The 69247-nt window shown below is 49.2% G+C and overlaps 7 protein-coding genes and 2 pseudogenes across 7 annotated transcripts in view; 4 read left to right on the forward strand and 5 right to left on the reverse strand.

Annotated features, from left to right (window-relative positions):
• Window positions 1-8763: 8763 nt before the first annotated feature.
• Window positions 8764-9203, reverse strand: LOC127198982 (histone H2A type 2-A). The gene has a single exon (XM_051156892.1). It carries the CDS (start codon window positions 9169-9171, stop codon window positions 8779-8781), a length of 393 nt encoding a protein of 130 aa, XP_051012849.1. The 5' UTR covers window positions 9172-9203; the 3' UTR covers window positions 8764-8778.
• A 302-nt stretch (window positions 9204-9505) lies between these two features.
• On the forward strand, window positions 9506-9888 carry LOC127198984 (histone H2B type 1-K-like; annotated as a pseudogene).
• Window positions 9889-25608: 15720 nt separating this feature from the next.
• On the reverse strand, window positions 25609-26224 carry LOC127199577 (histone H3-like; annotated as a pseudogene).
• Window positions 26225-26957: 733 nt separating this feature from the next.
• LOC127199578 (histone H2A type 2-A) lies at window positions 26958-27396 on the reverse strand. Its single transcript, XM_051157729.1, has one exon. It carries the CDS (start codon window positions 27363-27365, stop codon window positions 26973-26975), a length of 393 nt encoding a protein of 130 aa, XP_051013686.1. The 5' UTR covers window positions 27366-27396; the 3' UTR covers window positions 26958-26972.
• Window positions 27397-33867: 6471 nt separating this feature from the next.
• LOC127199579 (histone H2A type 2-A) lies at window positions 33868-34300 on the forward strand. Its single transcript, XM_051157730.1, has one exon. The coding sequence runs from the start codon at window positions 33893-33895 to the stop codon at window positions 34283-34285; it is 393 nt and encodes a 130-aa protein (XP_051013687.1). The 5' UTR covers window positions 33868-33892; the 3' UTR covers window positions 34286-34300.
• A 760-nt stretch (window positions 34301-35060) lies between these two features.
• On the forward strand, window positions 35061-56858 carry LOC127199101 (uncharacterized). Its single transcript, XM_051156952.1, has 2 exons — window positions 35061-35556; window positions 56251-56858. Exons 1-2 carry the CDS (start codon window positions 35152-35154, stop codon window positions 56797-56799), a joined length of 954 nt encoding a protein of 317 aa, XP_051012909.1. The 5' UTR covers window positions 35061-35151; the 3' UTR covers window positions 56800-56858.
• LOC127199580 (histone H4) lies at window positions 50439-50853 on the reverse strand. The gene has a single exon (XM_051157731.1). It carries the CDS (start codon window positions 50812-50814, stop codon window positions 50503-50505), a length of 312 nt encoding a protein of 103 aa, XP_051013688.1. The 5' UTR covers window positions 50815-50853; the 3' UTR covers window positions 50439-50502.
• Window positions 56859-57387: 529 nt separating the features above from the next.
• On the forward strand, window positions 57388-57842 carry LOC127198985 (histone H2B type 2-F). Its single transcript, XM_051156893.1, has one exon. The coding sequence runs from the start codon at window positions 57403-57405 to the stop codon at window positions 57781-57783; it is 381 nt and encodes a 126-aa protein (XP_051012850.1). The 5' UTR covers window positions 57388-57402; the 3' UTR covers window positions 57784-57842.
• Window positions 57843-67289: 9447 nt separating this feature from the next.
• The window catches only part of LOC127198986 (high affinity immunoglobulin gamma Fc receptor I-like), a 6875-nt gene continuing 4917 nt past the window's right edge, over window positions 67290-69247 (reverse strand). Inside the window, exons 4-5 of the mRNA XM_051156894.1 lie at window positions 68794-69069; window positions 67290-67694 (exon numbers count right to left, since the gene is read on the reverse strand). Of these exons, the coding sequence (XP_051012851.1) occupies window positions 67354-67694; window positions 68794-69069 (617 nt within the window). The 3' untranslated portion in view covers window positions 67290-67353. The remainder of the gene's footprint in view (window positions 67695-68793; window positions 69070-69247) is intronic.

A 69247-nucleotide genomic window follows, 5' to 3' on the forward strand; every position in this document is an offset into this window, starting at 1 on the left:
TTATTATAAGGTTTTGGTAAACTAGTTCTAGACATTGGGAGAACTGGGAGGGATATATAAGGGTCCTAGTTCGAATAAAGGTTATGGTATCAGGGATGAGATGGTGTGTGTTGTGTGTGTGGTGTGTGTGTGTCGTGGGTGTGTGTGTGTGGTGTTGTGTGTGTGTGTGTTGTGTGGTGCTGGTGGTGTGTGAGTGTGTGTGTCTGTGTGTGGTGTGTGTGTGTGTGTGGGGCTGTGTGTGTGTGTGGTGGTGTGTGTGTGTGGGGTTGTGTGGTGCTCTTGTGTGTGATGTGTGGTGTTCGTGGTGTGTGTGTTGTGGTGTGCTGGGGTTTGTGGTGTGGGTGTGGTGTGTGTTTGGGTGTGGTTGCTGTGTGGTGTGTGTGTGTTGTGTGCGGTGTGGTGTGGTGATCTGGGTGTGGTGTGTGTGTTTGTGTGTGGTGTGGTGTTTTGTGTGTGGTGTGTGTGTGGTGTTGTGTGTGTGTTCTGTGTGTGGCTGGTGGTGTGTGTGTGTGGTGGGTTGTGCTGTTGTCGTGGTGTGTGGTGTTGGTGTGTGTGTGTGTGTGTGTGTGTGTGTGTGTGTTTGTGTTGTGGCTGTGGTGCTGTGTGTGTGGTCGTGTGTGTGGTGGTGTGTGGTGTGTGCTGTGTGGTGTGTGTGGTTGTGTGTGTGGTTGTGTGTGTGGTGTGTTGTGTGGTGTGTGTGGTGTGTGTGTGTGCTGTGTTCGGTGTGTCGGTGTGTGTGTGTGGTGGTGTGTGTGGTGTGTTGTGTGTGTGTGTGGTGGGTGTGTCGTGTGTGTCTGTGGTGTGTGGTGTGTACGGTGTGGGTGTGTTTGGGTGTGTGTGTGTGTGGTGTGTGTGTGTGTGTGTGTGTGTGTGTGTGTGGGTGTGTGTGGGGTGTGTGTGTGTGTGGTGTGTGTGTGTGTAGTGTGTAGTATGTGTGTGTGGTGTGTGGTGTGTGTGGTGTGTTGTGTGTTGTGGTGTGTGTTCGTCGTGTGTGTGGTGTGTGTGTGTGGTGTGTGGTGTTGTGTTGTGTGTGTGTGTGGTGTGTGGTGGTGTGTGTGTGTGTGTTGGTGTGTGTGTTGGTGTGGGTGGTGGTGTGTGGTGTCGTGTTGTGGTGTGTCGCGTGTGTGGGTGTTGTGTGGTGTGTGTGTGTGTGTTCTTGTGGTTGTGTGGTGTGTGTGGTGGTGGTGGTGTGTGTGTTGTGTGTGTGTGTGTGTGGTGGTGTGTGGGTGTGGGTGTGTGTGTGTGTGTGTGTGTGTGTGTGTGTGGTGCTGTGGTGTGTGTGTGGTGTGTGTTGTGTGTGTGTGTGTGTGGTGTGTGTGGTGTTGTGTGTGTGTGTTGTGGTGTGTGTGTGTGTGGTGTGTGTGTGGTGTGTGTGTGGTGTGTGTGTGTGGTGTGTGTGGTGTGTGGTGTGTGTGGTGTGTGTGTGTGGTGTGTGTGTGGTGTGTGTGTGTGGTGTGTGTGTGTGGTGTGGGTGTGTGTGTGGTGTGTGTGTGTGGTGTGTGTGTGTGGTGGTGTGGTGCGTGTGTGTGTGTGTGTGTTGTGTGTGTGTGTGGGTGTGGTGTGGTGTGTGTGTGTGTGTGTGTGTTGGTGTGTGGTGTGTGTGGTGTGTGGGTGTGTGGTGTTGTGTGGTGTGTGTGTTGTGTGTGGTGGTGTGTGGTGTGTGGTGTGTGTGGGTGTGTGTGTGTGTGTGTGTGGTGTGTGTGTGTGTGTGTGGTGTGTGTGTGTGGTGTGGTGTGTGTGTGTGTGTGTGTGTGTGTGTGTGTGGTGTGTGGTGTGTGTGTGGTGGTGTGTGTGTGTGTGTGTGTGGTGTGTGTGTGTGTGTGGTGTGTGTGTGTGGTGTGTGTGTGTGTTGTGTGCTGTGTGTGTTGTGTGTTGGTGTGTGTGTGTGTGTGTGTCGGTGGTGTGGGGGTGTGTGTGTGTGTGTGTGTGTGTGTGGTGTTGTGTGGTGGTGTGGTGGTGTGGCTGTGTGTGTTGTGCGTGTGGTGTGGTGTGTGGTGTGTGTGTGTGTGGTGTGTGGTGTGTGTGTGCTGTGTGTCGGTGTGTGTGTAGTGTGTTGTGTGTGTGTGGTGTGTGTGTGTGTGTGTGTGGTGTGTGTGTGTGGTGTGTGTGTGTGTGGTGTGTGGTGTGTGTGTGTGGTGTGTGGTGGGGTATGAAATCACCTGAAGAGAAATCAAGTCAAAAAAGAATTGTGATGGCTAACTTTATATTTAACTGTAATCACTGTGCTTAAGGGAAGCATACAGCAGGACTGGACTTCAAGTGCGAAGGCTGCTAAGGGGTCTATTTGTTAATTGTTTGGTCTTGTGCAATTTTAACCAGACTGTGGTTCATGCAAGGTCACTAGGTTAGCGGCTGTTTCTGCTTCTGCAAACAGAAGCTTGTTTTGTTCCGGGTAACCAAGACTTTGAAAAGCAGAACGCAGCCTCGTGCTCGCACATGAATAGGTTGTAACTTCAAGTTCTTAGCCTACATAACCTTCTGACTCACAGGGCTCAGGGCTGCACTGGGGACTCCCAAGCCCAGGTGTAAGCCTGGCCCAAGCATCTGCATAAAAGCCTGGTCATTACAACTTACTAATGGTCAGACTGGCGAATCTCTGAAGGACCCCAGGCCCACTACAGAACCACACAGGAAGGACAGAAAAAAGGACGAAAATGTTTGCTTGAACAACTCCTGAGCAGTGTGTGAGGAATGCATCTGAGGCAGCCAGGGGTGTGTGGGAGGCCTCTGTGAATATTGTAAAGAATTTGAGTGAAGGCAGAACACACCACAGAGAGGCGGTTATGGATTCAAAGGCCCTGGACGGTCTCACTCACATGGCCCCGTGCTCTGTAGACTTGCTAACCCACAAGGCAGGGAGTGCTGAGAAAGCGCAGCCGTGGAGATGACCACCAGACAAGTAACCGCTCGGAAAGAGGCCTCCAGGCAGAGGCCATGGTGTCGACACTGTTCTGTATGCGTGAGGCCAAGTTCCCGGTTAGCGCGTGTAGGTGTTCAGTAAGATATGTCAGGGGAAACACCTTGCATGTGGCGGCATGGGGAAAGGGGAGATGACGGAGAGTCTGGGGCCAGACGGGGCAATACAGCAAGACCCGCCTTAACAACCAAAAGATGTACTGGGTGGATAACTTAGCCAAGCATGATTGCAATGGGCCAACGTTATTATTACGACTACATTTGCAGAGAAAAATTTGTGGAGCTACGATGGTGTTTTTCTTCTTTGAAGGCTTAGGATACTGGATCATTTTAGCACTTCAAGAGGAAGCTTAACTTTGGGTAACCACAAATATGTAATGGCCAAAAGTCACTCAATACAAATAAATGAGTAAAAGAAGCATATTAAGTAAAGAGAAACAAATATGTCCAAATGTGCACCCACAGTCACTAATAGTTATACCACATACATACAAGTGGGCTGAGCTTGACAAGTTCAAATGGTTAATTTAATTTTTTGCTTATTCCTTTTAAAAGAAAAAAAAAAAAAAACCCTAAGCACAACCTGTGTATATAGTAAGCCTCTCATCTTTGCTTTTAATAAAATCAGAGTTGTAATAATAGCTGTTATTTGCTGAGGGGTCTGTCCTGGGCAGATGAAGGTTTTGTGAGGCCTTACGCCCTGAGAAACTACACAGACTTGTAACCTGAGGGTTGGGGTGGCCAGCACTTTATTATCTGTTCTCTGGCTTTCCTGCTCACTGGGGTATAATTCGCACACACTAAACTTAGGAATCTTAACTGTGCAGGGTAGTTTCTCTAGAAGGAGAGGAAGCCTCCAGCCTTTCAGAAGGCACCCAGGGAAGTCAATACCACTGGCCCACAGGGCACCACTATTCCAATCTCCCTCCTGTAAATGTTTATGTGTATTCAAACCTTTACTATCTTTTCATGTCTTTTTTTCCCCCCCTCTTACAACCCACCGAGTTTAATTACTATTGCAAGGATGAGGGGTTATTCACAGGGACAGGAAACGAGTCCGTGGCCCCAGAACTGAAGAAAACGTCTCTCTTCCAGCTGCCTTTGTACGCTTCTAGGTTTTTATGGCAGGAGCATCTCTCATCAGCTCCCACACTATTTTTAAGAGGCGAGGCTCTCATCCATCCCAGGTTTGCTTCAAACTTGTAGCCAAAGGGCGACTGTGAAATTCTCTTCCTTCTGCCTCCACCTCCTGTCTTGCTAACACCGCAGGAGTGAACCACCATGTCCATTTTTTGGGGTGCTAGTGCCTGGTGCATGCTAGGCAGCACTCTACCAGCTGACCTACAGTCCAGCATTTGGTGGCATTTGGAAAGTGTGGAATAAAAACAAACATCATAGGGAGAAAAAAAGCATGGATTCTCTAAAAGTATTGTTTAATTAATTTACAGGAAAATAGCTAATTGCGCAGTGTAAGCCGGGTAGAGGGAATCAGTAAATATGGGTACAAATGTGAAGAGGACATGGAGGTGAAATTAAAAAAAAAAAAAAAAAAAAAAAAAAGGCAGAGGGGCAAGTGCTGTGACTAGGATGCGAACAGAAGTAAGTGCACACTCCCAGAGTGTTCATGTGGAAGTGGGGTTGAAACCGGAAAGGTGGGGCTGGAGAGATGGCGCAGAGGTTAAGAGCATTGACTGACTGCTCTTGCAAAGGTCCTGAGTTCAATTCCCAGCAACCACAGGGTGGGTCACAACCATCTATAATGAGATCTGGTGCCCCCTTCTGGCCTGCGTGTGTACATGCGGACAGAGCATTGTGTACATAGTACGAGAGAGATGAAACCAACTGAATGGACTGCCATGCTTAGAGGGGGGAGGGGAAGGAAAGGGGGAGGGCAGGGGAGGGAGCAGACTGAATCGAGGTAGAGTACTAAGTAAATTTTTGCCTAACCAAACTTTTTGAAAAGGCACTCATCTGCCTTTGGCAAATAATCCCAGAGGTATTGAAGGAAACAAGAGGCAGCCCGTTAGTGATGGTGTACAGTTTACAAACAGCCTGTTCTGTCTGTCCTACGAAGGCTCCAGTTAAAACGCAAGGCATAGAGTCTAGCGAACAGCAAACCACTGGCCTGTGTAGACTTATCTAATAAGGTTTTGTGTGGAACTTAAAGTTTCAAAATAATTCTCTTTTATAGGTGAGGAAAGTAACGGTGGACAAGTGGCTTTATTATGCCTAATATCTGGTTAGTGAAAGGCGATGAATGACGTCATAAAGAGTATAGTCTGAGTTTGAAAAACTTGGGGTTAATGAGTGACTAGGTGATCTTCAACAAGTGCTTAACCCCACCCCCAGCCCACTCTTCTTTATCTGGCAAACAGATAAAGAAAACAGATAAAGCCCACTTTGTAGATAGCCTCTAGCATGGGGCTTATCATATTCGGGTTCAGAATTCTTCATAATATATGTCACTAATAAGAAAACCAGAGGTCGAGCTGGGCATGGTGGCGCACGTCTTTAATCCCAGCCCTCAGGAGGCAGAGACAGGCGGATCGCTGTGAGTTCGAGGCCAGCCTGGTCTACAAAGTGAGTCCAGGACAGCCAAGGCTACACAGAGAAACCCTGTCTCGAAAACAAAACAAAACAAAACAAAAAAGAAAATCAGAGGTCTGAGGAAAGGGGGTTCATTGGCCCTACAAGGTGCCAGGGAAGTGTGTGTGTGTGTGTGTGTGTGTGTGTGTGGTGTGTGTGTGTGTGTGTGTGGTGAGCGTGTGTGTGTGTGTGTGGTGTGTGTGTGTGTCCCTGATATCTGGGTTTTGTTCTCATCCCCCCAAATGTCTCAAAAGCTGACCCTGTGCCGGGCGTGGTGGCTCACGCCTTTAATCCCAGCACTCGGGAGGCAGAGGCAGGTGGATCGCTGTGAGTTCGAGGCCAGCCTGGTCTACAAAGTGAGTCCAGGATGGCCAAGGCTACACAGAGAAACCCTGTCTCGAAAAACCAAAAAAAAAAAAAAAAAAAAAAAAAAAAGTTGACCCTGTTAGAACCTGCATAGTGGTATTTGACGCTAACAGACTACCCTGGGATTTAGGAGTAGAGGGAAAGGGCAGCTACCAGAAGTAGAAACGTTTCCCACAGCAGGTTCTCCTTCTCTCAGCCTCCTGTTTCCACCGTTTTCCCTCTGAGGTTTCTCTGCGTGGCCTTGGCTGTCCTAGAATTTGCTCTGTAGACCAGGCTGGCTTCGAACTCACAGAGTTGTGCCTGTCTCTGCCTACGGAGTGACAGGCTTACAGGCACGTGCTACCACCTTGATTTGTGCTTTGTGGCTGAGTGTTTTGTCTTCCTGGCTGTGGGGCGCAGGGGTCCCCTGACACATGGGGGTGCTTAGGACTGAACCCAATGCCTCTGCAAGGGCAGCAGTGTTCTCTCTATATATATGGTCAGCACTGGAGAAACCATATTCCCACCGCAAGTGCCACCCGTGACTCTGTGAGTCAGACCCTTCCTGTAAACTTCATTCATTTTCTAAAAGGAAACAATCAGGATGGGTTAGAATGATTTTCTGAATTATATTACATTTCACTTAGGAAAGAAACACCTTCAATCTACTTTTTTTTTTTTCCCCAGCTCAAGGCTTTTAGTTCCTTTCTTTTAGTTCAAGACCGGCCCTAGTCTTGAACTCTTGGCAATCCTCATACCCCAGCCTTCTAAACACTGGGATTAGGCTTGTGACCTCACTCTGTGGCTGGATTTGGGCATTCCCCAAGCATAGAACAATATTTTCCCCAGGACTAATTTCTGCATGTGGCTATTAACTTCCTGGTGGTGGTGGTGGTGGTGGTGCAGGCTTTTAAATCCAGCACTTGGGAAGCAGAGGCAGGTGGCAGGTTCAAGGCCAGCATGATCTACAAAGCAAGTTTTAGGACAGCCAAGGCTACACAGAGAAACCTTGTCTTGTAAAAACAAACAAAAATTGACTAATTTAATTCACCCAGTTCACTAGCCTTCTGCCATTTCTAGACATGTCATCATGGACCCCTTTGTACTGGCTTTAGTGACCTGTATATTCATTGGCCAGCGGTGCTCATTGGTCAGTGGTGCTGATTGAGGGCCTAGAGATGGTTCATTAGTCAGTGAGGACCCAGGTTCCATTCCCAGCACCCACATGTTGGCTAACAGCTGTCCAGTCCCAGGGGATTTGAGGCCCTGCCCACCACCAGCACCCGGCAGAGACAAAACATCCATATACACAGATAAAAATAAACCCCAAAAGAAATGAGGGTGCGAAAGAATATTCGAAGAACCCTAAAAGATAGAACTGAACTCTATTATTTTCTCTAATAATCATCCTGCCTTCATAGGATTACCAAGCAAAGGGCGAGAGTTTTGCTGGCCACGGACGGGACACTGGGAAGACACAGGGTTTCCAGAAAGATTTTTAAAAGGTTCAGGGGTAGAGGTCGGCGTGGGGTTGGCGGGACAATCGCTCTAGCCGGTCTGCAGACAAAACTGTTCATTCGGAATATGAATCCAGTTGATGATTTATATTCTCTGGAATCTTAGGGAGGAATTCGAAGTAGACACGGGTGGGTTTATGTTAAGGAAGTAAACGGCAGTTTACGATGTAGTGTCAAAGGCAAGATTGGATCCGATCTTGGTACCCGAAAGTTTGTGGGCGCAATTCTTGGGAGAGGGCAAAGAAATGCGGAGTTCAGGCTCAGATGACGCTTGTTGAAGACAAACGAGTTAAGCATCTGGTAAGCGTTTGATCGGCAGCCTGAGCTTGTGAGGAGAATCTGGATTAGCTGTAAACCTGTCCAGAGTTTAGAGCTGGGATCAGATAGTTCGGCTGAACTCGTGGATTTGGACGGGGGAGAGGGGTGGGGTTGGAGGACGGAAGCAGAGTAAAGAAAATCGGGGATCAAAGGAGGACATCTCGAAAGCCAGGGGAACAAGTGACGTGGAGACAGACGCCTCCTAGAGGCCGAAGAGGAGGAGGCAATGTCGTCTAGCCCTGCGAGAAGCGACTCAGAGAACCAGGGATGAGGATGGGGACGCGGCGAGCCACTGACCAGGCTAAGGAACGGAAGGGAGGCGACCTCCCTAGTTTCTCCACGGAGGTTGCCTATGTGAGACGGGAAAGGTGAGACTCAGGGAATAATTTAAATCTAGAGCAGAATCCCATAATTCGGAGTGTTGCCGTTTGTGCTCTCGGGGAGTCTTTCAGATTTTCCAGCTCTAAACTGGGCAAGCAAAACAAACCCCTGTAAGTTACCACACTAAACACCTCGCGAATTCCTCTGCCTTAAAAAAAAAAAATCCTGCTATATAAATAAGGAGCTTCAGTGTGGCTTCCATCGATTGGTAAATTCCTTAAAAAAAAAAAAAAAACTTGTCATTTCCGGTACTGCAGGATGTTAAACCATTGAGTCTAGCCTTTGCTTTCCCATTGGCTCGTGGGGGGATGGGAGTTATAAATGACACCAAATATCTTCAACCTTTCCATACCGTTTTACTTGGGAGGGAAGAAAAAAAAAAAAGCAGCAGTTATTGCCTATCCCGCCATAGTGTCTGGCCGAGGCAAGGCCCGCGGTTCCCGGTGGAGCGCGCGCACCGGAGCTCAACAAGTTACTAGGAGGAATCATCATCGCGCAGGCCGTGCTGCTGCCCAAGAAGACCGAGAGCCATAAGCATGGCAAGAGCAAATAACTACTAAAACACCCCTCTTCCACTCAAAAAGGTTCTCTTAGAACCACCAAAGGGCTGGCCACAAAAGCGTGTTAGCTCTTTCCTTTGAAGACCTGGTGGCTCTGAAAAGAGCCTTTGGGGTTTGCGGGCATATATAGACACATATACACACACGGAGCCGCCTCACTTGCCCTTCGCCTTATGGTGGCTCTCGGTCTTCTTGGGCAGCAGCACGGCCTGGATGTTGGGCAGGACGCCGCCCTGCGCGATCGTCACTTTGCCCAGGAGCTTGTTGAGCTCCTCGTCGTTGCGGATGGCCAGCTGCAGGTGGCGCGGGATGATGCGCGTCTTCTTGTTGTCGCGGGCCGCGTTGCCCGCCAGCTCCAGGATCTCGGCCGTCAGGTACTCCAGCACCGCCGCCATGTACACCGGGGCGCCGGCGCCCACGCGCTCCGCGTAGTTGCCCTTGCGCAGCAGCCGGTGCACGCGCCCCACCGGGAACTGCAGGCCGGCGCGGGACGACCGCGACTTGGCCTTGGCGCGGGCCTTGCCACCTTGTTTGCCTCGGCCGGACATAACTTAGTATATGACTAGACCAGCGTTACTGAACAACTATGAAACTTGGTCAGCTCGCCTCTAAGATCTTTATAAGCGTTCCTAGGGGTGGAGTCAGGAGGGAGGTTTTCATTGGTCCTTACTGCCCCTCCCAGAGAAGTCCAATGAAATCTGAAATTTTAGAGCCTTTATTACGTAGGCTTGTACTGAAAACGCAAGTTTCGCGTATGGACCAATGGAAATGACAAGTATTTTGAGGCCCAATTTGCATAAGGTGGTTATAAAGGGCTCAGGCTTCTGGGTCCCCACTTGTTTTTCTACTCAGTAGGCCGTCCTCCAGTATTTATTTTCAGTCATGCCAGAGCCGGCCAAGTCTGCTCCGCCTCCCAAGAAGGGCTCCAAGAGGGCTGTGTCCAAGGCGCAAAAGAGAGACGGCAAGAGGCGCAAGCGCAGCCGCAAGTAGAGTTACTCCATCTCCGTGTACAAAGTGCTAAAGCAGGTGCACCCCGACACGGGCGTTTCATCCAAGGCCATGGACATCATGAGCTCGTTCATCAGTAAGATCTTCGAGCGGATCGCTAACGAGGCTTCCCGCCTGGCGCACTACAACAAGCGTGCTACCATTAGGTCGCGAGAGATCCAGACTGCAGTGCGCCTGCTGCCGCCGGGAGAACTGGCTAAGCACGCCGTGTCGGAGGGCACCAAAGCCGTCACCAAGTACACCAGCGCCAAGTAGAGGGCCCCTGGGGCCCCCAATCAGCCGGACGCTGGCCCTTTTGTTCTTTAAACCCTGTTGCAGAGGGCGCCCCCTCAAATCAGGAGAGAGCTTTGCCCACTTGCATTAGTTTCTAGTTCCTATCCCAAAGTTGCTCCATTTCATTAATTTTAAGCCTTTGCGGTTTTGAGTTCCCTTGTGGTTTGGCTGTGGAGACCCAGGCACCCTCCTTAGTTTCTCGGGGTTACTTTTAAGCTAGGGTAATGGAAGTCGGCCTCTGGGCCCGGTTTCTTCCGTGTTCTAGACTGTTGCGTCTGGGCACCTATTTATGGACTTAAAGTGAGATGGCTTCCTTTGGCGGTTAGAGAGCTCCAGGACACAGCTAAGCCTGTGTGGACGAACGCTGTGCTCCAGCCATCTCTTTACCTTCTGTGTCCTGGCTACCGGGCGGTTGCCGGTGCTTAGGGCGCTGTCCTCGCCTTTAGCTGCTTTATAAACACGAATGTTCCGCTTTGCTCTGGACTTGGCAGAAGTCTGTTGTGGTTTTCCTTCAGACTTTTAGAATCCCAGGTTGTGATTCGCGCGCCCCCCCTCCCCCATTTAATACTTTGCGTTAACGCGGTGCAGGTTACCGCAAGGATACTGCTCCCTTTCGCTCTAGGCCCCCGATCTTTCTAATGTACCCACTCAGGAGTTGGCTTTCTCCTTCCTGCCGTGTCCCCACGAGCAGTTGTCGCGAGTTGCCCCCTTTGCTTTCTTGTTTGCGCCGTTGCTGCTCGAGCTGGCCTGATCTTTTGTATACCTCCAGAGCCCATCAGCGCCTTACACACAGCAGATGCTCAAACGCTGCCTGTTCGATTAGTTCTTATGTCACTGCTTCTGTCATCACCTTCAAGGCTGGGGTGGTGGGGGCCTTGTCTCTTATGTGTGTGAAGACACCATAGACCAGAACTGTTTCGAGGACTCTTTCTTCAGATTTGTCCTTAGTTATAGTTACTGTGAGGCAAGAAGAACCACTTTTAATCTCGATCTTTTTTTTTCCTTAAAGATTGATTTATTATTTATACAGTGTTCTGCCTGCATGTACTCCTTCACTATAGATGGCTGTGAGCCACCATGTGGTTGCTGGGAATTGAACTCAGGACCTTTGGAAGAGCAGCCAGTGCTCTTAACCTCTGAGCCATCTCTCCAGCCCCCTTAATCTCAATCTTTTGAGGTGGAAAAACCCACCTTTAATCCGGCCACACCTGCGCAGCCTTGCTCTTTGCCGGCTTGCTCCGGATGGCAAGTCTGCCCTTCACTGGCATTACAGGCCGCTTATTGGGGATTCCAGCGCATAGCAAAGACCAGTTGAGACATCCGGCCTTGTGGACTGTGCTAGGATTCTTGGACCTTAGATTGGTAGACAGGCATTGTTGGACCTAGCTGAGCCTCAGCCCGTAAGCCATATGTTTATGAATGTGTATTTTATGTATATACATACGTATATCTTTTTTTCTATAAGTTCTGTTCCTTGAGAACCCTGACTTATACAATTACCTCAGTGTAACTGTCAGAGCTGGAGGTGTGTGTGTGTGTGTGTGTGTGTGTGTGTGTGTGTTTACCAGGAGCAGGCCATAACAGGTCCCTCAATTTTGCTAGTTTAGAGTAAGCTCTTGGATTTTTCATTAAATTGAGAGCATTGGCCTTTTGGGGAAAAAAGCCTTTAACTGCCACCTCCATTCTCATTCCTAACTTTTTTCTATATTCTACCGAGATGAACTTTCAATTTACAATTGTCCCTCATTGACGTTTCAGAGGGCTCTGGCAAGACAGGCTTTGGAATTAGTTGTGTTGTCCCACTGGGATGCACTGACACTAGCCAGTTTTCTCCCTATCTGAGGACAGCTGCCTTGGCTTCCTTTTGGGCAGTGTAGCATGCTGAAATTTCCCTTCGGCGTTGCGATTTTCTTGGTGAAGATACTTGGTGGTCTGATTGATTTCTCCATTCCGCTCAATGACCAGGGTTTCTAGAAATGATTACAGGAGCTTTGTAATCATAGAGAGTTCCAGACATCCAGACTGAATAAACCCTGTTTACTGCAGTGCATTTTCAAGTGTGGACACTGTTATTAATAAAGTTACTGATAAGTTTTTAAATCTTTTCCAGGTGGTTTTATGTGCAATTCACTTTCTAAAAAAAAGAAAAAAAAAAAAAAAAAAAAAAAAAAAAAAAGGCAGAAACAACCATTGGTGCTTGGGTCTGTGGAAAAGCTGGGTGCCTTTGACTTGAAGAGTATTTATAAGCCATTAGCCAGGGCTTGGGTGTGTAGCTTGGAAGGTCTGCCAGATTGCACTGAGTCCCTAAGTTCAACCCCAACACACACGCACACACACGCGCGCGCGCGCACACACACACACACACACACACACACACACACACACCCCTACTTCCTGGGCGTACTGGGGTGGAAAAATCCCATGACGAGGTCATTGTTAACGCCTAGTGACTGAGAAATGTATGACCACACATAAAAGGCATTACAAACAAGACAAAGTGAAATTAAATCCCTGGCAAAAGCTTAGCCAGCACCCGCCCCGCAGAACCCTCGAGATGTGCTGGCTCATTTCATCTTCACAGGGAGCTTTATGAACTTGGTCCTCTTATCACCCTACATGGAAATCCAGAACAGTGTTGCGGTCCTTAAAAATGGAATTGGGGGACTGACTTTCTACCCCGGAGGCCACAGCTTCAGGCAATTTAGCTTGTCCTGGCAGGAGGAAGGGGTGCGAGGACATTTTGGGAGAGGGATTTCCCCAGTACAAGAGAGAGGCTTCTTTGGGGGCTCCTCCTGTGTTTGCATGGGGTGGTCTTGTGGCAGCCACAGGTGAAGAAAACGGTAACAGAATCTGGCGCTTTAACCCTGGAGGAGAAAAGATCAGCACAGCGGGACTGAGCTACACTAACCCTCTCTTCCCTTTAGGGTTTAATAATAATTGTTACAAACCTAATAGTTGCTTCTACTTACTGAGCACTCGACTGCTGACCTGGCCCTCTGCTTAGCCGTTTACATATATTGCTCATTTTTTTCTCGACAGCCGGCGTTTAAGGTTGTCTTATTGTTGTCTCTATGTTACAGATGATGAAAATGGCCTTAGAGAGAGCAAATGGCTCCTCTGGGATCAGTGAACTAGTGCTAGAACTACAGCCCAGTGCACATTTTGGGGGAAGGATTTCCCCAGCACAAGAGAGAGGCTTGGTTACTTCTTTGGGGGGTGCATACCTTTTGCTAGAACTGCAGCCCAGTGCACACCTTTTGCTATGTAACCTAGGCTGGGGTCAATCCTGCAGGGACCCCTCCCTCCCTGCTGCCCAAGTGCTGGACCACAGAATGGAGCTACCACAGCTGACCTGAACATAATCAGAAATTTGTTCACCTTGTTGCACAGATACCAGTTTGTTTGTTTGTTTCTGAGACAAGGTTTCTCCGTGTACCTTGGCTGTCCTAGACTCACTTTGTAGACCAGGCTGGCCTCGAACTCACAGTGATCCGCCTGCCTCTGCCTCCCGAGTGCTGGGATTCAAGGCATGCGCCACCACGCCCGGCTGCCTTCCCCGACTCCTTGAATATTACTCCAACTTTGAGCCATGGAGAAGAAGTACAGTTAAGTTTTCTACTCTTAGCTGAAAAGGAACGGAGAGGGAGGGATGAAACACACGCCAATACCTACTCTGTCGAAGTGGGGGTAGGGTCACCTCTGCTTTGCTCCGCCATAACCGATGTAGTCACTCTATGTTCTGCAGCGGTTCGACACAAATCTGACCTCATCACTCCGCAGTCAACTCAGTGCCTCAGCTTAGTTCAGTGAGACATGATACAACGCACCACCTTCAGCTTCACTTGTGGAGTCCCGTGCTTTTAAGATAAAGGGGCTGTGATGCCTCTTGGTCTTAGGAAGTTGGAAGCTACCCACCCTGCAGCTGAGCACTAGCCTAGAAGACACAAGTAGTGCGTGTGCAATGTGTGTGTGTGTGTGTGAGAGAGAGAGTAGTGCGTGTGCAATGTGTGTGTGTGTGTGTGTGTGAGAGAGAGAGAGAGAGAGAGAGAGAGAGAGAATGTAGGTAACTTTGTGTGAGACAGAACAAGAAAGAAACCTTGTCTGCTGGGTGTGGTGGTCCACTCCTGGGACCACACCATATGGGAAGACGGAATAGGAGGATTTGGAGTTTGAGGTCATCCTGGGGTACAAAGTAAAACTCTGTCTCAAAAACCCATGCCCAACAGCAACACCAACCAAACCACCCCCCCAAAACAAATAGTACAGTAAACTCAAACCTAAACAAAACCCTATTGCTGTTTTTTGTGGAAATAACGTTATTTCAAAATTACCTCAATACCCTAGAACCCACTAGACTTTCAATGCATTGCAATTAATTCTGAGAAACAGTTAAAAACAACAGCCACAACAAAAACAAAAACAAAAAACAAAAACCCAACAATGCAAACAGTAACCAATTTAAATTAAGGGCAACAATAGCAAGGGCAACAAAAAGTCCTAGAGTCCCTGGGGGCCGAAGGGTTAGCCTGCAGATCTGGGATTGGGACTGCACTATCCCCAGTGTCATTAAAAATACAATTACTTGTAACTGCAAGCGCCAAGCTGGGTCTGCTGGTGCAGGCCTGCAATCCCAGCGCCCCAGGCGGGGAAGGATTGAGGTTTCTCCAAGTACTAGCTCTTCCCACCCACTACCCCTCCCAGCTCCATCTACCTACCTTTCTTTCTTTCTTTCTTTCTTTCTTTCTTTCTTTCTTTCTTTCTTTCTTTCTTTCTTTCTCTTGCTACACAGGCCAGATTGGCTTCAAGCTCTGAGCAATGCCTCTCACCTCAGTGGTGGCTTGAATAAGAAGGGCCCCAGTAGGCTCATCTGTCTGAGTGCTTCGCCGCCAGGAGTGGCGTTGTGGAAGTGCAGCCTCCTTGGAGGACACCTGTGTCACTGGGCATGAGCTTTAGGGTTTCAAATGCTCAAGTCTGGTGCAGGCTCTCTCCCTGCCTGCTACCTGCTCGATCCAGACGTGGAACTCTCAGTGCCCTCTCCAGCACCACGTCTGCCACGCTTCCTGCCATGATGACGATGGGCTAAACCTCTGAGCTGCAAGCCAGCCCCTGTTAAATGTTTTCCTTATAAGAGTCATGGTGTCTCTTTTCTCTTCATGGCGGGCCAGTGGCTCTGCTTCCTAAGTCCAGAATCTGAGGGAATACAGGAGTGGGCCACCACAACCAATTCCTTCCCTGTCTATCTCTCTGCCTCTGTCTCTCTGTCTCTATCTCTCTCTCTGTGTCTCTGTCTCTCTGTGTCTCTGTCTCTCTCTGTCTCTGTCTCTCTGTCTCTCTCTGTCTCTCTGTGTCTCTGTCTCTCTGTCTCTCTGTCTCTGTCTCTGTCTCTCTCTCTCTCTCTCTCACACACACACACACACACACACACACCAGAAATACATTTTAAAACCAAATGTTTGGTGGAGTATCTGTCTGGTTGCTGCAAGGGCCTGAATTCAGTCCAGCAGTGTCATAAAGATACAAATAAGTAAACCCATAAAAAAATGCGAAGTAAAAAGTGCAAGAACATGGCACACTATAATTTGAAGGTTTGCTAGTACAGGTGCCTCCTCCTGCGGGGCGTGGTCACAGAAACCTGATTGGGGTGATGTGGGAATGGGGAAGTGACAGACAGACAGACAGAAAAGCTGTGATAGGGTGGACTGTGCTCCCTGCTGGAAGGCACCTACTACAGTACCCAGAAACTGTGAATTTATTTTGCACAGCACAAGGAGGTGGGGTCAGTTGGTGCCAGTCTCTGTGGGAAGAGTGGCCTCCAGCTGTTGCCTTCTGGGAGGAGGAAGGTATGGTTGGTAGTTTCTGTATCCACTCATAAACACTGATTTTGGACCAGAGGGAGGCTTTGCCATGCCTCTGAGCCTTACCTGGGGGAGGCCTTGCCATTTTCATGAGTCTTGGGTGTTGGGGTCTTTAGCATGGCCAATACCCATGTCAGTAACACACGGTCACTCAGGACTCCATCCACTCCCCCACCATATATTTTTATTTATTTATTTGTGATTTTTTTTTTTTTTACATTCACTTATTTTGCGTGTAGGGGTGTGCACGTATTATGGCACACGTATGGAAGTCAGACGTATGTCTTTAGCAGAAACGTAGAATATTAGTCCTGAGACGCACACACAGATCATATTTCCTTATTTCCCTCTTTGGCTTCAGGACCACAGTCTCCACCTTCCTCTCCTGCCTCCATCGCATCTGGAAGTGGTGCAGGTATTCCCCGGACGCCTATCCTTGGGCATAAGCTCACCCTAGGGACTCCCGGAGCCTGCTGTGTCTCCTCTGGGTAGCTGAGAAAAGCCATCTGGGCCCCTAGCTATCTTTCCAGATCCACAGTCCTAGCTGCCTGAGGGACAGGGCCGCTTGGCACTGCTGGTGAGAGCTGGGCTCTGGCACAGCTTAGACTTCTCCTAGGTAAGGCTCCTGTTGGGAGCCAGGCTGAGCCAATACTCTCTCAGAGGCCCGGATGGAAGGGGACAGCAGCTCTGAGTCCTTGCACAGGGTTTGGTTCTAGGCCATCCCTCCTGAAGGACTCTCTGCTTATCAGTCTGAGCAGCTGCTTCTGACGTACCTTGTGTTCTCTTTGCCAACATTTTTTTTTTTTTTTTTACTTAGCTTTCTATTGACCTTGGCCCATTTTCCCCCTGCAAAAATTATATAAAATGCTGTTTTTTTTTTTTTTTTTTTTGTTTGTTTTTTTTTTTTTTGAGACACGGTTTCTCTGTGTAACCTTGGTTGTCCTGAATTCACTTTGTAGACCAGGCTGGCCTTGAACTCACAGCAATCCACTTGCCTCTGGTCCCCTGAGGGCTGGGATTCAAGGTGTGCGTTGCCGCCATGCCCGGCTAATGCTGCACTTCTTAATAAAACTCCTTGGCATGAGGCTGGAGAGATGGCTCAGTGGTTAAGAGCACTGCCTGCTCTTCCAAAGGTCGTGGGTTCAATTCCCAGCACCTACATGGTAGCTCACAACTGTCTGTAACTCCAAGATCTGATACCCCTACACCAATGCACATAAATTAAAATTAAATAAAATATTAAAAAAAAACAAAACAAAACTCCTTGACATGAGCCGTCAGGTCCTAAACGTTGTTTTCTTTATCTTTCTGTTCCTGGTCCTCGCTCTCTCGACACCTTGTGTTTCAGGGTCCTGTGTGTTCTCATTCTCTCCTCCAAACTCCTGTCATGGTGAAGTTGGCCCCCTCTTCCCAGGCACCAGGCAGTGAGGGCCAGAGTCTCCTTTAGTTCCTTTTGTTGGGACTAAAAATGAGATGGCGCATAGGACACATGAATATGGAGAGTTTTGCTTGGGAAGAATGGAAGTGGGAGGAGAGTTGGGACTTGAGTGAGTCATGAGGGGAGAGAGAGAGAGAGAGAGAGAGAGAGAGAGAGAGAGAGAGAGAGAGAGAGCTGGGGATGACAGCTTTGTCCTTTGATCCTGGGCCCCTAGAGGCGGGCAGGTGATGATGTCAGCGGTTGCTAAGCAAACCTAGTGGGCAGGCCTTTTATATGCTTATATTACCAGCAACTTTTCCTGTCAAAGTTTCTTTCTGCTCTTCTCCATCCCCCTCCCCTCCACCCCTACCCCCACTCACCATCCCCCCTACCCCCCTCCACCTCACCCCTACCCCCAGCCACCATCCCCCCTCCCACCCCCACACCCCTACCCTCAACCCTACCCCCACCCAGCATCCCTCCTACCCCCTCCACCTCACCCCTCCACCCCCACCTACCATCCTCCCTCCACCCCTCTACCCCCACCCCCACCCCATCCACCATCCTCCCTCCACCCCTCCACCCCCACCGCTACCCACCATCTTCCCTCTCTCCTCCACCCCTCCACCTCCACCCACCAACCCCCTACCCCCTCCACCCCCACCCACCATCCCCCCTACCCCCTACCCCCCTCCACCCCTCCTCACCATCACCCCTACCTCCTCCACCCCTCCACCCCCATCCCTATCCCCACTCACCATCCCCATACCCCCCTCCACCTCACCCCCACCCCAGCCACCACCCACCCTCCACCCCTCCACCCTCCACCCTCACCCACCATCCCCTCCCACCCCCCACCCCTACCCACCATCCCCCTCCCACCCCCACTCCCACCCACCATCCCCCCTACCCCCCTCCACCCCTCCACCCCCACTCCCAGTCCAGATTCAGGAGTGGTGTGAATGGTTTCCAGCCCAGTGCTGTGGCAAATATTGTTCTCAAGTGCTTCAGTCCTTAAGGCCTCCCACTTGACCTCTCACCTTGAGGACAAGGTGTTTTGTTGTTGTTTTGATTTTTTGTTTTTCACCACTTACCATAGGACGCTTTCCTCATATGTGGCTTAGATCTCTTAGCCTGATTAAAGTCCACTACAGTGTGTCCATTGATAGTTCATTTTTTATTTGGGAATAGGATTTTTGAATATGTAACTAGGCATAGGTTTTAAAAATGAAAACACCCTCGATTTAGGCCTTAAAACATGGACGTTATATAAGAGAAGACGATGTGTCTGGGTCCCAGAGACATAGAAAAGAAGTCGGTGTGACAATTAAGGCAGAGCCTGGATTTCTGGCACTCTAAACTGAGGGACACCAGGAGTCACTGGGAACTGAGAGAGGTTATCCTAGGAGGTCACATGGCAACTTGACTTCAGCCTAGTCTCCAGACCTGTGTGTGCACTGCTGGGATGAAACACTGAGACCAAAGTCACGTGGGGAGGAAAGGATTTATTTGGCTTGCACTTCCTCGTCGATGTTCATCATCAAAGGAAGCCAAGATAGGGACTCAAACAGGCCAGGAACCTGGAGGCAGGAGCTAGTGCAGAGGCTGTGTTAGGTACTGGTTAGTGGTTTGTTCATCATGGCTTGCTCAGCCGGCTTTCTCATAGAACCCAGGACCACCGGCCCAGGCATGGCACCAGCCACACAATGGTCTGGGCCCTCCCCATCAATCCCTAATTAAGAAGTGCCAGGCGTGGTGGCACATGCCTTTAATCCCAGTACTCAGGGAGGCAGAGGCAGGTGGATCACTGTGAGTTTGAGGCCAGCCTGGTCTACAAAGCTAGTCCAGGACAGCCAAGGCTACACAGAGAAACCCTGTCTCAAAAAACAAAACTAAACAAAAAACAAAACAAAACAACAAAACAAACAAAAAAAGAAGATGGGGTTTTTTTGTTTTTTGTGACAGGGTCTCTCTGTGTAGCCTTGGCTGTCCTGGACTCACTTTGTAGACCAGGCTAGCCTTGAACCCACAGCGATCCGCCTGCCTCTGCCTCCCAGCTGGATCGTATAGAGGCAGCTTTCCAACTGAGGTTTTCTCCTTTCAGCTGACTCTAGCTTGTGCCAAAGTTAACACTGTGAAAAAAGTCAATTAGCGTTATTTATAGTAATGTGTTTGGAATCCCTAGAGAAAAATGGCTCCAAATCCTTTTGGCACCTGATGTGAACTTTTTTGTTGCACAAACAGGCTGCCACTCTGGTCACAAGCCTACAGTAAAGTCAGTTGCTGGCCTTTTTGCCTAGAGTGAGTCTGGGGACCCCCATGGGAGTCCATGGCTGGAGAGTCTACACATCATCTAGAATACCTTAGTACCTGCAAAGGCGCGTCATCTCCTGCGGAGCTCAGGCTGAGGCTGAGCAAGTCAGGGAGGTGGGGCAGGCCCAAGAAGGAGCCATCTGTGGTCAGCCAAGGATCACCCAGTGCTTTTTTTTTTTTTTCCCCCTTTCCTGTCTGTCAGCTATAGTTCATGGCTAATTGTGTCTCAAATTCCCCTGCTCCCAAACAAAAGGAACACATCTCTTTCAGTACATCTTAATGGCGTACTAATTCCTGCTGCCTTAATGACTGGCCACACACTTGCTGGTTTAAAGCAACATAGATTTGTTGTCTTCTTAGAGGTCAGAACCCCCCAAATGAGTCTTGGAAAGTGAAACATGCGCCTGAAGAACTGTTTCCCCGCGGAGGCTCTGGCTTTGTCCTCTTTGCCTCTGCGGCTCAAAACCAGTGGCACGGTTGTTTTGACTTCTGGACGCGGTACTCCCGTCTCCGCAGCTGTTACCTCACGGGCTTTCCTCTTCATTCGCCCTCTGGCATCTCCTGACTAAGAACTCCGTGGCCCAGTCTGAGGATGGAGGGTTAGCTGCCCATCACCTCCCTGCCCTTCAATTGTGGACCCCACCGAGACGGGGTGCGGGTTGGGAACTCTGCCCTCGGCTAATGCCAGTGTGTGTGCCTGGGTCAGGCATACCACTCCGGGGCAGCCGCTGCTTTTCCTAATCTTCGGCCATGTGAGTGCCTGCTCTTACTTACCAGAGCCATGGCCACCGGATATGACCGCAAGGAATTATTAAACCAGGCCAGTTGGAGGGGCCACAACTTTATTGAGAGCAACCAGACTTTATGCTTTTATCAGAAACAGAATCTAATGGCAGTTGCCTGGATCAATACAGTTGTGGGTGCCAGGGTACAGTGGTGTTTGCAATCTTTACAGGGCACACAGGATTAATGTGTAAGACCGACTAATTGTCCTGTCAGCCTTCCATGCTTCCTTGACTTCTAAGGGACTGTACAGAGAAACACAAAGCGTTCTGAACACTTCACTACCTGAGGGAGGGCATTGGTCTCTCGGGAACTGGAAGGCACATTGTGCCCCAGGAGGCAGGGACTGTAACCTCAAAAACCTATGATGCATGCCTCTCAAGGCAGCGAGGCCGGGCTAACTCCAAGGTTCCCTGCAGGGCCACCCTGGAAGAAATTCTTTCCTTGTCTGCAAATTCCTGAGATCGGGGAGGTGCTTGCATTTTGTCCCCTTCGAGGCTAGAGTTTAGGAGCTAGTAGAACTGGGTCTTCTGCCACAATCTTTCCCTGACTACCTACCGTGTTCCAAGCTCAGGATGCCGATCTGCTGAGACCAGCAAAGCAAAACACCCACCCCGAAGGAATTTAGACTCTAGTTGGACAGTTAAATCAATACGGGAGAAAAATGATTGAACCTAGCAGGGGTATGCTTTTTTGGACTTTGAGAATGCTATCGGTTGTCCCTAAGTGCCGTGGAAGTGGTGGTGGCAGTGGGATGTTTGAGGTAAGCTTTTCAGGGATGTGTTCTGAGCCAGCCTATCAAGGAGAGAAAGATATCTGAGTGCAAAAAATAAAAATAAAATAAAAATACATTAATTAATTAATTAAAAAAAAAAGTATTTTGCCAAGTCGTGGACCTCGTTGGAAATTGCAGACACTGGACAGGCTCGGCCAAACTTGTGTCAATAGATGTGTTAGCAAGAACTCCTGAAACTGAGTCTGCAGAGATTGGCTGATCAGAATTCCAGCTCTTTGGAGGATTAGAATGTTACAAGTCCAGAGACCGCTAGCTTGTCTTGGGCTAGCGTTAGCCTCCAGGACAGCCGTTCTTTGCTGACCTCTGTGTCAGACCTAGCATCCTGTGACTAAGAGATTAAAAAAAAAAATCTTTGGAAGGGATCTACTGCCTTATCAGTACCCGCTAGCTTCTACCAACCCCAAAGTAAGATTGTCATCAGATAGTAAGTATCCTAGACCTATAGAATAGCGTCTCCATCTTTCTATAACCACCTTGCAGATGTATTGGCGGATGCATTTTAAACTTGCCTTGGTTTATGGCTTTATTTGTTCTGTAAAACTATGAAACTTCATAAATCTGATTTTACATTGGGATATGGAACTTGGGGTAACCTAATTCTATGTATGGTATATTTAAAAATATAGAGATGCCACGCAACAGATCTGATAGGAAGAGGTTTATTGGGGGGAGGAAAGGGGAGAGAAGTTAGGGCCATGAGGGGGGAGAAAGACAGTGAAGGAGAGAGAGAGAGAGAGAGAGAGAGAGAGAGAGAGAGAGAGAGAGAGATGGAGGAAGGGGGAATGCCCCAGACACAGGGAGGGAGAGAGATCTAGGTAAAGAGAGCATGAAGTGACAGATTGGCCCTTTATATCTGGTGCACAGCTGGAAGCGGCAGGTGATGATGTCAGAGATTGCTAAGCAACCTAGAGGCAGGCTAGCTGGGACTGTTGTTTGCTAACTCTGTTCCTGGCCCATAGTCACTCAAAATGACTCCAGAAGAAACTATCCCGTCTTCCCTTCATGATGAGAGAGGAAGATTTTGCATTCATAGGAGAACGGCTTGTGAACTCATGTAGTCAGAGGCCAGGGGAGTCAGGAGCGGAGGGCAGAAAGGAAGTAATCGTACAACTTAAGGGTGGAAATGAAGCATACCTTTGTAGCTTTATTCTTTGAATATTTAACAACAGTGAAATGGTTTACACTGTTCGTGATGTCACACCTGTTTGTCTTTGTGGAAATTATCCCCTTAGGCATCCCTAAAACCGTCAGCCCATCTGTTACCTCCACTTTAGAGATGGCTTCTGGCAAAACCATGCGGCGGTCGGAGGCAGAGCCAGGACTGAGAGCCTGAGCTGTCCACTGAGTTTCTGATTCTCTGTACTGGGCACATGGTGTAGATTTCATTGTAAAGGTAAAGGGCTGAGAGCCTGGAGAGATTGAAAACATGGGAGTGACAAACCATCCTGGCGTTGGGTGCAGGGGTCTGTCCCCGGCAAGTTTGTGGAGTTGAGGTGGTAGGCAGAGCCGACCAAGGTACTTAAGCCCTAGGCATCCTGTTTCCTGTTGCCTCTCTTCTAAGGCCCGGGTAGATCTCACCTAGTCCTCCGCCTTGGGTTACCCTTTCAGCCGTCTGCTGAGAGCATCCCCAAATGTTTGTCTGGCTGAGCCACCTCAGTGAATATGTTAAAAATTCCCAAATGCCCAGAAGGATGTTATCTGAGATACAAGGAGTCTCAGTTTCTGTTAGGAGCAACTTTCTTCTCCTTATTTGTCTTCTTCTTCTTCCTCCTGCTCCTCCTCCTCCTTCTTCTGGTTTTTGTTAAGACAGGGTTTCTCTGTGCAGCCTTGGCCACCCTAAACTCCCTCTGTAGACCAGGCTGGCCTCAAACTCACAGAGATCCTCCTGCCTCTGCCTCCCCGAGTGCTGGGATTACAGGTGTGCGCCACCATGCCTGGCTTGCTGTATCTTCTTGATTCTAGAATCCATTGCTTCTGTCAGCAAAATTTTCTGTCTTTTCTCATCCTTCCTAACCCTAACCCTGCAGCCCTTTCATGATGTGGTGACCCCCAATCATAAAACTATCTTCATTGCTACTTTATAATTGTAATTTTGCTACTGCTATGAATCATAATGTAAATACTTGTTTTCTTAAAGTCATTTGCTCCCCAAAGGGGTTGGTCGCAGCACACAGGCTGAGAACTGCTCCTCAGGCCCGGGCCTCCTTCCTTTTGCATTCTCCAAATGCCCAAGGCACCAAATCTGTGAACTGTACATCTTGCCCCTTTCAGCCTTCACTCTGCCTGTGTCCACTTCTACCTTTGCCCCAGCTGAGGCTACCATCCGCTGTATAAAAACCCAACAATATTAGCACTGTAATCCCAGCACTCGGGAAAGCAGAGGCAGAGGCAGGTGGATCTCTGTGAGCTTGAGGCCAGCTTGATCTCCAAAGCGAGTCCAGGACAGCCAAGGCTGTACTGCATAGACAAATCCTGTCTTGAAAAACCAAAAACAAGTGGCTGGAGAGATGGCTCAGTGGTTAAGAGTACCACCTGCTCTTCCAGAGGTCCTGAATTCAATTCCCAACAACCACATGGTGGTTCACAACCATCCATAGTGTGATCTGATGCATTCTTTGGCAGATAAATCACTCATATATAAATAAAAAATTTAAAAATCTTTCTTTAAAAAAAGAAAACAAATAAACAAAAACAAAAAAATTTAATAATGCCAGTTCCTTTCCTGGAAACACCTGATATTATGAGAATATTTTCTTTTGCAAATTTCTGTGTGTTTGTGTTAGGCAGCAGTGTCCTTGGGAGACCTGGTTCGAGGGTAGGGGAGAGGAATGTGGTCAAATCTGCATTTTCTGAGAAAGTAAGCACATGCTCATGTGTACTGTCAGCTGTTTTCTTCTATAACAGACCAGGTTTAGGGCAGCTTAGTGGAGAACCTGACTCAATTCTCTCAGGGTCAAAGTCCACAGCTGTGCTGTGTAGCAGCCCTGGAGGCAGGCAAGTCACTGACTTTCCTTAGGAAACCACTGTCCCACAGCAGCCTGAGGGGCCAGGTCCTGCAGTACCCAGTGTAAACTGGCCTATCCCCTTCTTGTTTCATTCTTTCCCTCTTCTTAGTCTCCTACCTTTGAGTCTGGCAAGTGAGTACTCAGGATATTGAAGGGAACAATATGGCCCTAAAAGTCAGAATGGCAAAGGGGCCATAGCTGATCCTACTAAGCCCCTGTCTGCCTTAGAAATATAACACAGGCTGCACAGATTTCTGGTGTGGGTGGGGCAACCTTGGCTAGCTTTGGTATTTACAGTGGTTGGCACTTTGCTTTTTAAATCTGTCTTAGTTTCAATTCATGGTTGTAAATCTGCATGCTTAGAGGTCAGCTTGGCCGCTAATATCTTTGATGTACTAAAGTCACGTGGTTCTGAGAACTTTTGGGCTGAACCATTGAAGCAAAGCTCAGGAAGATGCTAGGTACAGATGTGCGGCTGGCACACAGCTCCAAGCCGCCGCTCAAATTTGCTTTCTGGGAGACCTCCTGGCAGTGGCCTGAGGTATTTGCTGTGGTCTTTGAGTCTCAGGTCCTGCCCACAGGTGCAGAACGCTGCCAAACATTACGTCATTCCTTGACCACCAGAGCCTATTTCTGCTCGGAAAGAAATTTGCCACTGGGAGGGGACCAGAACAGCCCTGTTGGCGTTTAAAGTAAATTAGATCGGAGTAAGTGGAGAAACTAACCAATTACCACAGTCAGATCATAGGAACGTTGAATTCAAAGGAGCTCTAATTCCTCAGACGTTAGAGAAAGGTGTCACTGGATTATAACTTGACAGTGGTCCACTCAACTCGGACCATGAACGCACAGTAAGCTCCCAGACATTGTGTGGCAGGAGCGGGGCAGGGTTACTATCCTCAGCAGTCTAGAAATTCAGTAAGTTAATTACGAGCTGGAAGCCAGGTCTTCCCAGCGTTCAGCTATTCAGAATGACCCGCCGGCTTCAGCAAAGTCACGAGGTTACATAGTATCTATCACCTGCCACCCTCTTTATGCTCAGCCACGCCTTAGACTGAGGTGCTGTGTCCTGGTTGTACTAGCAAGCTCACAGCACACGTTCAGAACTGGCCGGTGACAAGAGGAAAGGTCCCTGACAGTGACCTTTAGTACTTACTGCCCGACCTTTGACCCCCTGGACTAGAATCCAGAATTTTAAATTTTCTGCTGCGCTTGACTCAAATTGCCCAGTCCCTCAAGCACGATTTCGAATACACCCTCATCAACATACCAGCTGAAACTTTGCAGTGTCTATAAACCCTCGGCTGGACAGGAAGCTCAGCAGACTTATATAGGGGTAAAGCGGGAGAACTTACTTGTTAGGTCCCTGCTACTGCAGGGCATCGCTGGCATACTCAACCCAGACATTTTAGCTCCCCTTTTCTCTCTTCCCATCTTTCTCTCCTTGCTCCCATTTATGTATTAACTTCACCTCGCTATTACTTAATTCACTTAAATAAGCCTCCTAAAGACTATACTAAGAGGTAACCAGCTCCTTCAGGGCGCATGTGGCGGCTCTGAAAAGAGCCTTTGATGGATGGATGGATGGAAGGAACCGAGGTCGAGCTCAGGCGCGCTCCCCGCGGATGCGGCGGGCGAGCTGGATGTCCTTGGGCATGATGGTGACGCGCTTGGCGTGGATGGCGCAGAGGTTGGTGTCCTCGAACAGCCCCACCAGGTAGGCCTCGCTCGCCTCCTGCAGCGCCATGACGGCCGAGCTCTGGAAGCGCAGGTCCGTCTTGAAGTCCTGCGCGATCTCGCGCACCAGGCGCTGGAAGGGCAGCTTGCGGATCAGCAGCTCGGTGGACTTCTGGTAGCGCCGGATCTCGCGCAGGGCCACGGTGCCCGGCCGGTAGCGGTGCGGCTTCTTCACGCCGCCCGTGGCCGGCGCGCTCTTGCGGGCAGCCTTGGTGGCCAGCTGCTTGCGCGGGGCCTTGCCGCCGGTGGACTTGCGCGCCGTCTGCTTCGTGCGAGCCATGGCGGAGACAGGAGACTCACAGGTCAGGAGCGCAGGAGACCTGACCCGGGACCGAGCCCGCCGCCTTTATAGGCGCAGTCTCCCCCACGGCGGGGCGGAGACAGCCGCTTGAAAGGCCCGCGCTGCCGGGCCATTGGTCGTGCGGTCACCGGCCCGGCACCGCCCCCTGGTCCCGCCCTCGGGCCTGCTGACTTTGCCTACGTTCCGCGCGGGTGGGGCCGGGGCCGGGGCCGCGGCCGCGGCCGCCTCTCGTAGCTACCGGTAGGCTAGAGGTCCCAGCTTGCGCGCCCCGCCCGCCCGCCCGCCCGCCCGCCCGCCGTCCAAAGTCGCAGAGCAGAACTAAGCTAGTAGGTTTTTCGGTGCCGTCCAGGCCCAGGCGGCCCCCACGATCCCTAGAGCTGCCCGCGCCCGGTGTTTACGGGACAGATTCCTTTCCTAGACCTTGCAGGAGGACCGGGCGGATGAGACGAGGGCTCTAGCTGCAACTTAAGTCTAGCCTGGCCACGACCTGCTGGTCGAGTCCCAGTGCCGGGGAGGGGCAGGAAGTCTTCGGCAAGTAGTGCGCGCTGTGCGTAGAACTTCCGTGTGTTGGGAGCGGTCGGGGAGGGGGGTCAACATATGGTACAGTGCTTAGTGACAAGACGACCGCGCCGAGGCTGTTGGCACTCACTAGGAGGCCCGCGGGCGGAGCGGGGAAGGGAGCAGAGGGACACGGGAGCGAGTGGCTACGCGACATCCCTACTTTCGGGGGCCGGACCCGGAAAGGCCACCAAGACCCGTCCACCGTGCCACAACTCTTTAATTTGAAATAGTGGGTGGCTCTGAAAAGAGCCTTTGGGGTTTGCGGGCATATATAGACACATATACACACACGGAGCCGCCTCACTTGCCCTTCGCCTTATGGTGGCTCTCGGTCTTCTTGGGCAGCAGCACGGCCTGGATGTTGGGCAGGACGCCGCCCTGCGCGATCGTCACTTTGCCCAGGAGCTTGTTGAGCTCCTCGTCGTTGCGGATGGCCAGCTGCAGGTGGCGCGGGATGATGCGCGTCTTCTTGTTGTCGCGGGCCGCGTTGCCCGCCAGCTCCAGGATCTCGGCCGTCAGGTACTCCAGCACCGCCGCCATGTACACCGGGGCGCCGGCGCCCACGCGCTCCGCGTAGTTGCCCTTGCGCAGCAGCCGGTGCACGCGCCCCACCGGGAACTGCAGGCCGGCGCGGGACGACCGCGACTTGGCCTTGGCGCGGGCCTTGCCACCTTGTTTGCCTCGGCCGGACATCGTGAGCACGCAGACGCAGGGACGGGCGCGATCAGGAAACTGCAGGCCAGCGCGGCCGCCCCACCCTTTTATAGCCAGAGCCGCGATTGTCCGACCGACGCTCTCATTGGCTTGCGCGCGCGCTGACGCCGTGGCCAATAGGAGCGCGCGCGCACAGAGTCCGCTCATTTACATAAACCCGGCTCCCTCGCCTTGAGCGCCTCTCGGAACGCGCGAATCACCACGCGCGTGGTCACAGTCCTCATTTGCGTGCGGCCGTTGAAAGCGCCCGGTCCTGGCGGACGCACGGGTCTGCGACCACCAGCGGTCGTCCTGTTTGCTCGCCGTTCGTCCGTTCGCTTTGTTTTTGCGGATCCAGAAGCAGGCCGAGTGCGCCCCACGGGGGTCGGCAGGTGGCTGGAGCGCAGCCACTGGGAAAAGGGCAGCAGGTGTAGGTGGGGTGGGCGTCTGGTCCCAGGCGGTGAGCATCGTCAGCTCCGCCTATGAACGTGTTTCCCCGCGTGGGGTCGCAGGAGAGCCTGGCGTCGGTGCGTCTGCTGTTGTGGTTCCTGGGCTCCTGGCTAAGTCACCAAGTACAGTTTTGCCTAGTAGAGCCCGGGTTTTAAAATCTTACGCCAAGGCTCCTGGTAGAGAAGCCCACCTTCTCTCTGAAAGACGCTACGTGGGGTTTTGTTTTGTTTTCCTCTTTGCTTCCACACACCTTGTTAGAAGCCATTTATCAAGTTACGTGTATGCTCTTGGATGAGTGTGTGTGTGTGTGTGTGTGTGAAGTATCTGCAGTGTGTGTGACATTAAATTCATGCTAACATATTGTTAGAATAGAGATCATTTAGACAATCCTTTTATAAAAAAAATACCAGCATGAGGGTGCTCTGAGAGTTAACGTTATTGTCTTTGGTTCAGAAATGGCTCTGAAAACATTTAGATGCTAAACCTAGACCTTTGGTTACTTTTGGTTTCAGTTGCAGTTTTTAGTTTACACACCATGTCTTAAACTTCCTGTTTCAGGTCACAAGATTTAAGACATACTGATGCGCAGCTTCAAGAGGCTGGAGTCTTTTATTGGTGTTTTGATTGTACAGTATTTCTTTTCGTTGTAGTGTGGCATATTTGGGGATGAAGGTCAGCGGTAGAGCTCTTTCCTAGTATATATATGAGGTCTTGGGTTTTATTCAGCACCACAGAAGGGATTCAATCAGAATTACTTAGCCACACTAATGTTTCTCGTGTTGTTTTTGCCTTAGATTCGCTTTTTCCCTACTGTCAGCGTCCCTGCAGTGTCTCTCTCCCTTCTGGCGCTGCTCTGCAGTGAGTCAGCAGAGTCCTCTCTACCCAGACAGCTGCTCCATTGTTTCCTTGGCTCCTGTCACACCGACTTCCATGGTGTTGGGGCTGCAATTTGCCTCCCACGTTGTCCCTGCAGATTGCAGCCCAGACTACCGCGGGTATTTGTGCGCCAAGTAACCACATGCTTCTAAAAATTCAACAGAAAGCGATGCACTTGAGCCAAGACTTGTATAATTAACTCCCAGGGAACTTCCTGAACAAGTATCGACTACCCCCGGCATAGGAAAAGTGCTCTATAGAGAGTGTGGTTTGACTCCCCAGTGAGCTACTTCAGGAACCTAATCCCCCTAAGAAACAGGCACATGTACTTTTGGAAAACAACAAAAATGACTTCTGTGGAGGCCACAGGGGGACTGAATGCCTGGCATCTCTTAACCACTGAGCCAGCTCTCCAGCGCTAAGCCTGGCATCTCTGCCTTGTGTCTGTCCCCCTTTCTCATGCACCATAGAAGGCGAGGGCAGTCATCTGTGAAGGCAATGCCACACCCTAGAGTAGAAGTGACTCTTTTGTGCTTCGAGAGATGTCCTCACAAGATGGCAGCAATGCAGACTTCCCAGCTTGAAGGATCAGAAGGGTAGCAGTGGTCAGAGACCACACATTTACTAGGCCTGCTTAGCCAGGCTTACCTCTTGCCTACCAAGGTTCCGAAAGCTTGTGGCAGGACCCAAAGATGGACTTGGGGTGTCAATGGATCTGTATTTGTTCCTCTACCTTGACTAAACCTCTACTTTTTTCTTTTTAATTGGATGAGTGAGTGAGCAAGCCCAGCTTCCCTGAGTCTCTGTATTGCTATTTCTTCCAAATGAAAACTTTCTCTCCTGCAAAACGTGGACGCTTAGAAGGCCCTGGAAATAAATTCTCCAAGGCCTGGAAAGCTCCTGGAACATGAAAGTCACAAGAACCCTTCCCCCTAGGGTGTAACAAGGAAAGGTGGTGTGATGGATTGGGGCGGAGAGGCTCAAGTGTTGGCAAGTGGAGCTTCGGGATACAGAGGCTCCTCTCTGGGACCTGAGGAAGCTTTTCAGTAACACCTTGCCCATACTTATAAGTAACCCCCAAAACTTACTGGCTCTCCAAGCTAGTCTTGGCTGAAAGTGTTTGTTGGTAGGGCCTTATCTGGGGGTGACGAGCTGAGCAACTCTGGAATGGAAAGAATGCAGTCTCCAGCTGTGAAACATGAACGGCAGTGCTTTGTCTCCTGTGCAACCTCAGCCTCGGGCGGAGCTAGGGGTGGGACTACAGATAGATCGAGGGGACCTGCTGGCCAGCAAGTCTATCTGAAACTAAGCTCTAGGCTCGGTGAGAGGCCCTGCCTCAAAGGGAAATGATGCAGAGGATGGAGGTAGACAGCTGTGTGGAGAGAGCAGCCCGCATGTACACACAGCTGAGGCTGTGCCTTTCAGCCAGTAGCCAAGGCCAGTGGAAAGTCAGTATGACTTCCTCAGGATGTGTAAATGTAGGTTAGTAAATGCAACATTGCATCATAATGTATTTGACCTAATGTCTATCGCCTAACACCTATATTATGTGACTGTTTTATTAGGTGTTTCAAGACCATTTTTCTGTGTGGCTTTGACTTGTTTTCCAGGCAGAAACTCTTAGACTACCAGCTAGCAATGTTGGTTTTGAAATAGATGTTTTGATGGCTGTACTTGGATGTCAACCTGACTGCATCCGGAATTAGTTAAAACCCAAGTGCCTGGGCACACCTGTGCAGCATTTTCTTAATTAAATCATCTGAAGTGGGTAGACCCATCCAAGTCTTTTGTGTGGGAAGATCCATCTTCCATGGGCCATACCTGGGGCAGCCTTGCTGAGGGTCGTGTAAGAAGGAAGCTCTTGCTGGTTGCCGGCTTGCTTTCCCTAGAAAGCGTGCGCCTTCCCTGGCACGGGGGCCTAGTTTTGAAGGGTTCTGGGACAGTGCATGCCTGGGTACTGCTGTCTTAAGCCTTCTGGACTCTGTTTGACCAAGACCCTGGTGATTATTCAGCAGTTTGGATATGCTTGGTCCTTGGGGAGTGGCACTATTGTGAGGTGTGGCCTTGGAGGAAGTGTGTCACCGTGGGGGTGGGCTTTGAGCTCTCCTATGCTCAAACTCTGCCCAGTGTAAAAATCCAGTCCCCTTCTGCTGCCTTTGGATCCAGATGCAGACCCCTCAGCTCCATCTCCATCACCATGTCTGCCTGCAGCTGTCATGTGCCCCCCCCCCCATGATGATAATGGACTAAGCCTCTGACCCTGTATGGCAGCCCCAGTTACATGTCTGCCTTGATGAGACTTGCCTTGGCCATGGTGTCTCTTCACAGTAATAGACACTCTAACTGTGATAGAAGTTAATCCGGGATAATTTCTCAATCTTAGAATCTAATAGGCAAATCTTTTTCCTCACTTAAGAGATTAATGATGAGCTGGCACTGGTGGTGCACGCCTTCAATCCTAGCACTCGGGAGGCAGAGGCAGGTGGATCTCTGAGTTCAATGCCAGCCTGGTGTACAGAGTGAGTTCCAGGACAGCCAGGACTACTGATTCGGCCTGAACTGTATTGAAGTCACGCCCATAGTTAGCCTTATTTGAAAGTGTTTGGGCAGATGGAATCAGGTTAGGTCACAGCAGGACCCCCTCCAGTGTACTGAGTAGCTTCAGAAGGGTTAAAAGGGATAACGGCAGGTGAATATGACCAAAGTATGTTGCACACCTGCGTGGAATTGTCAATAAAATTTAAAACATGCCAGGGGAGGAGGGTGAGGTAGATAGGAGCTATGCTGCCACAAACAAACAAAGCCAGCTTCCAGGTACAGAAAGGTAGGAAAGCACCCTTCCCTCTTAAAAATACAACTGCTAAAGTTTCTAATTATTGATATTTAAAAAGATATTAGCTTAAAAGAATTCCAGACCTCTCTATGATAGTGACCTTCTACCCTGCTGACTTTTAACATTTGCAGATTTGGCTCAAATGTGTACTTGGAAGCCTCTATATTTCCTGTTAACCCCTGTGACTCCCGTAGTGCCAGTCAGAGAGGTGGCTCAGGGGTTAACAGCACATGCTGCTCTTGTGGACCTGGCTTCCTTCAGTTCCCAGTGCTCCGCCAGCTCTAGAAACTAAGGTGGCTTCAAGTTTCAAGTTACAGCAGGACCCCAAGGTTGGCTGAGCCCTGAGAGGGTCGGTCTGATTCTCTCAGTGAGTGCATCTCCCAGTAATTGTTCAGTTCGGCTACGACCCTGGGGTGCAGACTCACCTGAGGGAAGGGCGTCTGGGCAGGCACAGAGGGACTGTTTGGAAAACTGCTGTGGGAGGCCGCAGCTGCTGAGGACAGAGTGGAGGAGATACACCTCTCTCTGCTGCACCCCGGCTGCCCTCGGCTGTGGTGCAGTCTGACTAGTTCTCTCAAGCTCCTGCTGCTGAGACTTCCCGGCCACCTCAGACTGGAACCTGGAGATGTGGGGAACCCTCACGTTTCATTCACTCATTAGAGTATTTCAGCAACAGAAAAAGAAACCCTGGCCCTCCCCTGCCTACGGTCAGTTCTGACGTCACAGCAGGCCACTTCATCTGCTTGATGCTACAGAAGCTGCCCCGCCCACATTCTACACTGTCCCATCCATGTTTGCTGTGTTTTAAAATAGTAAGATTGTTACAGATGTCTGAAGGCGGCTGGGGCAATTTTTAAACCAGTAAGGTCAACCTTAAGGACTGTGTGTGGGTTGAGGGGGGCTGCTTCCTGAGACAGACAGTACTAATACAAAGAGAATTTAAAAAGCCAATGCTATCAAAAACATTTTTTGCAGGAATAGAACATACTAAATTATATTTAAAGACAAATACATACAGATTAATAAAATACTTTAAGGTGATACCTTTCCCATGGTCCCTGTTCAATCAGTCAGTCAGTCAGTCAGTCAGTCCATCAACGCAGGGCTGTGTGGTCTCTGCTAAACCCTAGACACCTCTCAAATGTATGATGACATATTCACAATATAAATTTTAAAAATTTAATCAGAATCTTTGATATACCTTCAACTTCTCAACTTAAGATGCTTCTCTGTATTGTCTTTTTGTTTTTGTTTTATTTTTCGAGACAGGATTTCTCTGTGTAGTCTTGGCTGTCCTGGACTAACTTTGTAGACCAGGCTAGCCCCGAACTCAAAGCGATCCACCCACCTCTGCCTCTTAAGTGCTGGGATTAAAGGCCTGTGCCACCACACTTGGTTTAATAACACTGTCTACGCAGTAATTGTTCAAGCCGAATCCTGGGGCCTTCACCCTTGCGGAGTTCACCACGCCACAGTATTATGTTACTATGTAACATACACTATGTAACTGTGTTACTATGTAACACACACTATGTAACTGTGTTACTAGGACTACGTTTCTATTCCACATGTCTATCCGTGGTTCTCACTGGCGTACATTACAATCTCCCACAAAGCTTAACAAATTAGAAATTAAAGAAATGCTGGCTGTAATATTTTGCTAACGCGGTGGTAAAATAATGGCACTTCATCACTCAGGCTCCAACATTGGAAGCTTCTGAGTAGCCAGCCTAGGACAAATGGTTGACAAAAGTACCAGCCTAACTTTTAAGTTTTACATTACTTCGATACCTGCAATCAAATCTGAGCTGCCAAACCCCAATAATTTCAGTAAACACCGGCGAACCGTACTTGGTCTTTCTCTGAAGCCACTCCTAATTGTGGATGAGAAACCAAGCCTTTCGTTCCCAGCGAATGGAAATAACCTTTAAATCAGACGATTTTAAAGTGAGGCTACTAGCCAGGAACACTGAGCATGTAACAAGTAGCTTTCATAATGTTTCAAGTGGAAAGTACCAGCTAATTCCTAGGGATCAGAAGCTATGGTCCACCCTCCTGAACGGAAAGTATCCACATAACTAAGCATGTGTTTCCTGCTCGCCTTCCTTCCAACGGCCGCACGCAAGTGAGGACTGTGACCACGCGCATCGTGATTCGCGCGTTCCGAGAGGCGCTCAAGGCGAGGGAGCCGGGTTTATGTAAATGAGCGGACTCTGTGCGCGCGCTCCTATTGGCCACGGCGTCAGCGCGCGCGCAAGCCAATGAGAGCGTCGGTCGGACAATCGCGGCTCTGGCTATAAAAGGGTGGGGCGGCCGCGCTGGCCTGCAGTTTCCTGGTCGCGCCCGTCCCTGCGTCTGCGTGCTCACGATGTCCGGCCGAGGCAAACAAGGTGGCAAGGCCCGCGCCAAGGCCAAGTCGCGGTCGTCCCGCGCCGGCCTGCAGTTCCCGGTGGGGCGCGTGCACCGGCTGCTGCGCAAGGGCAACTACGCGGAGCGCGTGGGCGCCGGCGCCCCGGTGTACATGGCGGCGGTGCTGGAGTACCTGACGGCCGAGATCCTGGAGCTGGCGGGCAACGCGGCCCGCGACAACAAGAAGACGCGCATCATCCCGCGCCACCTGCAGCTGGCCATCCGCAACGACGAGGAGCTCAACAAGCTCCTGGGCAAAGTGACGATCGCGCAGGGCGGCGTCCTGCCCAACATCCAGGCCGTGCTGCTGCCCAAGAAGACCGAGAGCCACCATAAGGCGAAGGGCAAGTGAGGCGGCTCCGTGTGTGTATATGTGTCTATATATGCCCGCAAACCCCAAAGGCTCTTTTCAGAGCCACCCACTATTTCAAATTAAAGAGTTGTGGCACGGTGGACGGGTCTTGGTGGCCTTTCCGGGTCCGGCCCCCGAAAGTAGGGATGTCGCGTAGCCACTCGCTCCCGTGTCCCTCTGTTCCCTTCCCCGCTCCGCCCGCGGGCCTCCTAGTGAGTGCCAACAGCCTCGGCGCGGTCGTCTTGTCACTAAGCACTGTACCATATGTTGACCCCCTCCCCGACCGCTCCCAACACACGGAAGTTCTACGCACAGCGCGCACTACTTGCCGAAGACTTCCTGCCCCTCCCCGGCACTGGGACTCGACCAGCAGGTCGTGGCCAGGCTAGACTTAAGTTGCAGCTAGAGCCCTCGTCTCATCCGCCCGGTCCTCCTGCAAGGTCTAGGAAAGGAATCTGTCCCGTAAACACCGGGCGCGGGCAGCTCTAGGGATCGTGGGGGCCGCCTGGGCCTGGACGGCACCGAAAAACCTACTAGCTTAGTTCTGCTCTGCGACTTTGGACGGCGGGCGGGCGGGGCGCGCAAGCTGGGACCTCTAGCCTACCGGTAGCTACGAGAGGCGGCCGCGGCCGCGGCCCCGGCCCCGGCCCCACCCGCGCGGAACGTAGGCAAAGTCAGCAGGCCCGAGGGCGGGACCAGGGGGCGGTGCCGGGGCCGGTGACCGCACGACCAATGGCCCGGCAGCGCGGGCCTTTCAAGCGGCTGTCTCCGCCCCGCCGTGGGGGAGACTGCGCCTATAAAGGCGGCGGGCTCGGTCCCGGGTCAGGTCTCCTGCGCTCCTGACCTGTGAGTCTCCTGTCTCCGCCATGGCTCGCACGAAGCAGACGGCGCGCAAGTCCACCGGCGGCAAGGCCCCGCGCAAGCAGCTGGCCACCAAGGCTGCCCGCAAGAGCGCGCCGGCCACGGGCGGCGTGAAGAAGCCGCACCGCTACCGGCCGGGCACCGTGGCCCTGCGCGAGATCCGGCGCTACCAGAAGTCCACCGAGCTGCTGATCCGCAAGCTGCCCTTCCAGCGCCTGGTGCGCGAGATCGCGCAGGACTTCAAGACGGACCTGCGCTTCCAGAGCTCGGCCGTCATGGCGCTGCAGGAGGCGAGCGAGGCCTACCTGGTGGGGCTGTTCGAGGACACCAACCTCTGCGCCATCCACGCCAAGCGCGTCACCATCATGCCCAAGGACATCCAGCTCGCCCGCCGCATCCGCGGGGAGCGCGCCTGAGCTCGACCTCGGTTCCTTCCATCCATCCATCCATCCATCAAAGGCTCTTTTCAGAGCCGCCACATGCGCCCTGAAGGAGCTTGCCACACTATATGTTTACGGACGAGATGAGAGCCCTTTTGCTATGACTAACAGTGTAGACACTACTTGGTTTCACCAGGTGATAAAACCTAGGTTTTCCGAGGTATGGCTACCTAAGTGTTTTTGCCCAGGTAGTTCTTAAGGTACTTTGCTGAGATCTTCCGATTTACAGATACTGGCCTTTTGTGTTTGCTTCCTCTTACAAGGTTAGTTGCTGAATCATACGGCCCTACAGCTAAGGAAATAGCTGCTGCCAAGTTTCAAAGTTGCGGGCTGGGAATCAAGGCCAGCGGTCTCCGGCTAACATGCATTGCTTACTGGTAAAAGCTTGTGCTCTCTGCACAATTAGGCTTTAGCAATCAGTGCAGGGCTTTAGTTTTGTGCTTGGCACGTAAGTGTCTACCATTATATAACAGTATTTTAAGTTTTAGTATTTAATGTCTTACCTAAGTCATCTACTGTAGGGGAATATTAATTCAGAATATGGCATTCTGGCAAGAGATCACATCCAAGAATCTAAGTCTGTGTGATGTAAATAGAATGCAAACAAGCCTTAATTCAGAGACAGGCGAACAGACCTGGGCTCAAGGCAAGCTTGGTATGGAACAAATATTAGGTAAAGAAAAGCTTAGGTGCAGGTGGTGGTACTTGCCTTGAATCCCAAATGAATGTAAAGTAAGTTTGTAAATGGAAGCACCTATGTTTGAAAGTGATGTCTAATTGAGTGGCAGGAAAGGTGACAAATCAGAAGATTTGACAGACTGGGATATGCCCAACTCACAAGAACAGAAAGGAAGGGAAGCTACTTAAAGAGGCGATGCCTAGAGAGAGTGGGGAGGGGGCCGAGGGAGACAGGGGAGCAGGGGGGGAGGGGGGGAGGGAGAAGCACAGTTTACCAGTACCGTAGTACAAATGGTTTACAAAGAGAGAACTCAGGTGAAGACGCAATGAGCCAGGAAATGAGAAAAGCCAGGTTAGAGCAGATTGCTGAGTTATTTTGAAGCCAAGCAGAGCAATTCCAGGCCAAGAGAGAAGCCAGATTGAGTAAGTCAGCTGGGGGAAGAGTTTGAGACAGAACAGCTGAGTTGAACCAGCCAGGCTCGAGCTCAGAAAGAAGAAGTAAGGGTGATCATATTTAGCAGTAAGTCTCAGAGGCTGAAAGCATTCTATGCCTAGGTTAGATTGTTCGGAGGCTAGAAGCTTCCAGGACTAGGCCTAGGTTTGCAGAAGGATGCAGTGAGCCTCCCAGACACAACTGAGCCAGGAGAATGGGAGCCACGTTTTACAGTTGCTATCGGGCGAGATATTGGGTACAGGTGTGTGTGTGCGCGCGCGCACGCGTGCATGTGCCGCGCATGCAGGGAGGGAAACCGTGCAATAAAAGGACGGCCATCACAACGGTAACTTTCTTTTGGCTCCATTCCCCTACTTACCCTGGTCTCACCTTGAGAGCCAAACACACCAGTGTTTCTCACAGCTTCCCGAACTTTCCCCACTTTAGTGATAAACTGCCTTTCTCCTTTCATCTATTACAAGTTCCTTGTCCTTTGCCCAAAACTCAGAAGTCACAAAATACTACAGATGTTCTCGGTCATGTCACTATTTATCTGTGCGGGACCCTTGCCTTGACTGATACCTCAACAGCCCTGGTCCAAGATTACATATTCAGGAAGGTTTCTGCCACTGAGAAACAGTCTGTGAGGAGCATCTTTTAAATTTTTGTTTTAGGGCTGGAGAGATGGCTCAGAGGTTAAGAGCACTGGCTCCTCTTCCAAGGGCCGTGAGTTCAGTCCCCACAACCACATGGTGGCTCACAACCTTTTGTAATGTGGTGTCATCTTCTGCTGTGCAGGTGTACATACAAACAGAACACTGTATACATAATAAATATTTTTTTTAAAAAAACTTCATTTTAGATGCATGAGTGTTTCGCATGTATGCATGTACATACGTGTACCATTCTCCTTCCTGGCACCTGAGGAGGCCAAAAGAAATTGATGGATCTCCTGGAGCTGAAGTTATAGGTGCTGGGAAGTGGACTTGAGTCTCTTCTGCAAGAGCAGCCAATGCCCTTAAGAGCTGAGCCATCTTTTCAGCCACAGCCACAGTAAATTTTGTTTTGTTCTAGACTCGCTTTGTAGACCAGGCTGGCCTTGAACTCAAAGAGATCCACCTGCCTCCGCCTCTGCCTCCCCGAGTGCTGGGATGACAGGCGTGCGCTACTATGCCCGGCCAATAATTATTTTTTAATCTCAGTAAAAATTTAATACCTATCTAGTTCCTGGGGTTTCTATTGCTTCCTAGGCTTAGGCACTCTTCCAGCTGAACAAATCCATCCTGCCATCCTATAGCGCCTGCAATTAAAAAAGTGTCTTCATCCGTCACTCTGTCCAAAATACCCTCTCTTTTGCAAATTCAGAGACCTGCTCATGCTTTAGGGCTTACTCCTACAAGTCTCCTTCTAACCCCTCCCTTACTCTCTGCCCTCAGCTTGGGGCCAGCAATATTCCTCACAGCATTAACAGCCAGGCAGCGGCGTCTGGGCCATCCCAGCTGGCCGGAACTGTTTACTGATGGGCCTGGCTTGCTTGATCTATCTTAGCTGAATACGATGCTGTCGGTTTCAAGGAGCCAGATCTCTTGGAGGCCTAGCGGTTACAGAGCAAGAACAGCTCTGGGCTGGGATTCTGGAAAGGACTTTTGAGGTTCTTGAGGCAGCTCCCAACCCAAAGGAGCACAAAACTGCTTGTAAGCAAATGGCCGAGAAGACTAGGATGCCATTTGTGGGCCTCACTTTTAGCTTTGGCTTAAATAATAACAGAACCCAGCAAACTGTACCCTCCCCTCCCCCATAGCACACCTCCCATACCATGAGCACCCTCTGAGGGCTGATGGCCAAGGGAAAGACCCCTCTTTTTATATCTCTAAGGATCCAGCCCTGTTAAGAGGATTGCCTTGGGATGTGGATGGAGCTCAGGATGGGACCTCCCCAAATACAGGTAAATAAAATACATCTAAAGAGGGAGGGATGGTGGTCAGGAGAGAGAAAGGGACTGCAGAACAAACTTTAAGAACCTTGTTACTGCTGGGCGTGGTGGTGCACGCCTTTAATCCCAGCACTCGGGAGGCAGAGGCAGGTGGATTGCTGTGAGTTTGAGGCCAGCCTGGTCTACAAAGTGAGTCCAGGACAGCGAAGGCTACACAGAGAGACCCTGTCTCAAAAACAGAAGGCCCACTGGGAGGTAGGAGCTGTGTAGTCGTTAGGTCCAGGTTAAAAGAAGGATTGTTGTTAGGTAAACAGGCCTAAAAGCAGGTTTCCCTTTGCCAGGAAGCTGCTGCCTTAATCCACCCCAAAGGTCAAAAACCTCAGGCAAAGGCAACTAGTTGCATTAGATCCAAACAGTTGCTACAGCTCCGAGACCCACCCTGCTGACAATGGTAAAATCTGCTTGTTTTTTTTGTTTTGTTTTGTTTTGTTTCACCATTTTGCTCTTCTCCCTGCCCCACCCTAAGAGAGAATCTTGCAGTTTGGTCCCCAAGGAACCTTTCTGCCCACGGAATGATCCAATATGGTAGTTTCACTGCTTGGTCCATTTCAGTAATAGCCAACAATGGTGCCATTAACATTAATTACATCAGCATTGCATTACTTTTGTTGTTGCTGTTGCTGTTGCTGTGAGAAATAGCCAACAGTAGCAATTCAAGTGAAGATAGAGTTATTTTGGTTTAAGAAAGGATAGAAAAGCCAAGGGGGTGGGGCGGGGAGGGTGTGATACACACCCTTAACCCTGGCACTCAGGCTGAGGCAGGAGGATCTCTGACTGTGAGGCTGGCCTGACTTACATAGTGAGTTCAAAGACACCGAGGGCAACACAGACTCTGTCTCAAAAAAACAAAACAAAGCCCAGAAGGGATATGGTGAAGGAAGGGTGGTGAGAGTCAGGTCAGTTGTCCACACTGCAACAGTAGTCAAGGCACAGCTAGTTGTAGGTTCTCGCCTAACGCCTTGTCATTCAGCCCGGAACCCCAGGCCTTTGCACGGAACTGCCTACATCAGAAATGGGGTCTTTCCTCCCCAGTTAACGCTTGTCTGCAAACACCCTCAGAGACGCCTTAGAGCTGTGTCTCCTGTGTTATACCAAACACAGTCGACTGGAGAAGGAACACTGTCAGACCTGAGAAAAACCATCTTCATGGCTGTCTGATTAAGCAAGGTTTATTCACAAGGGACTGGCCAGACGGCAGCCTCACCCTAAGTCAGGGTTTCAGAGAGTATCCCCTCACTGGCTTTTGGGGTGCTGAGATACATTAGACCTTAGTATGCTACTCAACCAATAGGTGCTTGCCAGGCTGGAACTCCCCTGCTTTGGGGTGCTGGGAGGAATAGGAACCTATATATTTACCCTTGGTTCAGAGATCAGGGCTCTTTCTGTATACCACTGTGTTGGTGACCGGCAGAGCCTGGTTCCAGCCGAAAAAGTAAAGGTCCTGTGTGTATTGCATCGCTATCAAGTCCTGGTGGTCTTTTTGTGTGGGGGTCTCGAGATCTGGGCACAGCAGTGCCTCCTATGAAGAAGGGTTAGGATTGATAGAAAATGGCTGTTGCGGTAATGGGCTGTTGGCCGCTGGACGGAAAAGTCAGGGCTCAAGGCTGCCTGTGGGGTAGGTGAGTATGATAGAAAACAGCTGGCTATAAAAACAAGTGCGAGGATACATCATGTGGAAGGGGAGCCATCAGGGCATCTGGGAAGACGTATTTTCATAGGCAAAAGGGCAGTCATAGCACAGGTTCAGGACTTTATTAAGGTATCCATCATGGGGTTACAAGTTCAGCTTGGGTTCAAAAACATGGTTTGTGGGATACATTAGGCTTAGGAAACAGTAACTTATTCTTTTAAGGTATGGAGACTTAATAACAGTGTACGACAATGTGGCTCCTGTTTTGGTCTCACATAGCTACCCTAAGTAGCATTACACATCTTAATTACAACTGTCATGGAAAAATAAACTGCAGCCAAAACAATTGGTGGATAATTTGGACCATACGGCCAGTTTCTAGACACGAGCTCCAACCCTGCGCACACCTGTGTCCCCAAGCAGGCCCAGCTAGCCTGTCACTCCTGCGCACACCTGTGTCCCCGAGCAGGCCCAGCTAGCCTGTCACTCCTGCGCACACCTGTGTCCCCGAGCAGGCCCAGCTAGCCTGTCGTCACTCAGGCCCTCATTTGCTCTGCACCTGGTCTGAGAGGGAGGGCTGTTTGATCTCTGTTGAACATGTTCAGAAACGATGCCTGTGCAGCCAATGAGGCCTGGGTCTTGTGCTTTGCTTTTCTTTTGTATTGATTCAGAGAGCGAGACAGGAAATAGTGCATGACCTCCAGAATTTCTTAGTGCAACTTGGAACCAACTACAACAAAACATCCATTTTACCACCTAATACATATATTCATATAGATCTAAAATGGAAACAAAGTGCTATTTTTAATCCCAGTCTATTTCATGAAATAAATACTTTAAAATGATACTTCCTCCCATTTCCTTAGGATGTTACCATGTGCTAATAGGTTACAACCGTGCAAGAGTTGTAATGATTACAATTTACATTACTTAAGGCAGTTTCATATGTAATAAATTGGGCTGCCAAGATGGCATAGTGGCTAAGGCCACTTCCCTCCAAGCCTAGTGACCTGAGCTCTATCCCTCAGACCCATGTGGTAGAAACAGAAAACCAACTCTAGCAAGCTGCCCCCTCACCTCAGCCCTGCACTGTGCTACTATGTGTATAATATGGACAGCACAGAAAATAAAAATGTGTTTTTAAAGTTACTGGTGGTATGAATATTAACAGAAAGTTACAAGAACACTGTATAATCACCAGTCATTATAAAACCGAGTTGGCAGTGGTGGCACACACCTTTAATCCCAGCACTCCAGAGGCAGAGGCAGGTGGATTGCTGTGAGTTTGAGGCCAGCCTGGTCTACAAAGTGAGTCTAGGACAGCCAGGGCTACACAGAGAAACCCTGTCTCGAAAAAACCAAAAAGAAGAAGAAGAAAAGAAAGAAAGAACAAAACCCCCTGTTTTCTTTCTTCAGGAGGAGTCTGCCCCGGCCCGCGGGGTCTTCAACAGAACCTGGGAGGAGCATGCAGGACTGAAAAAGAGACAGGACAGGAAGACACGGAGAAATGAGGGCAAGTCTGGATTCTGATCAAACCCTCGTTTATTGAGAATATTCACAGGGTTTTTATAGGGTCTCAGAGAGGCAAGAGCAGGGCTGCTATGGAAAGCTAATGGCAGCTATTCTGCTCTCTAGCCTGGTAGTAAAAACTTCAAGCTAAGGGAGTAAACTTTGAGAGAATGTAGCTGATAAGCAAGCGGGTTCCTAGGAGCTAATGAGGATGTTCTGTTATATATCTCAGTAGTAAAAACTTCAAGCATAGGGAGATAGGTTCTGAGGAATGCAGCTGCAGAGATAAGGCAAACAAGTGGCTCCTTGGGACTGGGACTGGGTGGTGTGGCCTCAGGCTGACCCTCAGCTTGCTACATGCCAAGCAGAGGTGTAGAAAATGGAGCCTGCAGGCAAGGTGGAATTGCCTATGTTTTAGGCCAAGAGCCACTAAGAGTAGCCCCCTTCAGGAGTCCTGGCATGTCTTCACACCTGGAGGTGGGCACATGAGTTTGGAGGGACAGAAATGACACCTTTGGGCTTTATGAGGGGAAGGCATTCACCGTTTAAAAGCGCACTGTGGAAGGGCAGACTGAATGACCTGAGTTCAGAAGAGAAGAGCAGTTCTGGAGTTCTTTCCATAGCAGAACTGGGCTGGAGCCAGTGAATGCGGGCAGAGGCGTCAGAAAAAGGAGAAATTGCAGGTGGTGACTAGGGTACAGAATGTGGCAAAGGCAGTGGTAAGAAATGAACTGACAGTGGTGTAGGCTTTAAGGCCAGATTACCTAGGACCCTGAATGCCAGCTGGGACTGGTTTTCCCCTGTCAATAGGATGAGAGAAATGCTATGAACGGAAAGTTGATTACAAAAAGGAAGTGCAAAATACAAGCATATGTAGACATGCTCACAGAATTAACAGGCATGGGGCTAGAGGTGGCTCCTCTGTTAAACATGCTCCCTGCTCCTGAAGACGACAAGAGTTGGGCTCCCAGCACCCACTCTGAGAGGCTCACGACCACCTATGACTCCAGTTTCAGGGGACCTGACACCTCCTCTGGTGCCCACAGGTACCTCCTACACCACCATCCTCACACACATAAATAATAAAATGAATCTTGAAAAATCAAAACAAGGTCTACAAAGTGAGTCCAGGATGGCCAAGGCTACACAGAGAAACCCTGTCGTGGAAAAAAAAACAAAAACAAAACAAAACTAGCAGTCAGACAAAGAGGAAACAGTAGCAGCTACCACTTTAAGACTGCCAAGCTGAATCATGTCTAGGGATGCCAGGAGGGAGGGGTGGCTGCTCAATGCTTATCCTTATAGCATTAGAGCTAAGGCAGCCATCATGCAAGTCAGCCACCACTCCTTAAGACAAGTTTACATAGAGGAAGGAAACAGAAAGTCTGTTTCTGGATATTTACTCAAAAGAAATGCTCGTGCAAGCTTATTAGAAGATAGGAGACCTGGAGACAACTTGGGCACTCCTCACCAGGAGAAAGGACATATTTTCACTCTGCCTTCCATTTGGGCTGCAACGGTAAAGTATTTTGGACTAGGCAATATGTAAGCAGAAATGCATTGTTGGCAGTTCCAGGGACTCAGAAGACCAGGGACAAACAGGTTTGTGTCTGGTGAGGGCATTTGTCACCCATGTTCCTTTAAAGTGGCCTCCACATGGTGGGAGGGGTGAACAGTTCACCCACTAATCTCATTGCTGAGGGCTCTGCTCCCGTGGTTTAATTGCGTCCTGTATTGGCTAGCTTTTATGTCAACTGGACACAAGGAAGAATCATCTGGGCAGAAGGAATCTTAACGGAGAAAACGCCGCCATGAGGCTCACCTGGAGGTTAGAGGAATTTTAATTCAGAACACAGCTGCAGAAGATCACATCCAAAGCATTTGTAGGGTCTGTATGTTCTAGCGGGAGTGCAGGCACGCCTTTAATCCCAGGAGACAGGAGAAAGCACATCTCTGAGTTCAAGGCCAGCCTGGAATACAGGAAGGTAAAGTTCAGGTCCAGGCGTGGTGGCACACGCCTTTAACCCCAGCACTCAGGAGACAGAGGCGTGCAGATCTCTGAGTTCAGGCAGTTCAGGTTGAGCCAGGGAGTTGAGAGATGGTGCAGTGGAACTGAGTTCCTGGAATTTGGTTTGTCGGATTCAGAGGCCGTTTTACAGACAGAGGTTGAACACAGAACAAGCTAGGCCCAGGTGAGGACAGGAGGAGCCAGAGAGTGAGAAGGAGCCAGGAGATTAGAGCAGAGTGCTAGTGTTAGTTTGAGGTCAAGCAGAGCGACTCAGTGAGAAACTGAGAGAAGCCAGCTTAGAGAAGAGTTTGAGCCAGAACAGCTGAGTTGAACCAGCCAGCCAGAGCTCAGAAAGAGCTAGAAAGGGTGAGCTTATTCAGCAGTATGTCTTGGAGGTTAAAAACATTCTAGGCCTAGATTAGATTGTACAGAGGCTGGAAGCTTCCAGGCCTAGGCCTAGGTTAACACACAGAAGCTGGAAGCCTCCAAGATTACAATTAAATCAGGAGAATAAATGTTCTACAGGTTAGCAAGCCTGTAGGGTGTTTTTTAAATTGATGACTTATTTGGAGGGCCCAACCAGTTGTAGATTATGCCATCCCAGGGCGGTGGTCCTGGGATATACCAGCATGTAGCTGAGTAGGCCTTGGAGGACAAGGCAGTAGGCAGCGCCGCTCCAAGGCCTCTGCCTGTGCGGCTGCCTGCAGAGACCTGCCCTCCCTGAGCTCCTCGTCTGACTTTCCTGGATGCTGGACTACAAGGTGTAAGAGGAAATAAACTTTCCTTCCCAACTTGCTTTTAGTCTTGGTGTTTCATCACAGCACAGAAAGCCTAAGATGCTTTGTATCTTCATTACTATCACATTGGCTAGTAAGTTTTAATATGCAAATTTCCCCAAGTGTGCTGTGTGGGATGTAGGCAGAGGATACTATGTTCAGAAACAAGACACTTAAACCGAAGCAGGCCAAGTGTGGTGGTACACATTTGTAATCCCAGTGCTCTAGAAGCCTCCCCAAAACAAACAAACAAACAAACAAATTCAAGACCACGCAGAAATACCTTATCTAGCCGGGCGTGGTAGCACACGCCTTTAATCCCAGCACTTGGGAGGCAGAGGCAGGTGGATCACTGTGAGTTCAAGGCTAACCTGGTCTACAAAGCAAGTCCAGGACAGCCAAGGCTACACAGAGAGACCCTGTCTCGAAAAACCAACCAAACAAACAAACAAACAAAAAAGAAATACCTTATCTAAATTTTTTAAAATAATGGAATAGCACTGAGGAATAGATAAAAAAAAACTATGGTTCATTTACACAATGGAATACTATTCAGCTATCAAAAACAAAGAAATCTTGAAATTTGCAGGCAAATGGATGGAACTAGAGACAATCATGCTGAGTGAGGTAACCCAGACCCAGATAGACACACATGGCATATTCTCACTCATAAGCGCATGTTAGCCACTAAATTCAGCTTAACCACACTACAATACAGAGACTGATGTGCCAACCTCCTGCTCAGATGTAGCAGACAGGCAGCACAGTCTCCTTGTGTGTCCCACAATATGGGGAATAGGAACTACTTCTGACATGGACTTGTGCCTCCCTAATGTCGATCACTTCCTCCTTGGCAGGGTGGCCTTGCCAGGCCACAGAGGAAGAGGTTACAGGTAGGACAGAGGACACTGGATAGGCGAGGTCAGATGTTAGGGGAGGGAGGGAAAGGGGATGAGGGAGAGGGTGGGGTAGGGAGGGGATGGGGACGGGCCTGCAATCCAGATGTAAAGAATTCAAACTGCAGAACAAGCAGGTAACTTGTATTGCTGACCCCACTACATGGGAATAGCTCTGAGACTGACTGAGACATGAATGTCCACTTCATGTTGGTCACAGATTCTCTATGACTTATCATTAGAGGCCAATCTTAGTATGGCATGAAGGAAGATCTGCAGATGCCTTACTGCTGCTCACACGATGAGCAGAGAACCAGCTTAACTGCTCTGTGCACCCCGCACACCTCAGACACTTATGGTATTAGAACTGTATAACGCTTGTGAGAAATTATGTTTTCAGAACAAAAGAATCGGACACTGACGCTGGATCAGACCTGACAGGATTCATTCCTCTTAGCATTCTGGACACTGACATACTGCATCCTTCATGTTTCAGCCAAAGGTGCCTCACTTGCTGTTAGCCATCAGAACAGGACAGCTTCCAGGACAGCACTGTAAAAAGCTTCTGATCCCAATTGGTCCAGCATTTCAGACTGTCTGACACAAGACTCCTATTAAGCCTGGAATTTCTCAACAATTAGAAATTGGACCACAAATGCTATCCCTGGCTTGCTTAACTATTTTCCCCAATTTGGGGTGGTGGTGGGGGCCTCAAAGATATTATTTGCCCCAAATCAGCCTGAAGAAACCTTAAGAGAACGACATCCCATTTCCTCTAAGGGGGGTTGGGTAGGTTTCTGTTTGCTCTCTCAATCTACAGATGCCTATTTTCATTGGAAGTTGGTTAGAAGTTATTATTGGTCTTATACAGAGAGAAAACTAGGTTGGACTCAGGGATGTCTCTCTCTTCCTTTAGCTTTCTTTCATAGGTAAGGAGATAGGAGTTGAAAAGAAAGAAAGAGGATATTGATATATAGAGGGAGGGTAGAACAAAAGGTAGATTGTTGAATCTACTCCTCCACTCAAGGCCTTACTTGTTACTCACAAATAAGATTATTTTTAATTCATTGGTATAAAGTTTTGTATATTGATGCAACATAAGTGTGATTCTGATTGGTACAGAATTCAAATCTAAGATTACTCTTCACACACACACACTATATAGATATATATAACTCATCCAACTCAATTATAACATAAGATTTGCTTCCAATACCTTGAAAGTGGCACTGCAGCCTATTTAGGATAATTAGGTAATACAGCTAAGTATTAGTTGAGCCAATCATGGTCATGTCAAATACTAGTCTAATTTTATCACATGAATATATATCCTAGGTCTAACAGATAAATATGATTCTAATAGTTAAATAAGGCTTCAAAAGCCTCAGAGACCTACAGAATATGGCATTTAAAAAGGTTTTTATTATTCTAAAGATTCTTTGACAACAAGACAAGTTATTTCCTGGCAATACCCAGCCTGCCTCAGAGTAGATGATGAGCATCAGAGAATCTCCTTTTGGAGTTGGCTTCAATGTGGCAAACCAGCCACGGGGCAAAATGTCCTCCTTTCTGCCAGAGACAGAATTCTGCCTAAAAATGAGCAAGCTTAGATGCAGACAGAGTCGATGGCCAAACTCCGCCAAGAAAAGATAAGCAAGTCCTCAATTGTTCCTGCCTTGAAAATATGTCTGTCAGCTACAGTGGGCCAGAAGGCTGAAGGTGATGCTCCAACGTTACAGAGAGTGCTGGGTGACTGTTCAGGCAGCAAACTGTCTCTGTCATTTCTTTATTTAGGAAGCTGCTAACCTGCACTTCCGGTTCACTCAGGTATTTAAGTTTTATTCCTTCTCAAGTCTCTGATGGGGTTGAAGACCAGATAGTTTAGTCTTACAATTAAGCTTAGGTGGTTAGGGGTTAACATGTTTTTAGATCAAGATAGATGAGATATGATAGAAATTGATTTTCATTCAGAACTTTAGACCCAACAAGATAGGAAAGATGTTTACTTCAAGTTTGCCAAATACAAATAGCCAAATCATTATGAATGTAACATTTATATAATTCCTGATTGTCTCATGGTTCTCCCTGCTGTATGTAGTTTATTTTATTCATGGGTAATAATATAAATGTATATGTTTAAAAAAAGAAACAATGAAGAATAAATAAAAGATAAACAAAAAATGATGGAATAAAATTAACATTAAAAAACAATCCTATTTTACTTATATATTTCATAATATACAGAGACAAGAAGGTATTTTCAAGAAAGAATTGCTTTGTACGAAGAGGGGAACTTAGGAAATAAGTGTAAAGAGAAAAAAATGGGAGGCAGTTGTTTAAACAAATGGGGAATCAAGCTGTCTGTCTATGAAGATTAAAAAGTAGAAGAGGATGTGAAAGGAGCCAGAAGGGACTTCTGAGGCAGGAGGCCAAGTCTCAGGCTTCAGGGAACAGCAGGTGAGGGGCTGAGGACCAGGAAAGCAGCCACAGGCTTGTAGAAGGTTGCCTGAGGCTGCATGAGGGAAAGAGAGAAAGAGGTTGCGTTTGTTAGCGTTTCTATTGCTGTGATGAAACACCACGGCCAAAAGCATGTTGGGGAGGAGAGGGTTTGTTTTACTTATTACTTCCATATAACCGTTAATCAGGACAGAAACTCAAACAGGGCAGGTACCTGGAGGCAGGAGCTGATGCAGAGGCCATGGAGGGGTGCTGCTTACTGGCTTACTTCCCATGGCTCGCTCAGCCTGCTTTCTTATAGAACCCAGGACACCAGCCCAGGGATAGCACCACACAGCTGGGACCTCCCACATCCATCATTAATTGAGAAAGTGCCCTACAGGCTTGCCTACGGCCCCATCTTATGGAAGCGGGGATTTTTTTTCCCCCTCAATTGACGTTCCTTCCTCTCAGATGACTATAGCTTGCTCGTGTTAAGCTAAAATAAAACAAGCCAGCACAGTGCTATTGAGGTAAAACAAAAACAAACAAACTGAACAAACAAAAAACTCCAATCAAACTGGCTCTGAGCCTGTGGCCTTTAGTGGTTTCAGGGCCTGAAAGAGGAGCTGCAGATGAGGACACCGCTGGGACAGAGCTGCTAAGGACACAAGTGACATGACGGCTGCAGGACAGGCCTTGGGGACATTTACTCCACCTAAGTATCTGGTGACCGGAAACTAGAGAAGACATCTACCCTGAAGCCAAAGGGGACAGGAAATGGACAGTAAGCATCGCCTTTGGTTTCTTCAGGCCTCAGTCTTGGTTTTGCGCAGCGATGCCTGACTGAATGTTTTGTAATTTCATCTTCACGGGCTCAGCGTAGCTAAGGTGGCTCAGCCGGGCTGCAGTGTAGTATTAGTGAGACTGACAAGATGTGAGCAGAGGTCACTGTCAAGGCCACATGAAGGAATCTATAACAAGGCATGGGGGGGGGTGACGTGTGTGGCGGCATGCTGCCTTTAATCTCAGCACCCCAGAGTCAGTGGCAGGTGGAGCTTTATGAGTTCAAGGCTAGCCTGCTCTACATAGAATTCTAGGGCAGGGTCATATAGTGTGACCCTCTCTCAAAAAAACAGAACAAAACATCCAATAATGCTGTAAAGGCCAGATCTTGGAAGTTTTTAGGGAAATGAAAAATCATGCCAATTGATTACGAAATTCAATAGTGTACTATTGAAAGAACAAAGCAGTAATATCTAACAAAACAAACTTTACCCATTTCATTTCTACATCCTTTGTTTGCCTCAAATGCTTGATAAATAAATAAGCTGTATCTTTCCACCTATTTTTTTCTTTACTTAACATTAAGACTACAGACCTACTTTCTTTTCCATCCAATAAAGCAAACTATAACATAGCAAGCAATACCCAAGGGTGGTGCCAGCTTCTGAATCCTAACTGTTACCAGTGATGATTTCTGGTTGCTGCACTGGATCATAGTTGTGTAAAATATCACCATTGGGCTATGTTACACAAGGTCTCAGCCACACTTACAATTGCATAGTCACCTAAAATGTATTTCCTTTAAATGTGACAATTACAGGTGGATTAATACAAATACGTTGCTTCAATGATCCTCACAGTATACCTGAGATGGTATACACTAAAACTCAGCTTTTTTAATTGAAAGTTTAACTTTCATATGGAGTACACAGGATCCCAAAGGGTTAATGTGCAATGGGCAAAAATAAAAATAAACCCCACAACCCATGTGTTCACCCCAAATCAAGGTGATAGACTAGAGTGAGTGACGTAAGAGTGGTCTCCTGTATTCTTGGTGGTACTGAGAATTTACTTTTGCCTGAATTAAAATTAAGATGCATCTTCTGTGACGGGTGGTGAGCATGTTCCTGCAAGTCTCTTCCTAAGCAGGCCCCAACACGCCACATCCCTGAATGTCTTCTTAGGATTTGCCTCAACTTCTTGTTCAGCTTTCTTTGTGACAAGTTTTGTGGTTCAGGCTTGCTCCAAAATCCTGCATAAGTGACCCTTGAACCCTCCCTCCCTAATCCTGCTTCCTCCCTAGCTTCTGGAGCTACACCCATCCCCACACCTGGCTTGCTTCTGTTACCCGGACATTAAAATGGCGTTGCAACTCTATGCTTGCAGAGGTGCAGTCCCAGTCGATTTCTTACCTCCTTGACTAAACTGAGGGGCCTCCCTGTAGCCAGTTCTGGCCACACATCGAGCCAATCTCTTACCTGACAAGCGGCTCACACCGTTATCTAGAAACAAATACCCACCCATAGATACCCGCTTTGGGAAATGAAGCTTAGTAAGTGGCCTAAAGACGCCGCCTAACCGCGCTACTCCGCGCGCAAACTCGGCGACTCCATTTTGAGGATACGCCTTCCTCGTGCCGAGTCGAGATGGCCGATTACACTAAAATCAGGAGCAGAAAGTCAAGAGTGCCCAGCTCTCCCGATGAGCTTGTGGTTGGCCCTAAAAAGGGCCGTTAGGGATGGGGGTGAGATGGAGCCGCAGCGGGGCCAGTCTAGCCTCCGAAGCCATACAGGGTGCGGCCCTGGCGCTTGAGCGCGTACACCACATCCATGGCGGTGACCGTCTTGCGCTTGGCGTGCTCGGTGTAGGTGACGGCGTCGCGGATCACGTTCTCCAGGAACACCTTCAGCACGCCGCGGGTCTCCTCGTAGATAAGGCCGGAGATGCGCTTCACACCGCCACGCCTAGCCAGGCGGCGGATGGCGGGCTTGGTGATGCCCTGGATGTTATCCCGCAAGACCTTGCGGTGGCGCTTGGCACCTCCCTTGCCTAAGCCCTTTCCGCCCTTCCCTCTTCCAGACATGGCTAACACCGTCTGAAATACCAGCCTGTGACACGTTGGAGGTGGCTTGCCACTGATATACGAGAAGATCGGACCAGATTGAAAACCGAAAGCGCGCGGGCGGGAACCTTTTTAAATTCTACCGGCTCTGGAGATTGCGTCATCTTTCTGGTTTCTTTTTTTCTTCTCTCTTCTCTGCCCTCTACCGGTCCCTTACAGTCTCCCGCCTTTAGTTTTTATTTTTAATTTTCTTAAGTTGTGACGCCATGGTTCCTCGGAGAGTTCAGATCCCCCAAATGAAACTTAAAAGATACCGCAGTCTTTATGGCTCTGTTGTTTATGGAAGGCTTTGAGGCTAAAAGGACAGAAGACTGGAGAAAGTGAAAGGGAATTTAGAGATGAAAAGGGGGAAATGCGCTGCACGGAAGGACCACCGAGCTAGTTTGGGCAAAAGCGCCGCAAAAGAAGTTCTAGGAACAAGGGTGACATATTCGAAAGCTGCGGGCGCAGGAATGTGTGTGGAAAGGGAAGTTCGCAAGCGCTTCTGAGCATAGTCGCTGTTGAGTTAACATAGATACAGTTGTCAGCTCAAGCAGAAACTAGATCCTAGGAAAATTCGTCTGAGGATGCCGCCGCCGCCGAGTTTTCTTACGGAGGTCAGTGGGCCCCCACGCACCACTACCCAGAGGCCCACTGACTAGTAGAGGGCCTGGGAGAGCAGTTCCACTCCGTTCGACAAGTCCTTTGAGGCCTGCTCTTTGTTTTCAGCTAGGGAGAGGTTCCCAAAGTGGCCCCATGCAGCAGGCTAAAATGCGCTTTTTCCAAGTGTGTGTTTGCATCATACACTGACGCCCTGGGACACCGCTAGCGTGTGCATGGTTCCCAGGGCCCATCATGGACGAATACAGTGACGTCCTGGGACACCGCTAGCGTGTGCATGGTTCCCAGGGCCCATCATGGACGAATACAGTGACGTCCTGGGACACCGCTAGCGTGTGCATGGTTCCCAGGGCCCATCATGGACGAATACAGTGACGTCCTGGGACACCGCTAGCGTGTGCATGGTTCCCAGGGCCCATCATGGACGAATACAGTGACGTCCTGGGACACCGCTAGCGTGTGCATGGTTCCCAGGGCCCATCATGGACGAATACAGTGACGTCCTGGGACACCGCTAGCGTGTGCATGGTTCCCAGGGCCCATCATGGACGAATCTTGAAAAAACAACAACATTCTTTCTATTTCAGAAAACATCATGGAAGGCTGTTTGAGTTTTGTTTTATATGCCTTGTTTTGAGTGTTCCTTTGTTCTAACATTTATATGTGCTATGAATCCTTGGTGGTGGTGGTGTGTGTGTGTGTGGGGGGGTGTATCCAGATTTTCTAGCTCCAGACATGTAAACACATGTAGGAGGTTTTGAGTAACATTAAGCTCAGACAAAAAAAAAAAAAAAAAAAAAAAAAAAAAAAAAAAAAAAAAAAAGAAAGAAAGAAAGAAAGAAAGAAGGAAAAGAAAAAAGAAAAAAATCCCCCAAAACTCAAATGTTTTAAACCTAAGGCCTGGGAAATGTGGACGTTAGGGGGTGAGGAACTCACACACTCCCACTCTCCCCTACCCAGCCTGCAAACCTGGACAGTTGTTCAAGTCTTTTGATGGACAGATCCCATTGTGGGTCGCTGCATGGACACTATCTACATGCCCAAACCTGCACCCTAGAGTTCAGGGCTCCCACAGCTTCAGAGCAGAGACACTACGTGCTGTGTTCTGATTTCTGTAGCAGCCCCTGGAGGCTTCACGTCTCTGTTTTGCTGACTCCTCCACACCCTAGACTATGTCCCTCATGGGATGTGATGAAGCTCAGTAATTGCTTTATGGGGGGACAGTTCCTGCGCTTGACTCTTTAACTGCAAAATAAAAGAACTACATGCAGCAGGGCGTGGTGGCGCATGCCTTTAATCCCAGCACTTGGGAGGCAGAGGCAGGCGGATCTCTGAGTTCGAGGCCAGCCTGGTCTACAAAGTGAGTCTAGGACAGCCAAGGCTACACAGAGAAACCTGTCTCCAAAAACAAAAACAAAAAGCCATACATGCCAATAGGGCCCTAGGCAGAATCAGACTCTGTGTAGACCATCCTCTCAGGTGAAGGGGACCAAGACTATGTGCCCACTGTGGACATGCTAATCATTTTGAGCTGAAGGCTTGAAATCCTGAAACTCTTCTCTGTCTAAGAGCAGAACCTGCAAAAGAAGTCAGCAAGCATTTTGTTGTTTGCTGAAGCCCCTGCTCCAGGGAAGGCAACCCTAACATTCTCTTTGGAGGTGAGTGAGGCCTGAGACCATTCCTAAGCAGACGTTGTCTTGGAAGTATTCCTGTCCCATCTGCTCTCCTAAGGACTATTTATTTTCCCAGAAAGCCAATGACTTTTCCGTAAGTGTCCCTTCTTAATTTCCTTTTCACACCGCCTACTCTAGGTACACGGACCCCCAACTTCTAGCCACCCACCTTGAAATACTCATCTGTGGAGAATTCCCATATCTATGCTCATTACACATATTTAGAAGAAAACAAACTGTTTCGGCCAATCTTTTCTTGGAGGATTCAGTTCCAACTAAGAAATCATGGAAGTTAGAGAGAGAGAGAGAGAGAGAGAGAGAGAGAGAGAGAGAAGAATTATGTTGCAATTTTTAAAAAGCCCTTAAAATATGTAACTGTTAGCATTTCTGCAGGTCTGGTGAGAATTAAACACTTTATATAGCTCTGAAACAGTGTAATGTACTTCTAGATTCTAGAATATACTTCTAGATTCTAGAATATTCCAGCAAATGTTATATATATAACAAATATTATATATATAATATATATGATATATTATATAATATATATTTCCACCCAGTGGCGGGATACTGGAACACTGGCCCATCTCAAAATGGAGTAAGGAAAAAGACCCAAATTCCTGTGACTTCTTAGTTTGCTCCTGGATTGCAGACTGGTCAAAATAAAAGCAAATCAGGTATACAGCCGGAAGAACCCACAGACCCAAAACTTCACCTGGTCCCAGTTGGTGCTACAATATACCTCTGGGGATACTTGAGCCCAAACACAAAACCTTGTCCATACTTTTGTATTAAGAACAAATACAAGCACATATTAAATACGGAATGCCCAGTAGTTCATTTTTCAAAAATTCTGTTTGCTTATTTTCTGTATGGAAAAATTTAACCTTCTCGTACCCATCCCCCAATCAATAAAATTCCAGTTCTCAGTCTCTAAACTGCAGGCACTTGTAATTTGTTTTGTTTTGAGACAGGATCTCACTATGTAGCCCTGGCTATCCTAGAACTTACTATGTATGTAGACCAGGCTAGCCTGTGACTCACCTGGATCTACCTGCCTCTGTGCCATTTCACCCTGCTCGCCCCCTGCCCTTTTTTAAAAAATGAAAAACGTCAGGGCTTTTCTGAGAAATAGTTCCTTTGTCCCATAACTGCAAAGAAACCGGATTTCTTCCGTGTCCTAGTCCTCCTTCTGGTGAAAGTGTGCCTCCAGAACTCCCCGTGAATAGCACCCTAGCGTCCCAGGAGAAGTGGGAGCACAACAGAGCTAACGCGGCTCTGAGCTGTTACTCATGGCAATGTGTAGCTCGAGGAAGAAAAGCTAAGCTTATCTGGGGCAGCAGGATTGCCTCCTTTGCAGCCTTGAAAATACTTCTTGGGTCCTGACTCCTTGCCTTAGAATTCACATTTACAGTGGCATCCTTGGAAAGTTAGTCAAGAGGAAGACTCGGGATTTTCTTATTGTCTGTTAACTTAAATAAACCCTGCAACTCTCGGATTCCATATGTGAATACAGCAGCTTCCTCTCACTCTTAGAGGGTGCAGTCCGAGATCCCCAGGCAGCGCCAACGCACGCAGACAATGCTGTGCATCGCCTTACACACACAGCACTCGGTTTCCCTTCGGTGTATGGCATATGCGCTCAAGGTTCTGCCAGGAGACCTGATAACAGAAGCTGCATCAAAATGATTAATTCATGTGTAGCAGGGCTCTGCTGCACAGGGGATGATTTCTGTCCTGGGTAAGAAGGCATGAGATTTCATCACTGTGCTACGGATAGGCATGCACAGTAAAACTCCTGACTTTTCGATTTTGAAATTTTTTATTATCTAATATTACCTACACACTGTTGAAGGCAGAAATCAAAACCACAGATAAGAGAGATTAGCATATGGAGATTAAGAATCTCTTTCCCATTCACACAGACACACCCAGACACTAGGCTCTCGTGTGTACATGATAAAGAAAATCTTACGGGCTGGGTGTGGTGGTGCACACCTTTAATCCCAGCACTCGGGAGGCAGAGGCAGGCCGAATGCTGTGAGTTCAAGGCCAGCCTGGTCTACAGAGCTAATTCCAGGGCAGCCAAGGCTACACAGAGAAACCAAGTCTTGGAAAATAAACAAACAAAAGTTTTGTATTTGTTAGCATAACTGCTTATAACCATTATAACATTCACTTTCTAAAACATGTCAAATAGCTAAAAGGTTAAAAACTAAACGACACACACAAAAAACTTCACTGTTCTTGGGAAGAACTTAGAAAATGTTAGACATTTAATAAAGCATCTTATCTTTGTGGAAGAAAATATTCTAGCACCTCAGTCGTTAAAAAATAACAAATTCATGGGGTGGGTGGTGGTGTGGCCCACGTACCCAGCATGTGGGAGGCAAAGACAGGTGGATCTCTGAGTTCCAGGCCAGCCAAGGCTACAGAGAAACCCTGTCTTGAAAAACCAAATAAATAAATGAAAAACAGACCAAAAAATAAAATAAAATAAAATAAAAAATAAACGACTCATTTGCCTTGAAAGTTATTTTTAATTTGTCATCTAGGTGACAGGTTTGATTATTTAATAACTGTTCTCCACTGGAAGGTGGTATTAGTAACTGTTAGTCTCATCCTTCTCTGACATGTAAGCATTTTGTCTGCAGGATTTAACCGGCCTTTAGTACCGCTGCTCGGTGGATGGGATTGCACTCTAGAGGGAAGGGAAAAATGTTGGTCAGTGTGCGGCAGATGAACATTGGCGTTGGTCGGGGTCAGAAGCGGCTAAAATGTAAATTTGATTTTGGTCCCTTCCACTATATATTGCTTTGTCGTTCTTCCAGCCATGGTACAAAGCGTTCAGGCTGCTGAGCACAGAGGCTGAGTTACATAATTGCTAACTGTGGGAGAAGAGTTACAGTAACTGATTTGCTAGAAACTGTTACCGCAGTACGTGAAAGGAGCAAGCTTGTTTCCGGGGGAAGGGGGGGGGGAGGACAGCGTGTGAAATACTTTATACTCCGCTCTCAGAAACGCGACATCAACAGAAAAGCGCCGTCTCTTCAAAACCCTCCGTGGTTCATAAATCCGGAGAAAAGAGGGAAAGGACTCGGGAAAGAGCGGGTGGTAACCGTCTTGGAACTCGGCAAATAGGATCGAGATCTACCCAATCAGACTCCGAGCCCAGAAACTCTTGTTTTTCTGGCCCAATCAAGGCGAGGATAAGTCTATAAGTATTGGCCACCGGGCGCCTGCGAGCCCAAGTCGCGGAGACATGGCTCGCACGAAGCAGACGGCGCGCAAGTCCACCGGCGGCAAGGCCCCGCGCAAGCAGCTGGCCACCAAGGCTGCCCGCAAGAGCGCGCCGGCCACGGGCGGCGTGAAGAAGCCGCACCGCTACCGGCCGGGCACCGTGGCCCTGCGCGAGATCCGGCGCTACCAGAAGTCCACCGAGCTGCTGATCCGCAAGCTGCCCTTCCAGCGCCTGGTGCGCGAGATCGCGCAGGACTTCAAGACGGACCTGCGCTTCCAGAGCTCGGCCGTCATGGCGCTGCAGGAGGCGAGCGAGGCCTACCTGGTGGGGCTGTTCGAGGACACCAACCTCTGCGCCATCCACGCCAAGCGCGTCACCATCATGCCCAAGGACATCCAGCTCGCCCGCCGCATCCGCGGGGAGCGCGCTTAGGTTGCGGTCTTTGGGATGTCGACAGAAAAAAGGCTCTTTTCAGAGCCACCCATGTCGTCATAAGAGCAGCTGTGTCAACTTCGCACTTTTATAAAGGGTTCAAGCACATAGCCCTGAAATTATGCAATAAAACGTTCCCTGCAGGATACAAATCATGTGCCCAAATACGTCTGCCCTGACAGTTGCTAGTAGCCACAACTAGAAGGAAGGACATGTTGCTAGGTAGAAACCAGCCTAGGTTAGCGAAGAAGACGAAAAGTTAGCAGCTTGTCAACCTGGTGCTTAAGAATCCTTGCATTTAGTGAGGAAGATGAAAAACAGGTGAAGGGGAAACTGCAGCTTATTTAGTAACATGAAATGGAAGGCTGTGATTGCCTGGGAGGATTTTCCTCTAATCACCACCGAGCCGCGCAACCAGAATCAATTTGCGTCGGCTCCGCCTCCTCGACGCGAACGCTGGTGTAAATTAACCAATCAAAGCGCAGCGCGGAGCGAGCCTTTATTTGCATACAAGCTCTATAAGTACGGCCGAACCGGCAGTACTGCAGCAGTCCGTGGTTGCTTCGTCCATCTTGGGCTGCTTCTCTGTCAACGCTGAGGAAAATGCCGGACCCAGCCAAGTCAGCTCCCGCTCCTAAGAAGGGCTCCAAGAAAGCTGTCACCAAAGTGCAGAAGAAAGACGGCAAGAAGCGCAAGCGCAGCCGCAAGGAGAGCTACTCCGTCTACGTGTACAAGGTGCTGAAGCAGGTGCATCCCGACACCGGGATCTCGTCCAAGGCCATGGGCATCATGAATTCCTTCGTGAACGACATCTTCGAGCGCATCGCAGGCGAGGCTTCCCGCCTGGCGCACTACAACAAGCGCTCGACCATCACTTCACGGGAGATCCAGACGGCCGTGCGCCTGCTGCTGCCCGGCGAGCTGGCTAAGCACGCCGTGTCGGAGGGCACCAAGGCCGTCACCAAGTACACCAGCTCCAAGTGAGGCGCAGCTGAGACCTGATTGACCGACTTTACCCCAAAGGCTCTTTTCAGAGCCACTTCCCTTCTGTAAGAAGGGGCTGTAACGAACTAAGCACCCATGACCCCCTGTTTAGGTAAGGTGAACCCGTGAACCTTCCCTTCTGGGCTTTAGCGCGAATACGCGAGCGTTTTAAACAGTGGGGTCGGAAGGGCGTGGCAGGAGGCAGTCGCTTCGCGCATCCGACAGCGTGGGATAAGTGTTAACCAAGAAGCTCCCCCCCACACTTAAATGTGAAGTTAACTTCATCAGCTCATGTGGTTCCCTTGTGTCCTGGGGCATCCTGAAAGAATTATCTGCCTAGCGCTTGATGGGGCAGCCACTGGCCTCAGGCAGATGTCTCAGTGACGTCGAGCACCACTCAAGACCTGAATTTACCAACAAACTGGGTCCCATCAGGTTTGTTGCGGTCTGCTCGGCAAAAACTGGGTAGTATCCCTTAGGTTAGTTAATGGAAAACCGGACGTGTTGGGAGTTTCACCCATTCCCTGTGGTTGGAGGACGGAGGTGGAACTCTTCGTGAGTGAAGATGGCTTGGCTGGGCAAGGCCTGCGGCCTGCACTATTTAGCTGCCCGGCTGCACCCGTGCTTTTAAGGCCCGCGTCAGAGGTCTAGTTGCAGTTTTCACAGCTGGGAGTGAGAGTCCTAACGCTCCCCAAGAACTCAATGCTTCCTGACAGGTTTTCCCTGATTCTCTTCCTGTCAAAAAAATAATAACGGAGCTCTTTCTAGCTTGACTAGGATTAGGTAGTGAGGTAACATACTTAAAGCTGGACCCGGGTAGTTATCAGTGGGGCCTGGGCTAGGAGGGAGTGCCCGCGCCACCGCGCCTCCAGCACCTTTCCCAACAAACTGCGCTTGCAGACTTTAGTTCCCTAAGCATCTTGCAGTTATCTCCTTTCTGCATAAGACAGTATGTTTCTGTGAGGCATCTTGACCTCCTGTAGGGTGTGGATCTGTAGAAACTTCAAGTATCTTTTCTGTGACCCAATGGAGGGGAAGGTGGGGTTTTAAACTTGACGGTGGCCCGTGCCTTTCATAGTAGCACTCTGGAAGGCAGATTAGTATCGGCAGTGAGGCCAGGCACGGTGAGATCCTACCTAGATACTCTTTGGCAAGTTCTTGGAAATACCTTGCAATCAAATGATGGCCCTTTAATCCCAGCACTCGGAAGGCAGAGGCAGGCTCTACAGAGCTAGTTCTAGGACAGCCAGGGCTAAGTCCTAACCAGGACAGCACAAAGAAATCCTGCCTCAAAAACAAAACAAAAAGATGGCGTAACATTTCCCGTCCACACACTCAGGGGAAAAGTGCTTCTATTAAACACTTTTCTAGCTTTTAGTTGACAACTCTGAATTTTTATGGTTTAATGCAAAAAAGGAGCCAACTGAGAAGTTACAGCTCGGCTCTGCTATGTTCACTCTGATAACTATTTCTTCTGGCTTGGCTTCTTAGTCAAGACTCATGGAGAATAACAGAAAAGGCATCTTAATTAATATGCAAATACATATGAGCCATGGGGTGAAACCATCCAACGACATAACCTCATTTTCTGAGGTGCCTACACCATGAAAATCTGACGGATTTGTTTGTCAAATCCTTTGTTGGGGTTTTTTTTTTCTTCTGAATCATTTTATTAAGTATCTAAACAATGTCATATTTTCACATTGGTTTCCAGATTCTAGGTAGTAGGAATTGTTCTAAATGACCATTCCCTAACCCCATATCCCCCAAAACAAAAATGCAGTGTTAGGGCTGTCAAGATAGCTCAGTGTGTGGGCATCTAAAGTGCTTCCCCAGTTACCCGAGCTTGATCCTGAGGACAGACACATGGAAACACAACAAATAAATAAGTATGACTTTTAGGGTTAGTAGAAGAGTTCATTACAGTAAACTTTGAATTCCAATCATTGGCCTACAGGATAAGGTTTGCCCCCCGCCCCTTTGTCTGCCCAAGTTTATCCGTATTATTTGTGATGGTTGAAGCCATACCTGAGAAGTTGTTATGGCTCAGTCCTGGGGCAAAAATTAAGTTGCATAGATTATAAAGCCAAAGCAAAACAAAGAAATTGTGACAGTCCTTCCTAACAGGAAGAAATGGTTTGGCTGAGCCTGGTGGCGCACACCTTTAGTCCCGGCACTCAGGGCACAGAGGCAGGCAAGTCTCTGAGTTCAAGGCCAGTCTGGTCTACATATGACAAGGTGACATATGACACCCCTACCTCAAAAACAAAAACAAAGCAGGCATTGTATTTGGGGTCATAAACATTGGCTGAGTCTCTCTGACTCAGTATCCCCATACAACTTGCAGCTATCAACAAACATGCATGTGTAGACCATCCCCGAGATGGCATGGCTGAGGAAGGCCCCTGGGCGCTGCAACCAACCCACCACTGTGCAACGTTTTCTGAGGTCTGACTGGGTGTGTCTCTTAATAGGCATTTCCTCCACAAATAGTAATGGTTATCCAATCTTCAGGAAGTGACTGAGTTGACCAAAACTTCCACCGTTACAAGGATTTAGGAAAGCATATCTCACAAGACTAAGCAGGACTTATAACTACACTACACTGTGTTCAAAATGAAAAGTTTACGCTATTTTCACATCCACACAGAACGATGATCAAAACTGGCCACCACTTTTGGGAAACTGAAATATTAAAGGACACACTCACTGATTACAAAACAGTAAGGTAAGCACATTCCCCCAAAATGGGCTCCTACAGAAAAGTACACAGGTTAAAAGGGATTTCAAAACAAAAATTGGGCGGAGGTGGGGGGCGTGCTAGGAGTGGTGCTGGAGAGATGGTTAAGAGCACTGACTGCTCTTCCAGAAGTCATGAGTTCAATTCCCAGTGACCACGTGGTGGCTTATGATCTGATGTCCTCTTCTGGCCTGCAGGTGTACATGCAGGCAGACCACTGTATACATAAGAAATAAATACATCTTTAAAAACAAAAACAACTGCGCATTCTTCAGAAATAACAATGAGATCACTCTGTGCCGGGGTCTCCGCAGGTGACATAGGTTTGGAATGAATTGACAAAAGGCAGGTACGGTAGTGCACGCCTTTAATCCTAGCACTCGGAGGCAGAGGGAGGCCGGCCAAAAGAACGGATTTAAGCGAAAGTGAGAATGAGTTAAGCTCTTAGAAGAAAAGTAACAATAAAAACCAAAAGAAAACAGAGAGTGCAGCCTCAACGGGTTAGCAGGGTTTCCTCATCTACCAAAACTGAATTAACCGATTAGCCTGAGGACTGTTCCCTGGCGATCCTCTGTAAATCCAGTGTTGAAAGAGATAAAGCACATAACTAAGAAGGCTGTAGGCAGAAGATAATTTTAAAATGGTAAGTGCTTGGGGCTCAGGTTCTTACATTTTTATTTCCTTATTATGTGTATGAAGGGTTTGTCTGGCTGTATTTATGTGCGCTACACTCATACTGGTGCCCAGAGAGTTTAGGAGTTGCTCCACGAAAAGGAGAGTGTGTGAATTAACTGAAAGAAACGGGCCCGAGAGATGATTCAGTAATTAGGAGCGCTGGCTGCTCTTCCAGAGGACCTAGGTTTTTTATTCATAGCACGTGTAATGCCAGCTCACAACTCCATGGGGTCTGACGCCATCTTCTGGCCTCCTCAAGTACTGCACACACATGGGGCACGTGTACATGCAGACAAGACACCCATGCACATAAAATTAAAGAAATACGTCTTACAATAAAATACATATATATTGGAGAAGCTTAAAAGATAGGTGGAGATCTGCTCTATCATAGTTCCAGAAAAATGAGAAATTAGAATAAGAAGTTACAAGTGAAGGAGCTATGAAATCCAGGTTAGAATCTGAATTGTGTCTTACTATGAAACTTGGGAAATCTCAGGATGTGACTCACTTAAAGGTAAAAATTATTATTTTTTTCAAATAAGTGTGGCACTTGTAAGCTGTGAAAATGCCTAATCCATTCGACTCTGTCTCTGTGTCTTTCCATTGGGCTTCCAAAGTCACAGCCAAGCCCATCGCCTCTCTCAAAACTATCTCGTCAGCAAACATTATATTTGAAGATTTTATGTCCATTTCCCCAGAATGCCTCAGTCAACTCTGGTCTTCTTTAGAGAATTTCCCCCACCCCGCCCCCCATTAGCTCCCATATCGTGCCTGCCAGTCTTTCCCTTGAACATATGGATGCTTCCTCTCCACAGGTCCCTCTTTCTCATCTCTGTAAGTCTGAATGGTTAAGGAGCATGTTCTTGGTGCTCCTTGGTGAGGAAGAGCAAAAAAAATTAATGGCCATGAACCAGTCTATAGTACACTGAGGAGGATGGTCTTGAATTTCAGACCCTCCTCCCTCCACCTCCTGGGAGAGAGCTGGGATGCTGGGATTCCCGGCTTGTGTCTCTCGGCGTGCTCTTATGCTGTGGTGAGGGTTAAACACTTGGCTTCATGCGTGCTGCGGGAGTACTCTGCCAGCCAGGCGACATGTTCGGTACTCCCCAACCCGAACGACCTTACGCTGTCCCAGATTCTCCACATACTAAAGTTTGGGGGAAGGTTGGGGTGGGGGAGAGAGTGTAATCTCTCTTCTCATTGCCCACCATAATATCCAGTGCTCAGAGGGCCAGTTCTCCTATTACAGCGATGAGATATCCATCGCTTCTGAAGAGTCTACTTAGGCCATTTCAGGACAGTGCAGGAATAGTTCTGACAATACTTCTGGAAGGAAATTTATAGCCCTGTATGATATAAGCGATGACATACATAGTGAAAATAATACCTTATCCTGTTTGGGGAAGTCAACTTCATCACCGTTGGCCCCCACAGAAACACAGATGCACAGATTTTGATGCAGCCCTGCTCCATGTTAAATATTCTCATGAGAATTTGGTTTTCTATGTTTTTGAGAACTTTTCCTCCCCCTCAGTTCCTTATCAAGTATTTTATATTTTCTATTTTTGTGATTTTTTTTTTTTTTTTTTTAAGGCAGGGCTGTCCTGTATACCAGGCTGGTCTTGAACTCACTACTGAGATCACTCCCAAGTTCTGGACTTAAAGGTGCGTACCACCATGCCCAAATCCCTATCAAATCCTTCACTGGCATTCTACCCAGCCTCTAAAATACACTGGCCAAAACGCTTAGATTCTTCAGCTTCCTATATGCACTTGTCCACTCACACTGAGGGTTCTCATACACACCTTCTGGAGCCCAGCACTCTAGACTCAAAACTACTGCTTTAACGGTAAGTACTTGGGGGGGAGGGCGCAGCTCAGTGCCGAGTCTGCTTCGCTAGCCTGCAGGAAGTCCTGGGTTCAACCACCAGCAACCAGCCCATGGCAGTGCACACCCATGATCCCAGCACTAGCTGGGTCGTCTCTATAGAGTTACAGATGCTAATTCAAAATACTTTCCACACCTTCCTGTCCTGCTCTCCCGGCTTGCTCCCCAGCTCAGTAACTGGGATGCTCTGAGGCCAAGCCCTGAGCCGCCATTACCTTTCTCGCAGCTCCCCTTAGCGAATTAGAAAGTTTTCCTGAGCCTTCCTGCAAAACTCTGTACTCAGTGCTGCCACTCTGAAGCACAAGCTGCCCCTCCTCCCACTTGCGCTTCCTAATTTGTCTCCTGCAGCTCCCGAGTTAGTCTCTTAAGTCGGTGGCAGGGAATCCTGTCACACCGCTGAGGGCCAGCTACCAACAACATCGCCATTTCTTTTTGTCCCACTTAGAATCACTGAGGGGAGCTGGACTAATTGTGGTCCCCTTCTTGGAGATAGTCTGTAAATTCAGAAGGTACTGAGCAATGGAAGGCCCCAAATGGATTCCGCTACTCCGGTTTTGTCACCAAACTAGCCTAGAAACCTCCGAGCATTCTGAAATGGACCTAGATTCTTCCCTGGAGTGAGTTTGCGGTTCTCTGTAGCAAACTTGGAAAATGCCAACCCCCTGACAGATCCACCCAACCCCCTCTTTGTACAAAGGCTGGAAGGCCTGGTAATTAATTACAAGATTGAGCCAAGACCCTGACGGTTCCAAGAAGCTTCTTGCACTGGTCTAGGAATGAAGACTCCCACCACTCCACCACCTGCCCCAGCACCAGCTCTGTCAGATCATTCCCAGCTCCTGACACTTCTCAGTAGGGATGGATCCGCACTGGGCTCCCTGCCTGCCCGCTCCCTAGCTCCGCTTGTGGGAACTGCACAAGAGCTAGCTTCCCCGAGCGGAAACCCCCTTACACACACACACACACACACACACACACACACCACACACACACACACACACACACACACACCACACACACACACACACACACACACCACACACACACACACCCACACACACCACCACACACACACCACACACACACCACACACCACACCACACACACACACACACACACACCACACACACACACACCACACACACACACACACACACACACACACACACACACACACACACACACCACACACACACCACACACACACACACACTCACACACACACCACACACACACACTCACACACCACACACACACACCACACACACACACCACACACACACACACCACACACACCACACACACACACACTCACATACACACACCACACACACACCACACACACCACACACACACATACACACACACCACACACACACCACACACACACATACACACACACCACACACACACACACACACACCACACACACACACACACCACACACACACACACACACACCACACACACACACACACACACACACACACACACCACACACACACACACACCACACACACACACACCACACACACACATACACACACACCACACACACACACACACACACACACCACACACACACCACACACACACCACACACACACATACACACACACACACCACACACACACATACACACACACCACACACACACACACACACACACCACACCACACCACACACACACACACACACACACACACACACACACCACACACACACCACACACACACACACACATACACACACACCACACACACACACACACATACACTCACACACTCACACACACACACTCACACACACACCACACACACACACTCACACACCACACACACACACACACACACACACACACTCACATACATACACACACACACCGCCCTGTGCTCAATCGCTTGAAGTCAACTTCCCTGGGAGCTAGACGAGGGGCTCACTTCTCTGAGATCCAAATTTATCAGATTAGGGCCAGCTTCCCCTTCCCCAATTGTGTGGGAGACCCCGCAGTGTAACAATTACAGCAGATAAAAAAATCTAAGAGTCTCCCTGCAGCACGACTCAAAGCTCCTCTGCCCTGTACCTTATCAATGAAGGCCAATTTTCCCTAAGCCCCTTAACCAAATATGTGATGCCAAGGCTGCAAAGTCCTGCTTGCGGTTTCTGCCTTTAAAAATCTTGTATTCTAAGGAGTCAAGGCCGCCCACCTTCCTCAGCCTCTGGGGAACGGACGGCCCTGGATGCTGAGCAAGATGAATAAAAAAAGGCCCTGTGTACACTGCATCTGGCTGGTCTCTGGTAGTGTGACTTGGGCATTATCGGAGTTAGGGAGGCCGTGCTCGCAGGATAACAAGGATGCCGGGTCTTCCCGCCGGAGCCTCCGGGAGGGCGAGCTAGGCGGACCGACTCTGGGCCTTCCTTCCGGCGGCGGCCGCGCGATCCCGCGTGGGGCCCGGAGGGCGCGGATCGGACTGGCTCGCTGGGCTGGGTAGTTCTGCGTCTGCGCGTTCGCGGAGCCTGCCGGCTCGGGTGATGCTGCGCTGGAGCGGATGCTGCGTGAACCGCCCTCCAACGAGTGCCCTCCCTTGTACCAGAGGGAAGTGCACACGCACGACCCTTTTCCACTCGCTTTATGCAGCCGCAGACCCAGTCGGGACCATGTCGCTCCTGCCAGCTACAGGAAAACAATTATTCGCAAGGTTTGAGGGAAACTTGGAGGCGGATACGGAGGAGGATTCGGGTCACGTGGGTCCCCGAGCATTAACAAGGGCGAGCCAGACAAGCGCTGCTTGCAGTGTGTGCAGATGACCACGAGATGACGCCAGCGAGTCATGCCGCCCCCGAATGTCTCTGTCTCTCTCTTTCTCTCCCTCTCTTTCTTTCTCTTTCCTACTTTCTTTTTCCTTCTTTCCTTCTTTCTCTTTCTTCTGTTACTATCTAGGGAGATCTTGATTTGGCTTGTTTTCTCTGCTAATTAAAGAATTAAAGGCATGAAAAATGTGGGACAGGTGAATCTTAGACACAGGAGACAGAATCAACCGGTGAAGAAGTTTTCATTAGGGTGAGGGAAAAACCGCACACAGAAAGATTGAGGGCGATCTCAGGAAGTCGCCTGGGCCTCTTTTGGAGGGGTGGTGGCGGGTGAGCATCTTTAAAGGGCTCGTCCCCTAATTTGGGGTTGGTCAGTTTGAGTAAAGACGGAGAACTCTGGCCTTCCACGAAGTATATGTTCAACCAGTGTTTGAACATATGTCCAGCCCTGTTCCGGGCTCCAACCTTCAGGTGGCACAGGTTGGCGTAAAGCTCCCACTAACCCGAAGAGGGCGCTCGAGGGTACCGATTGCCTGTCAGAGAGTGATCTGTCCAAAAGCCTTTGTAGCCAAGCTCTGCTAAGGGGCCACCTGTCGGCTTCTTGGAATGGCCACTGGAGTGAGGCAGGTATCTGGACCTGAGGGAGATTACATGGATGGGTCCGACCTCTGTACACTGCCGACCTCACTCTAGCCGCTGCCGTTATGTCCTGTGGGGGATGTGGGCAGCAGGTCAGGGGAAGACGCATGAAAAGAGACAGTGGGAAGGATAACACAAATTTTGTGGCCAGTCTTCTTCATCCATCGCCCAGGCTCGGGCCCTGTCTGTATCCACGTCTGCTCCCCTAGCACACAGGCTGCCCCTGGAGAGGCCTTTCCCTGGAACCTTCCACCCTGTGAGGGGAGGGAGGCACAGCTCTCCTTTCTGGGCAGGGATGTCACCCCTGCTCTAGCCCCCCACTCCTCAGACTGAGGTCTTCTAGAGCTGGGTCTTGTCCAGAAGGGCTGGGGGCGGGGCATTTTTCCTGTAGGATTCATTCCCTGCTATCCCATTTCCCTGCTTATGGGTCAAACACTTTGTGCTTTCAACAAACCAACACACACACACCCCCCGCCCGAATTTTGCAAGCTTCTTTTAGAGTGGGTCTCCTCTCAAATGTCTCATTATCAGATTTGTCTTAGCTGAAGTCAGCCTGTATATATGCTTTATTTAAGAGTTGTAGGCCGGGGGGTGGGGAGGGTGGTGACCCACGTCTTTAATCCTAGCACTTGGGAGGCAGAGGCAGGTGGGTCTCCGTGAGTTCAAGGCCAGTCTGGACTACAGAGCGAGTTCCAGGACAGCCAGAACTCAGAGAATTCCTGTCTCAGAGAAAACAAAACAAAATAAAAACAAAACAAACAAAAACCCACAAGAGCTGTATGCCGTGGCCCCACTGCTTCAGCGTCAGTCAGCTTCAGGGAGTCTGCTCCCCGGCAGTGGCGCGGGGAGGAAGGGATTCTGGCTGCTGAGGGCCACAGCTACCCACTGAGCTGCGAGGTGCTTTGGGAACTTCTTTTGGTGCGGTCTGTCTTACGCTGGCTCTTAAGTCCTCATATGCATCATTGCTTATAGCTTGCTGAAAGGAGATGGCTTTCTTCTCCTGGTCGGAAATCAAGGGGACTTCCAACTTATATTTTTTCATTCTTTGCAGCTTCTTATATATTTTCACACAGAGAACTGTGCTCACCAAAAACATTACTCCCATTGACAAATAGAAAAGGTTGTGAACCCAGAAAGGAGCTGATGACTGGAGACCTGAAACAGAGATTAAATTCTTTAGAAAACAGAGAGAGAGAGAGAGAGAGAGAGAGGCCCAGACAAGGTTTTCTTTGGAAGAAAAGACTGGCAAAGGCTGTTTGTCCCCAGAGGCATGCTCAGGTGGACAGAGGAAACTTCCAGTGGTTCGGGGTGGGCCCTCCAGATGCAGCAGGCTCCTTGGGGGGTCACTTTGACCCCCCTCAGAGACAATTGCTATTTTTGTCTCTAATGCTTGAAGCAGGTTTGAGGACTCTTTCCTGCCTGAGTCTTGTTCTGGAACTCATGAGCCCTCCTCTTCAGTTAGAAACGGGAGACAATGTTGTCTTTGGGGGCAAATTGTAAAGCCATCATCTAAATCCATCGAACCAGAAGGTACCCCCTGTCCCGGCTAGTTTTATGTCAACGTCATACAAGCTAGAGTCATCTGAAAAGAAGGAACCTCAATTGAGGAAATGCCTACATAAAACTCTGCAATCAGGCATTTTCTTAATTAGTGACTGATGGGGGAGGCCCGGCCCACTGTGGGTAGAGCGGTCCAGGCCGAGCAAGTCATGATAAGCAAGCCAGTAAGCAGCACCAGTCCATGGTCTCTGCGTCAGCTCTGCCTGCAGGGTCCTCCCCTGATTTCCTTCAGCGATGAGCAGAGCTGTACAAGTGTCAGTGAAATAGACGCTTTCCTACCCAACTTGCTTTTGGTCATGGCGTTTAGTCAGAGCAATAGAACCCCTAAGTAAAACAATCCTGGCGTCTTCTGTAGCAGGTGGGGGGGGGGGTAGCAAAAGGGAGGGGAGAGAGAGGGAGACAGAGGAGAGAGAGAGCGCTGCGGGGAGGAAGACAAAAAATGAAGGACACAAACAGGAGAAAAGAATGAGACAAAACAAGGGGAATAAAGGAACGAGTGAGAGACAGGGAAGGAAATTCAAGGAAGGTTAGAAGAATACAGTGCAGTTCGGAATGAATCCGGGAGCCCTGCACATGAGGTGCTCTTCTTCCGGTTGGGGTACAAAACCCTGAGTGAACCTCAGCTCCATAGGAAGAAAGAGAGCCCCACTTCCCTCAGCCCCACGGGAGACAGCCCCACTTCCCTCTCACTCACCGAGTACTTGAAGCTCCAGCTCGGAGCTGCGTTTCCGGATGCTGCCATCCTCCGTGGCTACCTCACACCAGTAGAACCCAGAGTCTTCTCTTCCGGCACTTGGGATGCGGTATTCTGAGGATATGTTCCTGTCTGCCAGGGTCTTGTTGCCCACGTAGAACGAGAAGTAAAGCTGTAAGCCAGGACTCTGGAGCGGTTTTGTCTCACAGCTCAGGGTGATCAGACTCCCCTCCAGGAAGGGAGAGGACGGTCTCAGCTCTGGCATGGCAAATAGCTCTAAAGAGAAGGGGGTGGGGGTCGGGGTACGGGACGAGGAAGGGTTGTTCCACTCAGTGTCCGTGGTCTTTCCTGGAGACTCCCCCACTTTATGAACCCTGCCCCAAGAAAGTGAGCATTCCCCCATTCCCAGCAGAGCGGCATATTTTCTAATAGACAGGACACACTCCCCTGAACG

The sequence above is a fragment of the Acomys russatus genome, chromosome 15, assembly GCF_903995435.1.
Source record: "Acomys russatus chromosome 15, mAcoRus1.1, whole genome shotgun sequence".
Classification (NCBI taxonomy): domain Eukaryota; kingdom Metazoa; phylum Chordata; class Mammalia; order Rodentia; family Muridae; genus Acomys; species Acomys russatus.

What these genes read in the sequence shown, in the direction of transcription:
- LOC127198982 (XM_051156892.1), bottom strand. Translation starts at nt 9,171, where the DNA reads ATGTCCGGCCGAGGCAAACAAGGTGGCAAGGCCCGCGCCAAGGCCAAG.
- LOC127199578 (XM_051157729.1), bottom strand. Translation starts at nt 27,365, where the DNA reads ATGTCCGGCCGAGGCAAACAAGGTGGCAAGGCCCGCGCCAAGGCCAAG.
- LOC127199579 (XM_051157730.1), top strand. Translation starts at nt 33,893, where the DNA reads ATGTCCGGCCGAGGCAAACAAGGTGGCAAGGCCCGCGCCAAGGCCAAG.
- LOC127199101 (XM_051156952.1), top strand. Translation starts at nt 35,152, where the DNA reads ATGGCTCGCACGAAGCAGACGGCGCGCAAGTCCACCGGCGGCAAGGCC. An exon ending in GCCGCATCCGCGGGGAGCGC is followed by an intron (nt 35,557 to 56,250) that starts GCCTGAGCTCGA and finishes TGGTAACCGTCT; the next exon opens with TGGAACTCGGCAAATAGGAT.
- LOC127199580 (XM_051157731.1), bottom strand. Translation starts at nt 50,814, where the DNA reads ATGTCTGGAAGAGGGAAGGGCGGAAAGGGCTTAGGCAAGGGAGGTGCC.
- LOC127198985 (XM_051156893.1), top strand. Translation starts at nt 57,403, where the DNA reads ATGCCGGACCCAGCCAAGTCAGCTCCCGCTCCTAAGAAGGGCTCCAAG.